Raw genomic sequence first — 72,089 nt, forward strand, 5'->3', positions numbered from 1 at the left:
ACATAGCCTACTCCACTGAAGAAGCCTGCACAAGGCTTATTGCCTCCATCCGACAAATGAATCAGCATCAACACTCTTGTACTCAAAAAAATAATTTTCGAAGGAGTCTGCACAAGGTTTAACGTCCCCATCAACAGCCCTTACTTATTGCTAGCTTTTTTGCACACCCCGCCTCACACCATAGTTTTATACGACCGGCTGCCCTTCCTGACTAGGATTTTAAATCGATATCCCGACATAGCCTACTCCTACCGAAGAAGGCAGCTTAACGCCTCCATCCAACAAATGAATCACACTAAAACACTCTTCAATCATTCTCGCTACTTCGGATGATAGCGGGTTCGAACTGGAAGCTGTAAATGCTAGGCGTGGGACCTGTGCGATCATCATTACATGATCTAGCCGGATGCCCTTCCCGACGGCATAAGTTACCAGGATTTGAATCGCGGTATCCATCATTGTGTCTGACTTGCAAGCTCACGCGTATTTTTATTTTTTGCCTAGATATCATGCTACTTCCGTTCGCCAGCTAGAGTGGAGACTCGCAGTACTGCGTCTATTTCATCTTACAACTTGGAGGAGACAACATGTGTGTACATATAATTTATGATCTTTCACCCCCCCCTTAAAAAACATGTAAGTATCTCGGAACATTCTTATCCGTGTGTGTTGCAATTACTAAGCGAGTGAGCCGAGCGAGTTGGCTACGCAGTGTGCTTTCTTGATTTTCGTATGAGTGTATTCACAATTACTAAGCGTCTTAGCAGTGTGATGAACGAGTTAGCTACGCGGTATAGATTTTTTTGTGCCGAGCGAGTTGGCTACGCAGTGTGCTTTCTTGATTTTCGTATGAGTGTATTCACAATTACTAAGCGTCTTAGCAGTGTGATGAACGAGTTAGCTACGCGGTATAGATTTTTTATTTTTATTTTCGTACTAAGCAAATCATTTGAAGTGTTAGGTATGCGATATGTGCACAGTGTGTTTTTAGCTATGCGATATGTGCACAGTGTGTATGTTAATCATTGAAGTTGTACTGAACACATCAAACAATGTTCGATTCTAGGCTTGCTATGTTTCAATCTAAACAAAGGTATCCCCTAACATGTTGTATCGGATCACATGTAACGACATCGAGTGCAGTGTTCGATTCTAGTCTTGTTAGTTTCAATCTAAACAAAGGTATCCCCTAACATGTTGTACAGTGTTCGGTTCTTAGGATAAAGGTATCCCCTAGGGTCACATGTAACGACATCGAGTACAGCGTTCGATTCTACTTATGTAGTGTTCTGAACACACCAGACAATGTTTTAATCACATGTTGAAGTTAACGACATCGAGTACAGTGTTCGATTCTACTTATTTTGTGTTCTGAACACATCAATCAATGTACAGTGTTCAATTCTAGTCTTGTTATGTTTTCAATCTGATCTTCCGACATCGAGTGCAGTGTTCAATTCTAGTCTTGTTATGTTTCAATCTAAACAAAGGTATCCCCTAATACAGCGTTCGATTCTACTTATGTAGTGTTCTGAACACACCAGCCAATGTTTTAATCACATGTTGAAGTTAACGACATCGAGTACAGTGTTCGATTCTACTTATTTTGTGTTCTGAACACATCAATCAATGTGCAGTGTTCAATTCTAGTCTTGTTATGTTTCAATCTAAACAAAGGTATCCCCTAATACAGCGTTCGATTAGTGTTCTGAACACACCACACAATGTTTTAATCACATGTTGTATCGAGTACAGTGTTCGATTCTACTTATTTTGTGTTCTGAACACATCAATCAATGTTCTGATCACATGTTGTACTGGCTGTCTCATAAGGAGCTATGTATAGCCGCCATCTTGCATCCGCCATCTTGCGCAAGCATCCTTAGGGCGTCTCTAGCCATGGATCCTTGAGCCGCCTCATAAGAGCAACCACCATCTCGCGCAAGCATCCCTCATAAGGAGCCTTGTATAACCGCCATCTTGCGCAAGCATCCCAAGGGCGTCTATGTATAGCGATCATCTTGCATGAGCACCTTTAAGGAGTCATGTATAGCTACCATCTTGTGCAATTAGCGTCGAGAGATGGCTGCTGTAGAATTTTTCTTTTTAAAATTATCCGCTACCACATAGAGTGTAGCACTGAGGTTTGCGATGTAAGATGGTGGATGACAGCTGCGCGTGAGTTTGTAAAGCATGTGGAATTTGCCGCCACCACATAGATGGCAGCACGGTGCTCAAAGATGGCGGATGACAGCTAACAGAACTTTTCAAATTACCCGCTACTACAGAGAGCAGCACGGTGCTCAAAGATAGCGGATGACAGCTAACGAAATTGCCCGCTACTACGTGCTTAAGGTAGTAGTCATAAAGAGGGCAGCACGGTGTTTAAAGATGGCGGATGGCAGCTAACGAAATTACCCCGCATGAGGGCAGCACGGTGCTCTGTTGATTAAAGATGTCGGATGACAGCTAACGAAATTGCCCGCAGCATAGTGCTCTGTTGGTTAAAGATGGCGGGTGACAGCCGTCAAAAAGAGCATGTGGCTTGTTTCCAAACAAGAGCACGTGGAATTTGCCACCACAACAAAGAGGGCAGCACTGTACTCTGTTGCTTAAAGATGGCTGTCAAAAAAAAAAGCGCGGGTTTGTAAAGCATGTAGAATTTGCCGCCACCACATAGAGGGTAGCACGGTGCTCAAAGATAGCTGCTGTCAAAAAGCATTTTTCAAATTATCCGCCGCCACATTTCAAAGGTATCTAGCTAAAGATGGCAGCACGGTGATTAAAGATGGCGGATGATAGCTAACAGAACTTTTCAAATTGCCCGCTACTACGTGCTTAAGGTAGTAACCATAAAGAGGGCAGCACGGTGTTCTGTAGATTAAAGATGGCGGATGACAACTGACGAAATTGCTCGCAGCACGGTGCTCAAAGATGGCGGATGACAGCTGCACATAGCTTTGTTTCCAAACAAGAGCACGTGGAATTTGCCGCCACCACATAGAGGGCAGCACTGTTCTCTCTGGATTAAAGATGGCGGATGACAGCTGTCAGAAAAGCATATAGGTTTGTAAAGCATGTGGAATTTACCGCCACCACATAGATGGCAGCACGGTGATTAAAGATGGTGGATGACAGCTGTCAGAAAAGCACATAGGTTTGTAAAGCACATGGAATTTACCGCCACCACATAGAGTGCAGCACTGTTCTCTCTGGATTAAAGATGGCGGATGACAGCTAACGAAATTGCCCGCATGATAGCAGCACGGTGCTCAAAGATGGCGGATGACAGCTGTCAAAAAAGCACGTGAATTTGTTTCCAAACAAGAGCATGTGGAATTTGCCGCCACTACATAGAGTGCGGCACTGAGGTTGGCGATGCAAGATGGCGGATGACAACTGTCAAAGGTAAGTAGCTAAAGAGGGCAGCACGGTGATTAAAGATGGTGGATGACAGCTGCACGTGGCTTTGTTTCCAAACAAGAGCACATGGAATTTGCCGCCACTACATAGAGCGCAGCACTGAGGTTTCGGATGCAAGATGGCGGATAACGTACCACATTTCAAAGGTAAGTAGCTAAAGAGGGCAGCACGATGCTCAAAGATGGTGGATGACAGCTGCACGTGGCTTTGTTTCCAAACAAGAGCACGTGGAATTTGCCGCCACTACATAGAGCGCAGCACTGAGGTTTCGGATGTAAGATGGCGGATAACGTACCACATTTCGAAGGTAAGTAGCTAAAGAGGGCAGCACGATGCTCAAAGATGGTGGATGACAGCTGCACGTGGCTTTGTTTATCTCACGCTAGTGAGGTTAAGTTGGTAGCACTAAGGTTTAGACCCGTCAAGATGGCAGCACTGCCGATGACAGGTGACGAATTTTGCAGCTACTGCGATATAGAGGGCAGCACAGTGCTTTGTGGTTTAAAGATGGCGGATGACAGCTGTCAAAAAAGCACGTGGCTGTCAAAAAGCACGTGGCTTTGTTTACCTCGCGCTAGTTAGGTTAAGTTGGTATCACTAAGGTTTAGGTCCATCAAGATGGCAGTACTGAGGTTAGCGATGCGTTGTTGTCTGTCAAAAAGCACGTGGCTTTGTTTACAAATCTGTCAAAAAGCACGTGGCTGTCAAAAAACACGTGGCTTTGTTTACCTCATGCTAGTTAGGTTAAGTTGGCACTACTGAGGTTTAGGCCCGTCATGATGGCAGTACTGAGGTTTGCGATGCGTTGTTGTCTGTCAAAAAGCACGTGGCTTTGTTTACAAATCTGTCAAAAAGCACGTGGTTGTCAAAAAGCACGTGGCTTTGTTTATCTCGAGCTAGTTAGGTTAAGTTGGCACTACTGAGGTTTAGGCCCGTCAAGATGGCAGTACTGAGGTTAGCGATGCGTTGTTGTCGATGACAGCTGTCAAAAAGCACGTGGCTTTGTTTACAAATTCAAATTTCGCGCTAGTTAGGTTAAGTTGGCAGTACTGTCGCGCTAGTTAGGTTAAGTTGGCAGTACTGGAAGAGGCCACTGGCTGAGGTGGAGGTGGCCACTGGGAGCCGGAGGTGGCGGTGGCCGCCGAACTCTCCCATTATACTACTGTACTACGCTGGTGGTCTAACAATGCCAAGTCCCAGAGCTGGAATGGCCCGGGCGCAGACACCGGTGAATATCGCTCTGCCGTTCTCCGTTAAGTGTGTACAGAACCCCTTCCTAGCAGAACCTCACAGCAGGGATGGAATAGCTCGGATTCTATGACGAACAGGTGGGTCACGTTCTAGTAGTTATCAGAACATATACAGTATGCACCAGAAGAATGACATGCTTTAAAAAGAAAAGTTACCTATCTAACTCCCCAGCAACTTCCAGCCAAAATTCAGGCAGGCAATTCTACTTGACACGCAACAGTAATGCCATCTGTCAGAGATCAGTGACAGTAGAAGAGACAAAGTACATTACAACAAATAATAATCAATGTAATGTTATTGCTGATCAATTGTATGGACTTTCGATGATGTAAGGCATCACATGTAGTTATCTTCTGTGATATTAGGGCATCCAGTGTAAATGGATATTCCTCCTTTCATGATGTTCCTTAATTATTTTTCTCATTTCCATTGACATCTTTACAGTTTTCCTCACCGATAATCATAACAAAAACCCCACCATCGCCAGTTAGCACGACTGAATAATATTTCCATGTTAGCGATGCTCGGTGTTGACCAGAACTAAGCAACAGAAGTTTTGAATATGTCTGTTATAGCTAGTACGGTAAAAATGAAATGGCGTATGGCTTTTAGTGCCGGGAGTGTCCGAGGACAAGTTCGGCTCACCAGATGCAGGTCTTTTGATTTGACTCCCGTAGGCGACCTACGCGTCTTGATGAGGATGAAATGATGATGAAGATGACAAATACACCCAGCCAACGTGCTAGGGAAAATAAGCAATTATGGTTAAAATTCCCGAACCTACCCGGAATCGAACCCGGGACCCCTGTGAGTAAAGGCCAACACGCTAACCATTTAGCCATGGAGCCCAACAGCTAGTACGGTAAAACTATATGGCATAGGAGATCTAAAATTGTATTCTCTGCGACTTTGGGTATGTAGTATTTATCGATAGGATCATTAATAACTACCATGTCACCGGGCGGAAATAAAATTATTTATAGCCTAGACTGTATTGTCTTATTCTCCGAAATTTTTTCGTGGCTGAGCGTTGATAGAGACTAAGCAATAAAAATCCACATTCATGAAAATCTCTGTTATTATAGCCGGTACGGTAAAACAGTATAAACCGGGCGAGTTGGCCGTGCGATTAGGGGCGCGCGGCTGTGAGCTTACATACGGGAGATAGTGAGTTCGAATCCCACTGTCGGCAGCCCTGAAGATGGTTTTCCATGCTTTCCCATTTTCACACCAGGCAAATGCTGGGGCTGTACTTAGTTAAGGCCACGGTCGCTTCCTTCCAAGTCCTAGACATTTCCTATCCCATCGTCGCCATAAGACCTATCTGTGTCGGTGCGACGTAAAGCCCCTAGCAAAAAAAACCAGTATAAGACCTTAGTGATCATAAATTGTATCAACATTTTTTTTACAAGTCGTTTTATGTCGCACCGACACAGTTAGGTCTTATGGCAACGATGGGACCGGAAAGGGCTAGGACTGGGAAGGAAGCGGCCATAGTGCCAATTAAGGTACAGCCCCAGCACCTGCCTGGTCAGAAAACGGGAAACCACGGAAAACCATCTTCAGGACTGCCGACAGTGGGGTTCAAACCCACTAACTCCCGAATACTGGATACTGGCCGCACTTAAGCGCTGCAGATATCGAGCTCGGTTAAACTTTTATTACGTAGTGTTTACCGAGTCCGCCTCTGTGGTGTAGTGGGTAGCGTGATTAGCTGCCACCCCCGGAGGTCCGGGTTCGATTCCCGGCTCTGCCACGAAATTTGAAAAGTGGTACGAGGGCTGGAACGGGGTCCACTCAGCCTCGGGAGGTCGACTGAGTAGAGGTGAGTTCTATTCCCACCTCAGCCATCCTCGAAGTGGTTTTCCGTGGTTTCCCACTTCTCCTCCAGGCAAATGCCGGGATGGTACCTAACTTAAGGCCACGGCCGCTTCCTTCCCCCTTCCTTGCCTGTCCCATCCAATCTTACCATCCCTCCACAAGGCCTGTTCTGCATAGCAGGTGAGCCCGCCTGGGCGAGGTACTGGTCATTCTCCCCAGTTGTATCCCCCGACCCAAAGTCTGAAGTTCCAGGACACTGCCCTTGAGGCGGTAGAGGTGGGATCCCTCGCTGAGTCCGAGGGAAAAACCGAACCTGGAGGGTGAACGGATTAAGAAGAATAAGATTAAGAAGAAGAAGTGTTTACGGAAAGGACCAATAATAACATAGATATTTGGGAATTAAATTTTAGGTCTTCCCCTAAATCACCATTTCACCCAGCGTGAATAAAATTATTCATAGCCTAGATTATAGTGTCTTATTCCCCGACTTTGCATACCGACTTCCATTAAATACTGTTCATCAGTTCTTTCGTGATGCGCGTACAGACACGACACGACCAGTACAGAAATACAATTATTTTATAATTCTGAGAAATGTAAAGACAATACTGTTATTTTATATCGATGACCGTTGAACGCTATTTAATATCTTCTTTAACTTGGAGTGCTTGTATGTCAACTTTGGCTTCTTTAATCCACGCAGGCCTAGTGGTAATTTTCGATCTTACTTAAAAGACCTTCCTGTGAGTCTATTGGGTTTCATTCTTCGAAGGTGTCCACGAAAAACATTTAATCTTGCTCTACAGTAATTGTTGCCTGTAATTTTCTCAGTATGTAAATAAAGCTCGTTATTATGGTTTCTGGTACTGTTCTACGCTTCTTGAATTGGTACCAATATTTTCCTTAGTATTCTTTTAGTAATTTCTAATTCCTCCATTACTTTCTTGTTCAGATATAAAGCTGATTATTATTATTATTATTATTATTATTATTATTATTATTATTATTATTATTATTATTGTTATTGTTACGGAGTATTGTGGTTGTGCAGAGGTGAAAGAAGGTGCTGGGGTGAACAGGTCTCTAAATGCGAAATTAAAGTTAAGATAAAATTTAACAAGGTTATATTTTCTTTTCAAAATCAAGAAATGACAAGAATAACAGTAACACTGTTGAAAATCAACAAGTTAAGAAGGTACAATTACAGTTTTTACAGAATTTGGGCTTCGAGCCCCGGACTCACAATTCTTGGACAATTAGCCCAACTTTACTCATACAAGATTTGACGAAGGGACAGAAAACCCCGATAATGCCCAGGAGCACTTGCTCCCAATTACACAGAAAAACCTCCTCGAGGCAATCAGAAACAAATTTTTAGAAAGAGCAACTCGCTCTCAAAGTTCAAGTCTGACAAAGGCCACACCAAACTCGACTTTTAAGCTGTCCTCCAAGGACATATACACAGGGGTAAAAATACCCAACCTACTGAGGCCTATTTCAGTGAAGAAACCGAAATATTACATGGCCTCCACAATACCAATTTGAGTGGAGGCGAAACTGCACTCCAAATACACCTTATTTAAAACCTACTTGGCGCTAGGCCTAAAATGCAAGGGCTAATCCCGTACTAAAGAGGTGACTTATAAAAGGAGACAATTTACATTACGTTAAGGAAGAAACGGTTGAGAAAATAAGTTCACCTCAATGCAATATGAGTGGGAGCTCGAGAGGGTTAAGCACTCTCTATCCCAATATGTAGTTTAAAAAGATGGAATTGAGACCAAGTGTCTTTACATTTTAAAGGAAAGTTACATGGTAGAAAGGCTTCGGACTTGCCCCGAGAGTTAAACTGCTGAGCTAGCAAGAAAATAAGTTATTAAAAGGCCATTACCTGTTGGTTGAACTGCTGCCCGAAGAAAGAGGCGCTTCCCGCTCCCTGCTACGTACTTTACACACTGATAGATGTTACTGAAGTGGCGCGGAGACCCGAAATCAGCAGTTTATATACCCTCGTGGAAAGTTCGAGGCGTTTCAGGAATGAGAACACCCTCCCACAAGAATTTTATTGGCTAATAACGAAAACCCCTACATTAGATGAAGAAGAAACACATTATTGGTGGAAAATTAATTCCCGAAATTACTCATTGGTCGAATTCAAAGCTGGCGGAAAGAAAGGGTTAATATTGCCAACTTAAACAATAACTGAACGAAATTGAACAAAGAACAAACTTATGAACCCAAAATTTCTCCAAAAACACAGTTTTTTCACTTCGCACTAGAGTGCATAGTTGTAGTTCGTAAGTAGTGCCATCTAGAAGAGAATGTCCACACTTCTTACTACAGGCAAAACAAAAATACATCGAAAACGACACAGTTCAGAAACTTCAAAATTTACAAGTAGGGACATCTTCTGAGAAATCGTTGAATTACTATGGAAGTTAAAGTTCAGGCTTCCTCCAGTAGAGGAGTTTTAACTGGCGCAAAGTTTGAATTAGCGGCATGGAGGTGTACCACCCGGTACAATTATTATTATTATTGTTACCGTGGTTTGGTCGATCAGCAGAGGTGAAAGAAGGTGCTGGGATGAATAGGTCTCAATATACGAAATTAAAGTTAATTTAAAATTTAACAAGGTTATATTTTCTTTTCAAGATCAAGAAATAACAAATATAACAGGTACTTAGTAGCCTAGCAACAAATCGAGAATGTACAATTACAGTTGTTACAGGATTTGGGCTCCGAGAGCCAGACACACAATTCTTGAGCAATTAGCCCAACATTAGCCAAATACCAGGTTTGACAAAGGGGCAGAAAACCCCAATCATGCCCAGGAGCACTTGCTCCCTATTACTCAGTAAAGCCTCCTCGAAGCACCCAGAAACCAAAATTTTAAGAAAGAGCAACCCGCTCTTAAAGTTCAAGCCTATCAAAGGCCACACCAAACTCCACATTCAAGCTGTCCTCCAAGTACAATAACACAGGGGTAAAAATACCCAACCTACTGAGGCCTATTCAGTGAAGAAACCGGACAATGACATGGCCCCAAAATACCAATTTGAGTGGAGGCGTACTTGCACTCCTAATACACTTTATTAAAACCTAATTTGGCCCTAGGCCGCTTATGCAAGGGCTAATCCCATTCCACGGAGGTGAAACGATAGAAAACTTTATGACATTACGAGTAGAAGGGAAACAGTTATGAAAACGTAGTCACCTCAAAACGAAATGAATGGGAGCTCGAGAGGGTTAGGCACTCTCTATCCCAATTTGTAGTTTAAAGAGACAGAATTTATACCAAGAGTCTTTTACATTTTAGAGGAAAGTTACATGGTAAAAGGGATCGAACCTGCCCCGAGAGTTAAACTGCTAAGCTAGCAAGAAAAGAAGTTTTAAAAGGCCATTACCTTATTGACGAACCGCTGCCCGAAGAAAGAGGCGCTTCCCGCCCCCTGCTACATAATTTACACAATGATAGATGTTACTGAAGTGACCCGGAGACCCGAAAATCAGCAGTTTATATACCCTCGTGGAACATTCGAGACCTTTCATGAATGATAACACCCGCCCACAAGCTTTTTTTTTGGACGGCCAAAAGATTACATGTCAAAACTGGAGAAGAAAACCAGGATTGGTGGAAAATTAATTACAGAAATTTACGATTAGCCAATTTCAAAACTGGCGGAAAGAACAGATTAACATTGCCAACTTAAACAATGGCTGAAAGAAATTTAATAAAGAACAAACTTATAAATAGCAAATTTCTTGAAAAAAAAAAGGTTCCTTCACTTCGCACTAGGGTGCACCCTTGTAGTTCTTAAGTAGTGTCATCTAGAAGAGAATGTTCACACTTCTTGCTACAGAGAAAACAAAAATGAATCGAAACTGACACGGTTCAGAAAACTTCAAAATTTACAATAGCGACATCTTCTGATAAACTTTAGAATTAACATAGTTGTTAGAGTTCAGGCTTCCTCCAGAAGAGGAGTTTCAACTGGCGCAAAGTTTGAATTAGCGGAGCGGAGGTGTACCGCCCGGTATTATTATTATTATTATTATTATTATTATTATTATTATTATTATTATTATTATTATTATTATTATTATTATTATTATTATTATTATTATTATTATAGTAACGTAAACTCGTGTCCTCGCATTCCTCGAGATGGTACAGCTATTTTCAGGCACACCCCCAATGGAAGGGAACTGAACTGCATGTACCTGTTTAAACCACATATCTGCCCTCTTGTCAGTCTTAACTCTCTGGAAGTACCGCAATTTGAACCCGTTCCTCCGAGGACGGCAGATAAGAGTGCTGAACGTTACGCTATAGAAGTTGAAGGAATTCGGAATTTTCCGATGAGTGATTTATTTATTTATTTATTTATTTATTTATTATTATTTTTTTTTAGAATGTGAAAGTTGTTCCTGCAATGATAGCATAAATGTTTGTAATTATCATCATAGGCCTATTCCATTTACTTGAACTGTTAAAGTAAAGCGATCTTCGACCTAAAATTAGGTCGACTACTATGATTTTTTTGTATCGGACGAGTTGGCCGTGCTGTTAGAGGTGCGCAGCTGTGAGCTTACATTCTGGAGATGGAGGGTTTGAATCCAACTGTCGGCAGCATTGAAGATGATTTTGTGTGGTTTTCCCTTTTTCACACCAGGTAAATACTGGGGCTGTACCACAATTTAAGGCCACGGCCGCTTCCTTCCTACTCCTGGCGCTTCCCTATTCCATCGTCACCATAAGACCTTCCTTTGTCGGTGCGACGTAAAACAAATTGCGTTGTTTTGATGAAGTGTATGAATATAAAGTACTACAAATCCTGTGTTTATTTTTAGGAAAGGAGGTTGAGCTTGTTGTTTGGAAACTCTTATCTTGGTCTTTTTGACGGCAGTCTTGGTGAAATCAGCTCGATCCTCTACCGCCCTCAGAAAGACATGGGAATTCAGCCCCGACCAGTCTCGTAAGACCAGTAACTTCTTTAACCTCGGCCACGCTGGCCTTCACATTCCCCTTCTATAATTATCTTTTGAATGTTGCAGTTATCATTTTGGAAACTATAACTCTGTCCAAACTATACCTATCGACAAAATATTCATCGTATTCGGAGTTTTTGAGCCCGAGAGATGAATCAAACCTTTTGGGCCGATTGCAGAAACGATGACTAGTTTTAAGCCTTAGACAATATCTACCTAACTAACGTCTAAATTGAGCACGATCATCCATTGCATATAAAATGTTCAGCCGATGTTTAACTAGACATTGTTTAAAGTTTCAATATTGGTTTGAAAATGGAGATAGAAGTATTTTTCATGCAACTCTTTGCATGTCGCAACCAATGAAATTCGTCGGTGCCCACAGATAAGAATATCGCTTTCGGTGGAAATTAAATCTCATAATATTATCGACACTAAAGCGACACGCCACCTTACGGGGAAGCGAAGCTTTGATTATAGAGTTGTTACAGTGAGTGTAATTTACTCGTAAATACGGTAGCTTCGACGAAGAGAAGATGAAGCAATAGTAATGTGTAACCGAGTGTGTTGTACGGGCCTTATAGATATAGCTTGCATTCTGGAGAGCGTAGTTTCGAAACGCATTATCGGCAGCCCTGAATATTGTTTGCCGTAGTTTCCCTATTTTCATACCAGAAAAATACTAGGCCTGTTATTATGGCCACGGCTCTTCTTCTCCACTCCTCCTCTTTAAACAATAAACACCGCCATCATCACCATTTGCCTTTTCCTATCTGATAGTTGCCGAAATGTTATACGATTATACTACATAAAAACCTCATGCAACCTACTTTTTAGTTTTCACTATTATGTTTGTTCACTTAGCAGTAAATATAAGTGAATCCCTCCCGGTTGATGTATGTGACAGCCCTCTGACGATTGGGACAAGTAATTCTGATATGTATGTAGTCGAAGTGACTTATAATTCCATGGAAATTACCCCATGTGTATAATAAAATATATCGGTTGCCGAAAATTGTATTCAAGTTGACAGTTATCGGACTGTCTCTTTTTCAGTCTCAAGAAACAAGTATCTTGAAAAACGAAACCTTATTTTAAGATCTATCTCCCCGTACATGTCAAATGAATTGCTGCGATTTAGCAGCGGGCGACCCACAGAAGGCCTTCGGACTAACCTTTGTTCCTGGAATAGTCTCAACATAATAATACAAATTATATGTTTGATGGTACATAACCTCTGATTGTGATTCACTCCTCTCATTTGAGGTTAAACAGTGCTCTCGGCAGTGTTTAAACATGACCGGTTCAACACCGGTTTTTCACAGTGTCTAAGTGATAAATGATGTCTCTGCAATGCGGCAGCCATACTTATGCGTTGTTTAACCGTAGACATCGTCTAAACACCGTTTCTGCAATCGGCCCTTTATATCCTGACGTGACTTTAAAAGTCCCATACCGGGCGAGTTGGTCGTGCGCGTAGAGGCGCGCGGCTGTGAGCTTGCATCCGGGAGATAGTAGGTTCGAATCCCACTATCGGCAGCCCTGAAAATGGTTTTCCATGGTTTCCCATTTTCACACCAGGCAAATGCTGGGGCTGTACCTTAATTAAGGCCACGGCCACTTCCTTCCAACTCCTAGGCCTTTCCTATTCCATCGTCGCCATAAGACCTATCTGTGTCGGTGCGACGTAAAGCCCATAACAAAAAAAAAAGTCCCACAAGGGTTTTGTGATAACAGCGTCGTGATCCTTAATGTAAGACCGTTAGCCTACATTATATTTCAGGGACCTTTCCCACAGAGTCTCGTAAATCATTAGAAGGTGGTAGCACCTTTCCTTTTTTCTTTTTACAAGTTGCTTTACGTCGCCCCGACACAGATAGGTCTTACGGCGACGATGGGATAGGAAGGGCTAGGAATGGGAAGGAGGTGACCGTGGCCTTAATTAAGGTACAGCCCCAGCATTTGCCTGGTGTGAAAATGGGAAACCATGGAAAAACATAATCGGGGCTGCCGACAGTGGGGTTCGAACCCACTATCTCCCGATTACTGGATACTGGCCGCACTTAAGTGACTGCGGCTATCGAACTGGGTAGCACATTTTTATTTATTTATTTATAGATTACACTCTGAACAACTATATTGTGAAATAACTGATTATTTTATGAATGTTTCGTAGACATTTCGTTTAATTCTCAGGTTAGTGGCAATTTTTATTGTACATTCTTGATGTTTCTAAATTGTAATAACTACAATAAGAAACGTGTTCATTTGGTTAATATTACAGAGATAGAGCAGTACATATAAAACATGACTTTGACATCCTTGCAGGCTTCTTACGACAAATGCTTGCAGGTTATGTTTTTTGCCTCGTGTGATTAATTTCAATTTCAGCGTTATTTAGAGTTGCTGATAAACGACAAGAAGTCTAAAACGTGGAATGAATACTTTTGCCAACATTTAAATAATTGACAGACTGTATGGTATTTAAGCATAAATATTTCTTATGATGATATATGCTGTTACACTAGCATTTTCTCAATTTTATTCTCAGAAAATGGCTCGTTGTTTACGAAATAGCATTTCAGATGAAATTATGAGTTGCAAATTATTCTTGCTGTTAAAAATACGCCTGATGATCATAGTGGTATGAGTAGTGTGTTCTTCAAGGAAGATTGAATCTCGACCACAAAACTCTTTATAGTGGAAGATATCTCTATGTGTAGATGAGAACAACATTGCTTCCTTGAGTACCCGTACTTCCTGAGAAAGTGATTTGGCTTTATCAGTTCTGACGGGACTTTAAACCCCTTTCTCTTATTTCAGTTATTTAAGGGGTGTTTATTGTTATAACTAGTTTAGTGGTGACACACAAGTTATATAAAAAATGTGACAAACCACCTGCAATTTGAGATAGTTCGGTAAATAAAATATCAACAATCAAGAAATAACAAATATTATCAAATATATTATTTTATTGCACCTTAGTAATGATCAACAGAAAACAATAAATTACATGTCGATTAACAACACAATAATAAGTAATATACTACATCAACACAGCGAATAAATAAATAAATAAATAAATAAATAAATAAATAAATAAATAAATAAATAAATAAATAAATAAATAAATAAATAAATAAATAAATAAATAAATAAATAAATAAATAAATAAATAAATAAATAAATAAATAAATAAATAAATAAATGTATTTGCATAAACAAGTTTACAATATATCTATACCTACAATAAATTATTTGGTGAAATAACTTTTTTCTCATGAACTGAAGCAGTTTAAGAATAATGTAGTATTTAAGGAACATTTACATACATATGAACAACTGAAATAGGACTAGTTCCTATGTAAACGTAGTAATAGAGTGATAGGCCTATAATTTGGTTGAAAGCATTCCAAGGCACTCTAAGTAGGTTTCTGAGTCCTCCTTGGAAGATTGTGAAGTAAGGAATTAATTGATATGTATCATGTTTTAAAAGGAGTATTTATACATTTTCTCCAGACCCGTGGTGTAGGCATAGCATGTCTGCTCCTTATCTTGAGCCCCCAAATTCGATTCCTGATTTGTCTAAGGATATTAATCCTGGGCTGGGGGCTGGGACAGGGTTAATCAGATTCGTCAGACCAATTGAGGAGCTGTCTAATATACGAGGCAGATCCAGACATGAAAAGCAATGCGGCTAAGAATGTCATTACGCTGACGAAGTGGCATTCCAGTACCTGCAGGCCATCTGGCTGAACTTTACCGTCTTAGCAGGCAAAAGACTTGGTGGGATGAACGTTTATAAATAAAATTTAAAAGGAATCATTGAATAATTGACGAGCAATTAGAGAGAATAATGAGCTCATTAAAACACGAAGAGTAACGCGATGTGTAATTATATCAAGTTAAGTGTTATACCAGTAAGTCGTGAAAGACTGCCGTTGTGCAGTGTACACCACGATTTACTCCTCACGAGGTATACTTTGGTCACTTGCCCTTTTCAGTATTTAAATGGAAATACTGTTCTCTATATCTCGAGTAGTATTCTATACATAAGGATCTGTAATAATTATGTTCTATCCGCACAGCATTTTTGCAGTTTATAGTTCTTTTAATAGAGTACGACCAGAACTGTGTGACTAATTTCCTAACATGAATATTGTAAGTTCCTGACCTTGGAACACCAAGGCTTATTCAGTTCAGAGACACATCGTAATGATATTTATATCAAGTCGAATAAGAAACTTCCTCTCGACTTCAGAAATTTGGGCTTCTCGCACTTGTATTTCGTCAAACAAGCTTTAGAAGTGAGAGAAGTTCCTGCTCGGTATGCATCTATGTAGGAAGACAGACGTCCCTGGATTCGTGTTGGAGCGATGGTTTTGAACTTCTCCAGAGTCCTAGAACACAGAAAACATAAAGATAAGTATTTTTCTTTTACTTAAAATAATGGTGGTGCCATTTTGTTGTGAAAGGTTTATAAAGAATATATAAAATAATCAACTGAGGTGTATGCATTAATGGAGGTAGCCTAAATTCAATCGGTTTAGAAAGTAGAGATAGGCCTATGCTAGAGTGACCAGATTATCAAAAGCTAATTAATTTCGTGTGGCTATTTCTAGCCGAGTGCAGCCCTTGTAAGGCAGACCCTCCGATGAGGGTGGGCGGCATCTGCCATTTGTAGGTAACTGCGTGTTATTGTGGTGGAGGATAGTGTTATGTGTGGTGTGTGAGTTGCAGGAATGTTGGGGACAGCACAAACACCCAGCCCCCGGACCATTGGAATTAACCAATTAAGGTTAAAATCCCCGACCCGGCCGGGAATCGAACCCGGGACCCTCTGAACCGAAGGCCAGTACGCTGACCGTTCGGCCAACGAGTCGGACATCAAAAGCTAATGATCATGAATAACTCAAAGACTTTAATATTACTTATCGAATAACTTATATTTCAATAAAAAATGAAACTGAAATATCGATAACGAACGATTTATTTGTATCATTTCATAGAGCATTTTTGGCGACCAAGGCCTACGGTAACGACTAACGTGACGTCACTTCCGACACACATTCTATTGCGTTACAGAAATTTTCGGATGACCCCCAGCCATAAGACATATTCATGTCAAAACAATGTTCACTATGCAGGATTGTAAGTTGCCATTTTCAAATTTTATTTACGTTTGTCTTATTGGTTTGTTACATTTAGTGTCAACCAAACAAACTGTGAGCTTGCATCCGGGAGATAGTAGGTTCGAATCCCACTATCGGCAGCCCTGAAGATGGTTTTCCGTGGTTTCCCATTTTCACACCAGGCAAATGCTGGGGCTGTACCTTAATTAAGGCCACGGTCGCTTCCTTCCAACTCCTAGGCCTTTCCTATCCCATCGTCGCCATAAGACCTATCTGTGTCGGTGCGACGTAAAGCCCCTAGCAAAAAAAAAAAAACTGTAATTACTTTACACAATGAGAAATACACATCAGAGCTTTGTGATAAATAAACACGCCATTTTAAAATATACGGGACGGTTCACGAAAAACGGGACAGTATGTGTCCCGTATATTTTTTGCTCTATCGGCAGCCCTGAAAATGGTTTTCCGTGGTTTCCCATTTTCGCACCAGGCAAATGCTGGGGCTGTACCTTAATTAAGGCCACGGCCGCTTCCTTCCCCACTCTTAGCCCTTTCCTATCCCATCGTTGCCATAAGACCTATCAGTGTCGGTGCGACGTAAAGCAACTAGCAAAAATATATATATATTTTGCTGGGACAACGGGACACTTTAGAGAAATAAGGGATAATCCCGTAAAATAAGGGACGTCTGGTCACCCTAGCCTATGTCCCATGGCAGTTTAGGATAAAATGTGCGATTTTTGCACCAAAAGTCACGTCCTTGTTGTTCGGACTCCATATAAAACTGGATGTCCCGTGGTTATGATCACGTCAAACTACAAGTTTGCATTTTGTTGCTGCAGCTTACAAAGGTCGCAGTCCTTGCAAGCTTAAGCAACTTGAATCACAGTATGTTTAGAGATCTTCGAGTAATTATTGTTTACATCAGCCTGCCTTGGTGCCGTTATATCAATAAAATTATAATTGTATTTCTGTACTTAAAATGTCGACCTTATACTTCGTATTTATCTCGGGTGAGGTACAACGCAGGTCGAAAATATGTTCAGTTCAATGTCTGTCTGTCTGTCTATCTGTGTCTGTCTCAACATCACGGGAAAACAGCTCGAAACCTAGATATTTAAGATCAAGGATATTCGGAGAATGGTCTAGGCTATATATTATTTGATTGATTCGTATACAGTGGTATAGCAATATGAAGGGTACCAGAAAAAGAACTGTCAAATTTGTTCGTTAATTTTCGGTTACAGAAAATGGTACATTATAAAAGTTGTGTAAAATATAATTTTCGATCATCTATGTTTTATGCACTTTTGCCTTAACAACGGCTAAATGATTACATAAAATCAGTTTCATGGTCCGTATCGCACTTCAATAGATTCACAATTAAGTATTTATTATTTTCCACCTAGTCTATTCAATGATTGCTTAAGGCAATTTAATGGTTAAAAGTGGTACATGTTTCGTATTTTGTCAACATCTTCAGCCACATAACACTGTTTAGATGAAAAATATATAAAATTGACAAAGTAATGCTTAAGAGGAAGTGTCCTTAAAATTAACATTAGGCTACTTTGTCAATTTTATATATTTTTCATCTAAACAGTGTTATGTGGCTGAAGATGTTGATAAAATACGAAACATGTACCACTTTTAACCATTAAATTGCCTTAAGCAATCATTGTATCGACTAGGTGGAAAATAATAAATACTTAACTGTGAACGGCTATATGTTTAGCATGCTGGCCTTTGGTCCAAGATTCCCCCGTGTTAAGCACGCAAATAGCTGCAAAGGAGGCGGTAATTTTACCTCCAAGACCTATGGATGTATCGGGTAAAGATATTTGTTCTCAGCTACGTCGAACCATCTTAGCGTCCTGGGAATCGGAGTGGCTAGCTAACCGAACTCACAACAAGCTGAGAGCAATTAAGAAGACAACTACCGTGTGGCGGTTCTCTTTACGCCCTTCATGGAGAAAGGCCGTAGTATTGTGTAGGCTGAGGATAGGTCATGGACGATCTACGCATTGTCTCCTAAAGAGGGAAGACCCGCCCCCCCCCCCAGTGTGTTCTTGTGATGCCGACTTCACTGTGGTCCACATCCTCACAGAGTGCGCCGATCTCTCTGGCCTAAGACGAAGCCTCGGCCTACAGCAAACACTCGAACGCATTCTAGCCGTTGACGCGACTACTGCTGATCTCGCCCGCCGCTTTACGTGCGACAAGGGTATGTAAATTGCAAGTGTTCTGTTACTCAGGGAACTACTCACGTTCCCTTTTGATTCGTTAGAGATTTTTCGGCTTAATTCAATAATCTTTGTTTTATTTTGTACTTCGTTTCGAAATTCCTTCGTTGAATAAATAATTTTGTTTTATTTTAAATTTCTGTTCCACCTAATTTGTTCAGAGAGGATGATTACCTCGTTGTACTTCCTCTTAAAGTAAAAATCACCACCACCATAATTTGGTCCAAGGGATCCCAGGTTCCATTCCCGGCAGGGTTGGGATTTTAACCTTAATTGGTTAATTCCGACATGTCCCATGTGGGTAGGGGCGGTAGAATAATACCTATGGTAACCCTTGCCTGTCGTAAGAGGCGACTAAAAAGGGCCTCAGGGGCTCTGAACTTTGGAGCGTGGGTTGGCGACCACGGGGCTCTTAGCTGAGTCCTGGCATTGGTTTCACTTACTTGTACCAGGCTGCTCACTTTCATCTATCCTCTCCGACCTCTCTTGGTCAACCCTTGTTCTTTTCCGACCCCGACGGTATTAGGTTTGCGAGGGCTAGGGAGTCTTTCATTTTCACGCCCTTCGTGGCCCTTTGTCTTCCTTTGGCCGATATTTTCATTTTTCGAAGTGTCGGATCCCTTCCATATTTTCCCTCTGATTAGTGTTATATAGAGAATGTTTTCCTAGTTGTACTTCCTCTTAAAACAATCATCACCACCACCACCACCTTAATTCTGACGGCTCGGGGGACAGGTGTGTGTATTGTCTTAAGTATTAGAAATCTTCCTAAGTAGGGCCCCATCCTCACAGATCCATTGGTCGCCTATAGGCATCATCTCGAAAGACCTCCACAAGGTCATTCCAGAGGCCATACGACATTATTATTATTATTATTATTATTATTATTATTATTATTATTATTTTATTATTATTATTATTATTATTATTATTATTATTATTATTATTATTATTATCTTTCTAATTATGGACATATTCACGAATTAAAATTTGTATTGTTTGACGTGGAAATACCGTTAATTTTCTTAATACAGAACTAACAGGCAATGGTTGTAGTAGCTGTGATTGTATTTTATAGGAATAAGCTGAAAACAGTTCCTTCATTATTCCTCATTGATCACGCAAGTAATGAAGAAGACTATGGTAATGAGAAGAAGAACATTAAGGTACGATCATTTGTATTACTTTTATTTTTACAATTTTCTTATCATCGCACCGACAACGACAGGTCTTATGGTGACTATGGGTAGAGACCTGCGTGGATATACAAAATGTTATCCGTATCCCCACTTCCTCCATCCACACCCACATCTGCATCCGCGAATGGTTATCCGCGGATATTGTAAATGTTTAACTACGGTATATTACACACGGATAGATCTGTTAACATAGTACAATAGGCCTGATACCTGGCACCAGAACACCTACAGTCACACGTCTTGACCTTTGTTCCTCCCTTCCATTAATTACGGTCAGGAACCAGTTAGGTTACGGTCAGATTTACGGCTTTATGGTCTCAAGGCTCTTTATATATCATCATTTTCCCATACCACTGTTAAGGGTCGGCTAAAAACAAGGACAAATTTGAGTATACCTGAGTGAAAAATCAATAAACTTCATTATTTAGAAATTATCAGCAAAATTATCCGCACTGCCTACATTTTGCATCCACCAAGGCACTAACTTCGCGGATATCCGTGGAAAAATCCGCACCCGTGTAGGGCTCTAACGATGGGACTGGAAGCGACCGTTCCCCGTCAGGAAGTCGAAAAATTTAGAAACGAGATTTCCCCTTTTGGAGAGGGTGTGCGGACATTCACGGTCACGGACCTTTGCGGTCACAACAAAATCACGGACATTTGCGGCCACTGAGATATACTTCTGGTCACTCAAAGAAATTTCCCAGCAGTCACTGGAAATTTGAGTTCAATGCAGCAGGGGGTGGGCCTCATTAACTTAATCTCGTGGTATCCCCGCTAACCTGCCTTGGCTCCTGCTCGCTCGCTTCGAAAACGTTTATCTCTCCCGGGCATTATTTAGGGACTGATACCTTCAGCCATCATTGTCATATTACAATGCTTACACGTACAGAAGGTATAGGGAAGGACAACATGGAATCGTCACCCGGGTGTGTCTGAAGGATAAGAACAAGTCATGTCATGTTTTTGGAAACATACAATTCTGCAATTTATAAACAAAGTATAAAACATCCCAATGTATATTGTATTGAAGGTTGGATTTGATTAGAGATGGGTTTTTTAGTAACGATATCTCAAAATTGACGCATGGCTGATACACATTGAAAAACGGGTTCTTCTTGCGTTCCACCTGCGATAAAAATATAAATATACTTACAAATTTAAAACCTAACGTAAAATGAAACTTATAATGAAGCGAGGAATATGATGACGTCTTTGCATTTTGTTCATGCCTATTGGTTATTTAGTGAACAACCTCCAAACTCGGGTACATACTGATCGACAGTAAATTATATGTTTTAACATGCTGATTCCCATCACACTTTCTACAAAATGTTAATAGAACGAACGAGCAGGAGCTCAGGCAGATTAGAGTGGATTTCCCGAGATTAAGCTAAAGAGGACCACCATCTGGTGCAGTGACCGCAAATGTCCGTGACCGCAAATGTCCGTGACCGCAAATATCCGGCAACCTTGGAGAGACACATGCCACTTGGGTTCACCCAGTTTACACCAAAAGTGAATACCAGATTAATTCCTGAGGGCAAAGGTGGCCGGTCTAAGAGCTAACCACTCTCTCCCACTTAATGCTGGGGTTACGAGTGGCCTTTACGTTCCATTCCTCCAAGGGCCTTTGCTTTGCTATAAGCACATTAAAGAGCTACGTCAGGTGAAATATGAAACTATTTGAATGACGAACAAACTGCAGGCTATGATCTACCATCCTAAGAATGTCGCACTAACATATCGAAGGTTTTCGGCGGCGCAAGATTGGAAAAGCGCTAGGTACAGCTCCAGCATTTGCCTGGTATGGAAACTGGAAACCACGGAAAATCATCTTCAGGACTGCCGCCGGTAGCTCACAGCTGCGCGACCCCAACAGTGCGGCCATCTCGCTCTGTATTTGTGAGTTTGTCTTTGTGTGGAGGCTAATATCGGGAATCACTGAGCCGATTTCAGTAATTATTTCACCATTAGAAAGATTAGGTCTATGCTTTTATGAGTTTCCCAATTTAAATTAAAATAATAGAACAAATCTTAGAAACTGTGCGTTTAGGGCCCTTAGAAGTGAGTGTGCTGCCTGAACAGTAAGTCGTATTAGAAAATGGAGCCCACTGAATTTAATAGTTCAATTTTCTACAAAGGAGTTCATATGCATTTTCTTCCTAATTCTAGCATTTTTTAAAGAAAAAATGTTTTTCTCTGCTTTGTAGCATGTTTTGTCCGATAAAATCTGAAATAACCAGTAAACTGCTAGTCTTACAAATGAGGAGAGAATGCAAACATGTTTTACATATAATTTTCCTGCAAGAATATTCGTGTGTATTTTCTCCCTAACGATTTTCTAGAAAATTGGACTTCCATGCGTTAAAGGAATATTTCAAGCGAGTAGCCCAAGGCACTCGCATGTCCAGCGTGATGTCTGAATATTTTTACGTAAATTGCCTGGACCAATATTGTAAAAATCGCCAAGATCTTCATAAAATTAAATACAGAGAAATACATAGAATTTAATAACCATCAATAAAAAGTATTCTCAATGTGTATTATCACTTTCGGAAGTGTTTAAGAAAGCATTCGCCTTTTTGTACACCAGATTGAGTTCGCTTGCATTCGGCTGCGGTGGTGAGGGGAGAAGGGAGGGTTATCCCTCGTACTTGGGTCGTGAATTATGAGGGAGACAGAAAGTGGGGAAAGGTAACCCACCTACACAAGGTCCATATAACCTTGCATTTCTCTCAGCTGTCTGCTCCAGGGACTGTCATACGTGTCGCTTCCACCAGTTACTCCCATACTGACAAGCTTCACACACTGCTCGCATGGAGCGATGAAGCCCTGCTGTTGTCTCAAGGGAAACCAGACCGAGCTACTATTCGTTAATATTCATATCATACTGGAAGGAATTACGAACATGCGAAGTCGCCGTAAATGCTAGTGAATTATAATATTAAGCTGAACACTCACCAGATTACGAAGGAACTGTAGAGCCCTGGCTTCTGTCCTGACGATAGTTTACAAGCCAGCCTCTCGAGACACTCTTCAGATTCGAGTACTCGACGTGTTAGGACCAGGAAGTTACTGTCTTCTAGACCCCTCCACCTCTCTTCTTCCACGTCAACAGTGCTGCGACGACGTCTTCTGCCAGCGCCACCCTGATTAGGAGCGAGGACGGGGATTGGAAGTAACAGTAACAGTGGAAGTAGCAGCGGCAGCAGAAGGGGGATCAGAAGCAATGGAAGTAGAGGAATAAGCAACAGTGGTAATAACAGGAGAAGAGGCAGCAGGAAGGCAGGAATTAACCAAGGCAGAGTTAAGAGTTTGAGAACCTTGAAGGCCTTCACTATCAGAAAGAACTTGAGTGCTAGTTTGAAGAAGATGATGGGGATCTTAATGAGGATGGCTAGAAAGATCTTGAAGAGCCCAACAGCTTTGAATTTGGCTAGTATCAGTTTCAAAATAGCCAGGATTCCCAATTTAGAGAGCCCATGGTGTTTTTCGTGGTGATGGTGGTAAGGATAGTACACAGGATGGTGAGAATAATGATGCGCAGGGTAGTGATGGGGATGGTGGTGGTGATATGGTTCAGGGTAATGGTGGCCCTCGACTTCTTCCTCCTCTGGATACCTGAAACATTAAACAAACCATGTATATAACGTGGCGCAGTTGTGCTTACGTTCACAAATGGAGGGGAAAAACATGAAATGGCGTATGGCTTTTAGTGCCGGGAGAGTCGGAGGAAAAGTTTGGCTCGTCAGATGCAGGTCTTTCAATTTGACTCCCGTAGGCGACCTGCGCGTCGTGATGATAATGAAATGATGATGAAGACGACACATACACCCAGCCCCCGGCCAGCGAAATTAACCAATTAAGGTTAAAATTCCCAACCCTGCCGGGAATCGAACCCGGGACCCTTGTGACCAAAGGCTAGCACGCTAACCATTTAGCCATGGAGCCGGACACAAATGGAGGATATCTCCTCCAGGCCCGTCCATGGCCTGTGCAGAGATGTCTCTGCTTTGGAAAGCCCAACCCCGCGGTGGGGGGCAACGCGTTCGCCTGTCACCCAGCGGCCCTGAGTTCGATATCCGGCCGGTTCAGGAGTTTTTAATTGTCCCCAGGCCAGGGTGTTTGTGACGTCCTTAATCACACAGAACATTCCACACTACCGCCATTCCAATTACATGCAGGTTCATACAATATGGTGCCAGTAGGGGCAAAAGATCCACATGGGTCGACCCCCCGAATAAACAGCATTTAACAAATCTTTCTGAAAAATAAAAAAGGTTAAACATCGTCTTATATATATTGGTAACATGGCCGCGGTTTCCATGGCAACAAGCTCTGTCACAAGCCAATCTTCAACTGTTTAGACATCAATGCCAAATTGAACGAGACTTCATTCATAATCATAAGTATATGTTGTTGATGGGGTGACCCATTGTAGTCCATGTTTGTCGTAAGAGCGACTAAAATGGACGCCCCGTGCCTAGAGGTATAAATGGGCTACCCTGTCTCCAGCGGGCAGAAAAATAATGTGGAGGATGGTAAGGTAATTCAACAGACCGTCCGCATTGAGCTAATGCTCCGTGCGGAGGTGTAAATGATTCAGACACAACAGTACCCTCGGAATGGATGGATCTGTACGACGAATAGATCCGGGTGATAGAATGCGACCCCCTGTGGGTGGGGGTGGTAGAATAACACCCACGGTATCCCCTGCCTGTCGTAAGAGGCGACTAATAGGGGCCCCAGGGGCTCTGAACTATGGAGCGTGGGTTGGCGACCACGGGGCCCTTAGCTGAGTCCTGGCATTCCTTCCACTTACTTGTGCCAGGCTCCTCACTTTCATCTATCCTATCTGACCTCCCTTGGTCAACTCTTATTCTTTTCCGACCCCAACGCTATTAGGTTTGCGAGGGCTAGGGAGTCTTTCATTTTCATGCCCTTCGTGGCCCTTCTCATCCTTTGACCGATACTTTCATTTGTCGAAGTGTCGGACCCCTTCCATTTTTTCTATCTGATTAGTGTTATATAGAGGATGGTTGCCCAGTTGTACTTCCTCTTAAAACAATAATCACCACTGATAGAATGCGGTCACCTCGAGGCTCGAAGCTACAAGGGCACTGAAGAATATGTTCCAGACTCAAAATATTTTAATAATTTTTGAAATCGGTAGGTGGATGGAAGTGCATTTGAGTTATCCTGTGTTAAATGTATGATGCTTATTTACGCCTCTAAATAGAAAAATTAATGATTTGTAAACAGAATTTCCATGTAGAACACACTAATGGTATTCGTGATGTAGGTAGCAGCAATCATCATCATCATCATCATCATCATCATCATCATCATCATCATCATCATCATCATCATCATCATCATCATCATCATCATCATCAGTAGCTGTGTTTCTGGGGTTCTGCCGCCGCAGCCTCCACAAGCCCTCCGCAGATGCTTCGCCGCATTGACCTCCGGCAAGGTCATTGCTATGCTGGCTAAGAATGCATGCCTAACTTCACATCCGCCATCTTGGAGGGTCTTAACCTTACTTTTTACGAGTAAGAGAGCAAGCCTAATCTCATGGAGAGGCCTAACCTCAGTTTTACGGCCAGATGCCATTCCTGACGCCTAAGAGAGCGAGCTTAACCTCACAGGCGTTACCTTGGAGGGGCTTAACCTCACTTTTTACGCACAAGACAGCAAGCCTAATCTCAGAGCCGCTATCTTGGAGGGGCCTAATATAATTTTTACGGCCAGATGCCCTTCCCGACACCATCTTGAGTAGTAGGGCAATGGGTATTCTCGAGACGTTATTTTGAGTAGTAGGGCAATGGAGATTAGCATAACAGAGCACACCTAACCACATGGAGGAGCCTAAACTCAGTTTTACAGCCGGATGCCCTTCCCGACGCCAATTGCACAAGATGGTGGCTATACACAGCTCCTTATGAGACCGCTTAAGGGTGCTGCGCAAGATGGCTGCTTCTCTTAGGAGATGGCCAAGGGCGGTTGCAAAAGATGGCGGCTATCTAATTCTACAAGATGGCGGCTGCTTTATGAGGCAGCTTAGGGCGCTTACGCAAGATGGCTGCTATCTAATTGCACAAGATAGCTCTTATGCATAGGCTCTTATGAGACGGCCAAGGGCGCTTGCGCAAGATGGTGGCTATCTATTTGCACAAGATGGCTGCTATACATACGTAGGCTCTTAAGAGACGGCTTAAGGGCGGTTGCGCAAGATGGCGGCTATCTAATTGCACAAGAAGGCTGCTATATATAGGCTCTCATGAGACGGCTTAAGGGCGCTTGAGCAAGATGGCGGTTATTTAATTCTACAAGATGGCGGATATACGTAATCTCTTATGAGACAAATTAAGGACGCTTGCGCAAGATGGCTGCTATACATAGGCTTTTATGAGACGGCGAAGGGCACTTGCGCAAATGCCGGTTATTGGCGATTGCACAAGATGGCGGCTACAGATGAGCTCTTATTTACAAATATGACGGCTGTGAGCGATTGCGCAATTTGGATGCTATACATAGGCTCTTAAAGAGAAAGATGCAGGTCGTGGGCGATTGCACAAGATGGTAGCTATCTAATTGCACAAGATAGCTGCTATACATAGGCTCTTATAGAGAAAGGTGCCGGCCATGGGTGATTGCACAAGATAGTAGCTATCATGGGCTCTTATGAAAAAAGATTGTGGCCAAGGGCGCTTACGCAAGAAGGCGGCTGCTCTTCTGAGACAGCTTAAGGGCGCTTGCGCAAGATGACGGCTGTGCATAGGCTCTTATGAGACGGCCATAGGTGATTGCACAAGATAGCAACTATGCATAGGCTCTTATGAGACGGCCATAGGTGATTGCACAAGATAGCGACTATACATGTGCTCTTATGGAGAAAGATGATGGCCATGGACGCTTGCGCAAGATGGCGGCTATACACAGGCTTATATGGAGAAAGCTAGCTTAGAGGCTACTGTGCAAGATGGCGGCTATACACAGGCTCTTATGAGGCTAACTCCTAGAACGTGGGTCAGAGGTTACCACGCAAGATGGCGGCTGCTCTTAGAAGACGGCTTCAGGGCGTTTGCGTAAGATGGCGGCTATACACAAGCTCTTATGGAGAAAGCTAGCCCCGGGGGCTACTGTACAAGATGACAGCTATACATAGGCTGTTATGGCTTCTTCCTCCTCCGAAGGGGCAGAGCCGCCATCCTCCTCCTCCTCCTCCTCCTCATCCATATAGCAAAAGGGCAAAAGGGCACCTCTTCCTGGCAAAAGAGCAAATGGGCCAAAAACACCTCCTTCTCAGCTGTAGGGCAAAAGGGCAAAAAGATACTCTTCCTGGCAAAAGAGCAAAAGGGCACCTTCGTATAGCAAAAGGGCAAATGGGCAAAATTAACACTTCCTCCTCATCGGTAGGGCAAAAGGGCTACTCTTCCTGGCAAAAGGGCACCTCCTCCTAGCAAAAGGACAAATGGACAAGAAAACACTTCCTCCTCATCTGTAGGGCAAAAGGGAAAAAGGTCTACTCTTCCTAGCAGAACGGTAAAAGGGCTCCTCGTTCTCCTAGCTTTAGGGCATAAGGGCTCTTCCTTATCTGCATGGCAAAAGAGCTCTTCCTCCTGGTTAAAGGGCTAAAGGGCTCCTCTTCCTCGCAAATGCTCTCCTCCTCCTGGCAAAAGGGCAATAGGACTCCTCCTTACAGTAACTGAAATTAGCCCCATCGCTCCTCTTACAGACAGATGCTTTCCTGAATTGAACGTTTCATTACAAATCAAATATACTTACGTTATGTAGCGTTGTCCTCGTCGCATAAGTTTTTCGATTGAGGAGAAAGCGGAAGGACGAGGAGGCGGTAAGGCGAAGATAATACTACTTCAGCATGCAAGAATATTTAGGATAAGGAAATGCTGTATATAACATGACAAAACAAGTTCAATCTAGTTACAGAATGCAATTGTAAAATATAGATTTGACATGCTGTATGTCTTTATCCGACAAGGCAAAACATGTTGACTATTAAACAGAAAACTGTTATCGCTATTGTGCTATATGTTTCTATTCGTCAAGACAAGTTACAATTAGCACACACTAGAATTGATTGTAGAACAAGACGAAACATGTTGGCTATCAGTGTTCAGAACAGAAAACCTTATAACGCAAAACATTACAAGATTAATCTCTCTGTTGATACAATCGCACTCTTATGCAATCAGCACGCACACATAGAATTGCAGATGTTGTATATCTCTATCCGACATACTTCTTCTTAATCGCTGCAGATAAAATTATTTTATTACTTTGTAGGGGATAACTTTGTCCCAAGGAGATAAATTTTGTGGGATTCGAACACATGCAACAGAAAAAAATCTGTATAGATTTCAAACTCTCATTTAGTTACAATAGAGAAAACATAGATTCAAACCCTGTTCTTTTATCGCAAACACGGAAAGTGAAATTAAACAGAACTCTAGTGCTATAAGAAATACACTGCTTACATTTACGCCCCTAGCAGTCGAACAAGTTATCGCATAAATATGTAACATGAAATATCGGTTCGGAAACATATTGTTTCAATCTGTTGGAATGGGTTATAGGCACGTAGCTCATGCGGAAAGTAAAATTAACAGAACGCTAGTGCTGTAAGAAATACACTGCTTACATTTACGCCCCTAGCAGTCGAACAAGTTATCGCATAAACATGTAACATGAAATATCGTTTCGGAAACATATTGTTTCAATCTGTTGGAATGGGTTATAAGCATGTAGCTCATGCGGAAAGTAAAATTAACAGAACGCTAGTGCTATAACAAATACCCTGCTTACATTTAAGTCCCTAGAAGTCGAACAAATTAGCGGATAAACATGTAACTTGAAATTTCAGTTCGGAAATATACTATTTGAATCTGTTGGCATGGGTTTCAAGCGTGTAGCTCATGCAGAAAGTGAAATTAAACAGATACATTGGTTACATTTAAACCCCTAGCAATCGAATAAATTATCGGATAAACATATAACTTGAAATTTCGGTTCGGAAGCATATTATTTCAATCTGTTGGCATGGGTTACAGGCATGTAGCTTGTGCAGGAGAGGGCTACTATGCAAGATAATTGCATAATGCTGAGCCGAAAAAAATCGTGCTACACATATGATAGGGGATGGAACTCAGGGGTCAGATCTTATTAGAAGGGCAAAAGAGCAATAGGACTCCTGCTACTGTTCCTGCTCCTCCTCCTCTTCATTTTCCTCCTCAACGCGCCCTCCTCCTCCTAGGGCTAAGTAGCTAAAGGGCTTAATGGGCTAAAGGGCAAAAAGGCTCCTCCTCCTCCTCCTCTGCCTTACCGCGACCCCCTGCTCCCAGAAAGAGTTAGCTGAAGTTGGTACATTTTTGACAGCAGCAGCACCCTCATCGATTGTTATCTGCTAGAACGCTTCTACCTTGTTAAATGTGGCAAATTAACATATATTGCCACACATAACAGGGAATGGAACCCACGGGGCACGCCTTATCAGAATTACCTAATAAAGAATAAAATCCCCGATCTATTAGTGGTACACTGTGTTGCTTTTTTCTAACAGAAATCAGTATCTGCTTGATAGCATTTTTAGTGTTTGGAACACTAAACTTTTCAAGATGGCAGCAGTGAGGTTAGCAATTTTCTGTTGTTGGATTTTAAATTCCACGCCACGACGTTCATATGAGGTTTAGCACCGTGAAAATGACAGCAGTGAGGTTAGCGATGCTCTGTTGTCCTTAAAAGTGAGGTTAGTGTTCGTCAAGATGACAGCTGTCAAAAAAGCACGTGGCTTTGCTTACAAACAAGAGCACGTGATCGTGACGTCACTGTGACGTGATATGCTGCGTCAGCACGCGAAGTTAAAATCCATGCCCACGTGGTTACAACTCGTCAAAAAGCACGTCGACTTTAAATTTCGCGCCTACGTCTTTAAGTTAGTGCACAAAGGTCATGCAAAGATAGCAGCACACACATGCGATCGTGGTACACTCGAGCGGAAGAAGAGCACAATAGTCGATGCATGCATAATCGATAGGTGATGTGTACACGCTTTTAAACATCGCTATTCCTACTGCTGCCATGCTCGCGAGATTTTGAAATATCGCTATTCTTATTGCTGTTCTTAACGACGTAGATCGCGGAATTTAAAATCTACGTACTTTTGACAAGTTCTAACCACGCTGGCATGGATTTTGAACTTCGGGTTCTGACGCATTATACCACGTGACCGTGACGTAACGACCATGTGCTCGTGTTTGTAAACAAAGCCACGTGTTTTAATGACAGCTGTTATCTTGACGAACCCTAACCTCACTTGTTGCTGCTGTCAAAAATGTACCAACTTCAGATAACTCTTTCTGGGAGGAGGAGGTCGCGGTAAGGTAGAGGAGGAGGAGGAGGAGGAGCCCTTTTGCCCTTTAGCCCATTAGCCCTTACACCCATTAGCCCATTAGCCCTTTAGTCCATTATCCCATTAGCCCTTTAGCCACTTAGCAGTAGGAGGAGGAGGAGGGCGCGTTGAGGAGGAGAATGAAGAGGAGGAGGAGGAGCAGGATCAGCAGGAGGAGTCTTATTGCTCTTTTGCCCTTCTAATAAGATGTGACCCCTGAGTTCCATTCTCGATCAGATGTGTAGCACGAATTTTTTCAGCTCACATTATGCAATCATCTTGCATAGTAGCCCTCTCCTGCACAAGCTACATGCTTGTAACCCATGCCAACAGATTGAAATAATATGTTTCCGAACCGAAATTTCAAGTTATATGTTTATCCGATAATTTATTCGACTGCTAGGGGCTTATGTGTAACCAATGTATTTCTTATAGAACTAGGCGTTCTGTTTAATTTCACTTTCCGCATGAGCTACATGCTTGTAACCATGCCAACAGTTTCACAAAGTATATTTCCGAACTGAAATTTCAATTTACATGTTTATCCGCTAATTTGTTCGACTTCTAGGGACTTAAATGTAAGCAGGGTATTTCTTATAGCACTAGAGTTCTGTTAATTTTACTTTCCGCATGAGCTACATGCTTATAACCCATTCCAACAGATTGGAACCATATGTTTCCGAACCGATATTTCATGTTACATGTTTATGCGATAACTTGTTCGACTGCTAGGGGCGTAAATGTAAGCAGTGTATTTCTCATAGCACTAACGTTCTGTTTAATATCACTTTCTCTGTTTACGATAAGAGAACAGGGTTTGAATCTATGTTTTTTCTATTGTAACTAAAGGAGAGTTCGAAATCTATACAGATTTTTTTCTGTTGCATGTGTTCGAATCCCACAAAATTTATCTCCTTAGGACAAAGTTATCCTCTACAAAGTAGTAAAATAATTTTACCTGCAGCGATTAAGAAGAAGTATGTCGGATAGAGATATACAACATCTGCAATTCTATGTGTGCGTGCTGATTGCATAAGAGTGCGATTGTATCAACAGAGAGATTAATCTTGTAATGTTTTGCGTTATAAGGTTTTCTGTTCTGAACACTGATAGCCAACATGTTTCGTCTTGTTCTACAATCAATTCTAGTGTGTGCTAATTGTAACTTGTCTTGACGAATAGAAACATATAACACAATATCGATAACAGTTTTTTGTTTAATAGTCAACATGTTTTGCCTTGTCGGATAAAGACATACAGCATGTCAAATTTATATTTTACAAGTGCATTCTGTAACTAGATTTGTCTTGTCGGCTACAGCATTTGCTTATCCTAAATATTTTTTCATGCTGAAAAAGGTATTACCTTCTCCTTACCGCCTCCTCCTCCTACCGCTCCTCAATCGAAAACTTATGCGACGAGGACAACGCTACATAACGTAAGTATATTTGTTTGTAATGTAACGTTCAATTCAGGAAAGCATCTGTCTGTAAGAGGAGGGATGGAGCTAACTTCAGTTACTGTAAGGAGTCCTATTGCTCTTTTGCCAGGAGGAGGAGACCATTTTCGAGGAAGAGGAGCCCTTTAGCCCTTTTACCAGGAGGAAGAGCTCTTTTGCCATGCAGATAAGGAAGAGCCCTTTTGCCCTAAAGCTAGGAGGACGAGGAGCCCTTTTACCGTTCTGCTAGGAAGAGTAGCCCTTTTTCCCTTTTGCCCTACAGATGAGGAGGAAGTGTTTTCTTGTCTATTTGTCCTTTTGCTAGGAGGAGGTGCCCTTTTGCCAGGAAGAGTAGCCCTTTTGCCCTACCGATGAGGAGGAAGTGTTAATTTTGCCCATTTGCCCTTTTGCTATACGAAGGTGCCCTTTTGCTCTTTTGCCAGGAAGAGTATCTTTTTGCCCTTTTGCCCTACAGCTGAGAAGGAGGTGTTTTTGGCCCATTTGCCCTTTGCCAGGAAGAGGTGCCCTTTTGCCCTTTTGCTATATGGATGAGGAGGAGGAGGAGGAGGAGGAGGAGGAGGATGGCGGCTGTGTCTCTTCGGAGGAGGAAGAGGCCATAAGAGCCTATGTATAGCTGTCATCTTGTGCAGTAGCCCCCGGGCTAGCTTTCTCCATAAGAGCTTGTGTATAGCCGCCATCTTACGCAAGCGCCCTGAAGCCGTCTCCTAAGAGCAGCCGCCATCTTGCATGGTAACCTCTGACCCACGTTCTAGGAGTTAGCCTCATAAGAGCCTGTGTATAGCCGCCATCTTGCACAGTAGCCTCTAAGCTAGCTTTCTCCTAATAAGCCTGTGTATAGCCACCATCTTGCGCAAGCATCCATGGCCATCATCTTTCTCCATAAGAGTCCATGTATAGTCACCATCTTGTGCAATCACCTATGGTCGTCTCATAAGAGCCTGTGTATAGCCGCCCTTTTGCGTTAGCGCCCTTAAACTGCCTCATAAGAGCCTATGCATAACATCTTGCGCAGTAGCCTCTAAGCTAGCTTTCTCCATATAAGCTTGTGTATGGCCGCCATCTTGCGCATGCGCCCTTGGCCGTCATCTTTTTCCGTAAGGGCCCATGATAGCTACTATCTTGTGCAATCGCCCATGGCCGGCATCTTTTTCTATAAAAGCCTATATGTATAGCAGCCATCTTGTGCAATTAGATAGCTACCGTCTTGTGCAATCGCCCATGACCGGCATATTTCTCTATAAGAACCTATGTGTAACAGCCATCTTGCGCAATAGCTCATAGCCGTCATATTTGTCCATAAGAGCTCATCTATAGCCGCCATCTTGTGCAATCGCCCATAACCAGCATTTTGCTCAAGTGCCCTTCGCCGTCTCATAAGAGCCTATGTATAGCAGCTAACTTGTCCATGCGTCCGTAATTTGTCTTATAAGAGCTTATGTATAGCCGCTATCTTGTAGAATTAGATAGCCGCCATCTTGCGCAAGCACCCTTAAGCGGTCTCATAAGGAGCTGTGTATAGTCGCCATCTTGTGCAATTGGCGTCGAGAAGGGCATCGGGCTGTAAAACTGAGGTTAGGCTCCTCTATGTGGTTAGGCGTGCTTTGTTATGCTAATCTCTATTGCCCTACTACTCAAAATAACGTCTCGAGAATACCCATTGCCCTACTACTCAATATGGCGTCGGGAAGGGCATTTCGTCGTAAAAGTGAGGTTAGGCCCTTCCATGAGGTTAGGATTGCTCCCTTACGCGTAAACAGTGTGGTTAAGCCCCTCCACGATGGCGGATGTGAGGTTAAGGATGCAGTCTTAGCAATGACCTTGCCGGAGGTCAATGCGGTTGAGGCCTCTGCGGAGGTTCTGTGGAGGCGGCGGCTGCAGAACCCCTGAAAAACAGCTACTATCGTCATCATGTATTTAGTCTTACAACTGGTTTGTCGCTGCGATGAGTCTTTTCCAAATGAATCTATCTCGGTCTGTTTCCCCATGTGGAGGGGCGGTAGAATAACACTCACGTTATCCCCTGCCTGTCGTAAGAGGTGACTAAAAGGATCCCTAGGGACTCTCAAATTGGGAGCATGGGTTTTCGACAACCGGGCCCTTAGCTGGGTCCTGACATTGCGTCCACTTACAGTACTTGTGCCAGGCTGCTCACTTTCATCTATCCTATCAGATCTCCCTTGGTCAACTCTTGTTCTTTTCCTACCCCGACGGTACTAGAGCACACGAGGCCTAGGGAGTCTTTCATTTTCACGCCCTTCGTGTCCCTTGTCTTTCTTTGGCTGTTACTATTTTTTGAAGTGTCGGATCCCTTCTATTTTTTCTCTCTGATCAATGTTATATAGAGGATGGTTACCTAGTTGTACTTGCTCTTAAAACAATAATCACCCCTACCACCAGCTGTTATTTTAGCTTCCCCATAATTTATGAGGGGTCCTAAGGGCTCTCAACTTGGGAGCGCGGTCTGGTGACAACTGGGCCTTTAGGTGAGTCCTGGCATTTCTTCCACTTACTTGTGCCAGGCTCCCCACTTTCATTTACCCTATTCGACCTCACTTGGACAACTCTTGTTCTTTTCCGATCCCAGCGTATTAGATTTGTGAATCCTAGGGAATCTTTCATTTTCACGTCCTTCTTGGTCCTTGTTTTTCTTTGACCGATAACTTCATATTTCGAAGTGTCGGATCCTTTCCATTTTTCCTCTCTTATTAGTGTTATGTAGAGAATGGTTGCCCAGTTGTACTTACTCTTAAAACAATAACACCACCACCACTCTTCATAATTTATTAGACCAGTACAACATAAGAACATCTTCCGACTAGGACGTTTTCCAGGTCTTCTGCCCTCAAATATTTTGAAGATTAAACCGCCATGTTGCAGTCTGTGCTCCAGCCATGTTGATCTTATTTTATTTATTTTACTGACTAGCTGTCATTTCTCGTTAACTCCTTCGAGTACATCCACATTGGTCATCTTCTCCACCCAGCTTTGTTTTTCCCAGATGTGATCATCACTACATTTTGTAGCTGCAGTATTGTACTGGGATATACAAAGATCTTTTGCAGAGAGGTCCTTAAATGCAATTTAATATGTTAATTATGCTATATTCGGATATCAGTCTAACTGAAGGATTATGTCATAACTCCACGTGGATGTTACTAGTTTACCAACCACGTGGTCTAGGGTTAGCGAGTCTGCCTCTTACCTGGAGGTTCCCGGTTCGATTTTCGGCTGGTTCGAAGTCAAATTAGTCTTCATGAGAATAGTGAGGGGCTATCTGATGGTGAGATAGCGACCCTGGTTTATCATAACCGCCGAGAGGATTTGTCGCGCAGATCACATGTTCCCTCGTAATTTGCAAGCCTTCAGGCTGAGCTGTGGTCGCTTAGTAGGTACTGTGCAGAGATGAGAAGAATGCAAGAATAAAGAGTGTGGGCTCCAAGTATGAACTTCCTGTTCTGCCCAGACAGATCGCCTCTTATCTGCTCTTATCTGCTACACGAAAACATTGACTCACACTTTGCAGTTTGTTGGATTACAACTGACAAGAGCGAAGAGCTGCCAGTAGAAGACAGTTTAAAGTCACCTGGGTAGTAGCGGAGTTGCTATGGTAATCATTGCGTCACTGGCTCTGCTGGTGAAAACCCCTTCGCCCCGTACCTCACCGGGCCTGTGCATTCTTCTGATCTCCCAACAGTATAGGTAGCGTAATGGAATTGTTTTAGTATTACTTGTCTGCTGCAGCCCCTGTAAAGGAGACACTCTGACAGGATGATAGGCGTCTGTTATATATTGGAAGACTGCGTGTGAGTTTGATTGAGAGTGTTTTGTGTGATAAGGATGAGAGGATTGCAGAATATCCAACCAGTATTGCGAGAGTAATAGAATTCTAAATGTGCAGTGGACGTAAATGATAAATAACTACGTACAGCGTATGCGAATAAAGACAGGCGAGGCTGCATGCAACAATGCAGAATGACGGGACAGCGTGACTAGAGACATAATTCCTGTAGCCATTTTATTAATGTGAGATAATTACCACTAATTTCAAACGGACTAATTCAAGTGGTCGCTGGTACAGTCAGTTAATGACGTAGATACCATCAAGCTGTAAACCCGTACTGGGCGTTCGGAGTTGGGAGGAGTTACTTTCCTTTTTAGAATGTATTTACGTCGCACTGACACAGGTAGGTCTTATGGCGACGATGGGATAGGAAAGGCCTTGGTGTGGGAAGGAAGCGGCCGTGGCCTTAATTAGAGAATGGTTGTCCAGTTGTACTTACTCTTAAAACAATAACACCACCACCACCACTCTTCATAATTTATTAGACCAGTACAACAGAAGAACGTCTCCCGACTAGGGGGTTTTCCAGGTCTTTTGCTCTCAAATTCCCTGGCGTGAAAATGTGAAACCACGGAAAGCCGTCTTCAGGGCTGCCGACATTGGGATTCGAACCGACTAACTCCCGAATGCAAGCTCGCAGCTGCGCGCCCCTAACCGCATGGCCAGCTCACCCGGTGGAGGAGTTACTGATCGCGCACCTGTACCTCTATTTCTTATTAATGCAATAAACCTTTTCAAGACAGCCTGCTAGTAGTGTTATGGCGTGATAACTTCTCACTTTGCTGTTCTTCCGAGCCCAACTTGGCAGGTTCGATCCTGGCTCAATCCGGTGGTAGCCTATTTGAAGGTGCTCAAATATGTCAGCCACGTGTTGGTAGATTTACCGGCATTTAAAAGAACACCTTCGGGACAAAATTCTGGCATCTTGGTGTATCGGAAAACAATAAAAATGTAGATAGTGAGATGTAAAACGTATATCATTATTATTACTCCGCTGGCCTTCATGGACAAAAAAATTGGTGTTACGAAAGTCACCTGTTTATCACAGGCTATTTCTGGAAAATTATAAGTGGAAGATATTAATAGGTCTAATTGCTAATGGGAAAGGTTAAAGTATCCGAGACCACCTATCATCAGTTGCGTTAAAATCGAGAAGTAGGGTGACAAAAATGATAGAGAAACTAAGATGGGAAAGGTTGGTTGATAGAAAGAAAAGAGGCTGGTTATGTGCCGTGTGCAACGCGTTGGCCTATACGAACAAATCAGCATACGGATTCGATATTCTGATACCGTTAGGTCGTTAAAGGCCTCAGGAAAAGGCACAACAATAAAGAAATCTCTCTCTTAACCCAAGATGATGGTACTACAATGGTTTTGTCTCGAAGGGTTATACCTGGCATTACGATACCACTGCGGTAGACTTAGGGCATTTGACAGAAGTTAAAAATTACCGAATGCATTGTAAGATATGGACGAGATACATAATTATCCATCCGTATCGCAAGGCTATATACGTTAGTCCGCAATAAATAATGTCAATGACGTAAGACCAGTAAAGATGAAATCAGTTAATCGAATTTTAATTTCTCTTTACCTTGGTATAGATATGTGATGAATCCATCATATTCCTCATAAGTTCCTTGTCTTCGGATATTTTTTCTGTATTTGGAAAATATTAATAGGTCTAATTACTAATGAGAAAGGTTGAAGTATCTGAGACCACCTTCATCAGTTGGGTTAAAATCGAGGAGTAGGGTGACAAAAATGATAGAAAAACTAAGATGTGAATGGCTGGTTGACAGAAGAGACGTTGGTTATGTGGCATATGCAAAACGTATACGAACAAATCAGCATAGGGAGAGCCCTATTACATAAGTACCGAATTAGAAAAATGATAAAACTACAGCAAATATTCATCGGCCAGTTGGAGTGTGTTGTCCTAGAAACTGATCCTAAAAGTCACAGGTTTCTGAAAGAAGGGGTGTCAAATTTATCTAAATTGTATTTTAATAACTAGTCATAAGTTGCTTAATGTGATACGAATTGTAACGCTTGTTCTGTGACAAGTAGAAATATTGTAGGTGTTGTTATTTTTACCACGTCATTTTGGAACATCTTCCACGGGTTGTGATTATTTTTTATATAATCTGTATTATCTGTGTGGCATTACAAACTACAGTACATCAATTTTACTGATATAATTTACCATTCTACAGTATGCAGATATTATCACCGGAGTGTATTCCAATTCTACGGTATTTTCATCATAATATTCTATCGTAGAATTTGAACTTCCTCAGTGCGTTGAACTACGCTGTTATTGCGTTCCTCGTCCGGATTGGATCGAGTCGATGTTCTATGTATGTTATGGACGGCTCTATAGAAATTTGGACAGCATCTTAGTCTTCGGTCCTTCAGGTTAGATTTTCGATCGCATCGAAGGATTTTAATCTTTAACGATTAATTTCCTTGGCTCAAGGACTGGGGTTGTGCTGTCCCCAGAATTTCTGCAGTTCATAAACCACACATAACACTCCCCTCCACCACACTAACTACCATACGGCAGGTGCCACCCACTCTGTTCCTTATTAGGCTAAGACAAGAATAATTTTCATGGAAGCCCATTAATAGTATTTTTATATAATATGTTATGTGAAGATGTATAGGCCTTAAAGACCACTTGTGGATGGGGATGGTAGAGTAACACCCACGGTATCTCCAGCCTGTCGTAAGAGGTGACTAAAAGGGGCCCCAGGGGCTCTGGCATTGTTTCTACGTACTTATACCAGGCTCCTCACTTTCGTCTGTCCTATCCGAACTCCCTTGGTCTTGTTCTTTTCCGATCCCGACGGTATTAGAGCACTCGAGGCCTAGGGAGTCTTTCATTTTCACGCCCTTCGTGGCCCTTGTCTTTCTTTGGCCGATACCTTCATTTTTCCAAGGGTCGGACCCCTTCCAATTTTTCTCTCTAATTAGTGTTATATAGAGGATGGTTGTCCAGTTGTACTTATCTTAAAACAATGATCACCACCACCACCACCACCACCACCACCACCACCAACGTCACGCAAGGGTTGCGCCAGGCTGGCGATGGACGCACGAAATTTATTATTATTATTATTATTACTATTATTATTATTATTATTATTATTATTATTATCATCATCATCATCATCATCATCTAGAGCAGGGCCTCTCAGGGTGCATGCGCCTGGTGCATGCACTGTGCACGGTGCACGGTGCAAAAGATGACTTCGCTGGGTTAACCAGAATGCAGACCCCGACTCCTCGATTCGGAGCAATAGCGCTGTCTCTCTCTTTCCCCACGCCTGTCTCGCTCGCTCCCCCTGTCACCCTCTTCCTCACTTGCTCCGTAGCGCTCCAAATCCGAGCCGAGTTAAGCCGAGTTAAGCCGAGCTTAGCCGAGTAGCCCAGAGACGAAGCGTTGGTCCGAGCCGAGCCGAGTGGGACCGATGCACAGTGCACGGAGCTCTTGCGCCTCGATTTGCACACGTGAGATTTTGGGCGTTTCTAGAGATTACCAACGGTTTGAATGCTTATGTTATGTGCAAGGCTTAACGAACAAGTCAGCGGAGGGAGAGTAAGACAGCCAGCTAGAAAACTCCTGTTACATAAGTAGGAACGTAAGGTAAAGGGATGTCTGCAGAAATCAAAATATGGAGAATATTATTTGGTAAATTGAAGTACTGAACATTGGAATGCGTAACCTACAGTATTCATTATCAACGCTACTGATGTGCCCTAACTCCACCCGACGGAGTCAGCATCCCCAGGCAACTAAAATCTGCTGCCAGGTAGTTACCTCGGATCAAGTAGGGTTGCATCAGTCTCCTTGATAAAAGAATACTGTAATGTATTCGAAAAGTCGACAACTTATTCATAATGTACAAAAGAATAATGACATATTCAACGAACACGAATAAAGTAATACTGTATAATAATAATCTGTAAAGTTTGATTAGATCCGCGATACTCACCCATACACTTCTCCTTCCTCGTCTTCGTCTCCTCCTAGCCCGTATCGGGAGGTGTAGTCTGTACCCGTGGAGAGAAAGTCCAGGTTTTCGTCTTCTCTCCTCTTCTCGAAGGCCGCGTTGTATTTCATACCCATGACGACCTCCTTGGTGGGGGACGAGTAATAGGACAACTTATGACCCTTGTCTGGCTTGTGGTTGAAGGCGTACCCACTGACCGCCCCACTGGGACGAAACTCGTCCGCACCTTGGTAGGGATTCTTTTTGCCAGCGTCGAAATTATTGGTGGAAGTGCCTGACGACGGTTGGAAGTTTCTTCCAGACATTTGTTCTCCAACATTTTGCTTCGCCTCAACACTCGGACTCCGGCTGGAGACAGAAGTTAGCTGTTGGGTGGTTTCTCTAAGTGCTGGTTCGGTAACCGAGACTGTTTTCGATGGTGGATTGGTCGTACTGCTCAGGGCGGTCCACTTCCTCCCTCTACTGGACGACCCCAATTGGTGAATACTCCGTCCTGCAGAACGCTCCCTTGGTACCTCGGTGGGAACCACCGTCACTCCTAGTGTTGTCTGAGTTCCATTGTAGATAGCAGCAGCCACTGTGGACGTCCTGTTGTGGGTGTCAACCAGGGCCAAGGAGGATGTGGTATTCATGAATGGAATACATAACAGGAACGGTATAATTCTCTTCATCTTCATTATCCGAACTGATCACCTGGAAAGAAATAAGAAGCAATCCATTAATTAACTTATTAGGTTATTTCTGCTGAAACAAGTATGAAAAGAATCGTTTTTGGACATAATTTTCAGCGGCACCTCGTCTACAGCGTCAGGTATTCCGTGGTACCAACATAATCCTTACAAAGAGAGTGTTTTTCAGCCTTATTTAATACGACAAACATACCTCATATAAACTAAGACCGCTGAAGCGGTGTTTTAACCCTTCAAGGCGTAAGCTGCAGTATGTCAGGTGCGCACATACTTCTTGACCTTGCAAGCAGCCTGCATGTGTTCGATCTGTCAAGCATCTGTCGCCACTCTGAATCTCAGCTGTTACCATGGTGATACAGTTATGATTGTAACACAGTATTTTCGTATGTAAAAGTTCTGGTTTCATCTTAATGGTCGTGTGAACAGTCATAACTCTCGCTATTGGTGTACAGAAAGTCCTGATGGTGTTTATGAAGTCCCTCACTGTGATAGGAAGACTGGTGTTTGGTGTGCAAGACGAATAATTGGGCCCAGTAAATGCAGAGAGGTACCAAGATGACATTTTGACGCCATTCTTCCATCAGTTAACGGAAGGAGAAAAATTGCGTGTGTGGTTTCAACAAGATTCATCCCCTGCTCACACAGTGGAAGATTCCCTTCTTACAATCTCGGAAGTGTTTGCAGACAGAGTGATCAGTGCTGGTCTAATTCCCCCTCGTTTTCCAGATCTAACAGTGTGTGAATTTTTACTTGTGGGGTAAAACTGAAACTAAAAACTAAAACTGAAAGGAAAAGTGTATCGAACAAATCCTAACTCACTGGAGGAACTGAAAGTAAACATCACGAATTAAATCAGAAATGTTACAGTGGCAGAACTCGCTCGCCTCAGCCAGAATGTGGTTACCAGATACAATGCCTGTATAACCCAGGGAGGAAGACACTTCCAGCATCTTCTATAAGGTAAGATTTCACGTAAGATTGTATACACGTTTAAAGCAGGGCGGCCGCGCGCGACATAAGTTCGGCTGAGGCAGCTGCCTTAGCGCAGAGTACAAACACTGTGCGTTCGGTCTTGGTTTATATGAGAGACCCTGGTGCGTCACTTCGTACATAGCGTCATTTTAAACCTCAGTTTGCATTACGATTTTATTAGACCCAAAGTGTTGTAGGATCGCTATCGTCACTTGAACATTCTGAAGCTGAAGATCATGTCGATGACAATGATTATACTTTCCCATTATCTTAACTGCTGCGAAAAATAGACTCTGAATCAATACGGCTATGATACGTCTGTAATAACAGACGATGACCTAGTTTGAACTGAATCACAAACGGACGTCAATATCAAAGTAAAGAGAGGAATAAGGACCACAGTGACCAAGAATTGTCAACAATGAGTGATACATTAGAACCCATCTCCTGACAGAGAATCGAACCCACATCCTACCACATGAACCGAGCACAACTTTACCACCTCGTCCAAGAAGACCCTAATAGAACCACTTACTTCGGTTAAAATCCTGAATACTCATATCTCTGTCTCTCTGTATATCCGTATGACATCACTTCTAAACCGCTGGCTGGAATTTCATGACATTTTGCTCAAACAAATGACAGGGATTTCATGGACTGTACAGAAATGACTTTGCGTTTTAAGTACTTCTATATCTACACCACTAAACTTGGACTTGAAAACACCTTATTCCTGAACATGGCGAGAGAAGAAAATATAGTCCCAAATAATATGCATGGTTGTTTCCATCAACTTTCCTTTATCTTTTATTTTAGAAGTTTGCTCTCATGTATAGTTGTTCGAAATGTGTATAACTATTACTATGGTCTGATGAAATATTTCAAATCACAACTCTTTCACCATGAAGGTATGGTTGGGTTATATAAAACTTTAATGAAATGAGTTTTGCTGTTTAAATGCTAGGCTTGGGTGTTGACACAGAATTATGTGTCTTGACCCGACTCAATTGAAAGAAGTTGAAAATATCTATGGCTATATTAAGAAAGAAGGAGAGTAGAGAATAAGATACAGTATAACAAATGCTTTACCAACTGTCTGGTACACCTGACATTTTGATATCAATTAAAACTACTAGAAGGAGGACGACCTTAGATGTTAGGCCGCTTTAAACAACAAGCGTCATCATCAAAACTACTAGACTAAGTTCGGCAGGAGTAGGGAATTGAACGATGAAGAAATACTTGCGAATATCGTGGAATACACCGCTGAAAGGGAGAGGATATTTGGAAGACCTGAACTACAATGGACTCATTGTGGAGTCCTGTGGGGTGTGAAGAGACTTGGAGTGAAGAGCTGGCGGGAAGTTGCCAAGGATAGGGAAGCCTGCTGGAAGCCTAGGCCCATACTGCGCTGTAAAAATATTCATGGTGACATTGTTGCCAGGAATACGTTGCGCCACAAATGATGTGTGAAAAATCGTGCTTTTAAAATTATTGATATAAGGGACTTGTTGTACAGGTTTTCTCACGATTTCGACATTAAAGAAATGAAAAATTTATCATTCCAGTAATTGTCTGGAATAAAAATGAGAAGAAGTCGCCTTGAAGAGGAATGAGGAATATATTATCCTAGAAGACATCTGGAAGTGAATGGAGAAATATATCAGATCAGAAGATACCTGTAAGAGAAATTGGGAAGACATCATCCCAGAAAATGACTAAAAATGAACCGAGGAAGACATCAACCTAGAAAATACCTGGAAGAGAAAGAGGAAAGGTGTCATTCCAGAAGATAACCGAAATGTAAATAGGAAAGGTATCATCCTAGAAAGTGCCTAGAAATGAAATGGCAAAGGCATTATTTCAGAAGGTAAAGATACCTAGATGAGAAATAGGAAAGATATTCTCCCAGTAGATGTCTGGAAATGAAATGAGAAAGACATAACCCCAGAAGGTACCTTGAAGAGAAATGGGAGACACATACTTCTAAAGGATATCTGGAAGAGAAATGGGAAAGAAATGGCAGAAGATGCCTGGAAGAGAAATGGAAAAGACATCTGCGAGAGAAATGTGAAATATATCATCCCAAATGATAGGGAAAAGCAAAAATATTATCTTAAAAGATGCGCGGAAATGAAATTGGAAACAATCATCCCAAAATATGTTTAAAGATGAAATAGGAAAGATATTCTAAAACTGCAAAATATGGGAAAGTAATTATCAGTAATGGTGGTGATGGCGGTGGTGACTATTGTTTTAAGAGGAAGAACAACTACGCAGCCATTCTCCATATAACACAAATCAGAGAGAAAATATGAAAGGTATCCGACACTTCAAAAAATGAAGGTATAGGCCAAAGAAGAAAAGTTCCATGAAGGGCGTGAGAATGAAATACTCCCTAGGACTCGAATGCTCTAATACCGTCGGGGTCGGAAAATAACTAGAGTTGACCAAGGAAGGTCGGAGATGATAGACGAAAGCGAGGAGCCTAACGTAAGTATGTGGAAGCAATGCGAGGACTCAGCTAATGGCCCCGTGATCACCAACACAGGATCCCATGTTAAGAGCCCCTGGGGTCTCTTTTAGCCGTTACCGAAGGTGTTATTCTACTGTCGCCACCCGCAGGGGGGGGGGGAGTAATTATCGTTCTGGAATATGTCTGTTAGGGAAATGAAAGAGAATCATCCCAGAATATGTTTGAAAGTGATATGGGATAACATGGAGAACTATTTCGAGAATGCTGGACGCGACATATGAAACAAAGTGATTTACCATTTCAAATTATATACTTCCGTGGTTAGCGTTGAACGCACTGTTGCCATGTTTTCATTGTGTTCATTCCGGCTCTCTGTTTTCTAGGGAAATTAGTTTTTTAATGTATCTCTGAGGCATCTGGTCAGACATAAACACCTTCACACCTTTCTTAAAAACAGGTTACCGAATCAATGGTTGCAGGTTCCTCCTGTGCTCTGCACAGCTTGCGACGCACATATGCTGTGTCCGCAACAATTACTGAAGAAATGAAAAATACGGGGACATCTGTCACTGTCCAAAGAATGGTTGTGAGGAAAGAGAAAATAAGAACTGTACACAGTGCCCAGTAGAACAGCATAATGACGACGTGAGTCGTCATAAAAGGAACATTTATTCAAGTGAATATAGAAGTGAACATGACTTGAAGCCTCACATTCGAATCCGGGTGTGCCCAAGTGTTGTCGTTATTCAGCAGTTTCTACTTGCGTATTAAGGGGTAAAAAATTACTACATGATATGATCATTTCATTTCTGGAGAGAAGGATTTCAGGAACGTTACTTCGAAACGCACTGCATTTCTTCTAGCCTCAAATCTCTGAATGAGAATATACCGTTGTTAAACTTATGAAATTGGCTGTATTAATTTTTTTTTGCTAGTTGCTTTACGTCGTACCGACACAGATAGGTCTTATGGCGACGATGGGACAGGAAAGGGCTAGGAGTGGGAAGAAAGCGGCCGTGGCCTTAATTAAGGTACAGCCCCAGCATTTGCCTGGTGTGAAAAGCTGTATTAATTAACAACACTTTTTGAAACTGGAAAATTCCCTTTTATCTATCTATATAAAATAAAATATTTGTCTGTACATTGCTCAGAATTTAAAAATAATGGTATTTCTGTATCGGCCGTGTCCACAGTAACAAGGAAATGCACTTTTCCTTTTATTGTCATCTCTGCCTATCTGTCTGTATGTTTTGTATGTTCACACATCATGAGAAAATGACTCAATAGAATTTAATGAAATTCAGTATCTAAAGTCGGGAATTGAGGCACTGCAATCTAGGCTATAAATAATTGTATTCATGCTGAGTGAAATGGTAGTTTATGTGAAGACATAAAATATAAATATAATTTTAGTGGTCCTATCGATAAATACTACGTAACTAAAGTTATAGTCCACCTCTGTGGTGTAGTGGTTAGTGTGATTAGCTGCCAGCCCCGGAGTCGCGGGTTCGATTCCCGGCTCTGCCACGAAATTTGAAAAGTGGTACGAGGGCTGGAACGGGGTCCACTCAGCCTCAGGAGGAAATGAGTAGAGGTGGGTTCGTTTCCTACCTCAGCCATCCTGGAAGTGGTTTTCCTTGGTTTCCCACTTTTCCTCCAGGCAAATACCGGGATGGTACCCTGGAGGGTAAACAGATTAAGAAAGAAAGAAAGAACTAAAGTTATATAGAATTCAAATTCGGACCATTTATGACATACATTTTACCTACCGGTGACGGAGATATTCATGAATTTCGATTTTTGTGTCTAAGTCCATATCAACATCGAACCACAAGAACATGGCTAATCGTCGCCATAAGACCTATCTGTGTCGGTGCGACGTAAAGCCCCTAGCAAAAAAAAAAAAAAGAACATGGCTAAACAGAATTTAATGGACATCGGTATGTAAAGTCAAGGAATAAGGCACTACAGTCAATGCTGTAAATGATTTTATTGACACTGGATGAAATGGTAGTTTAGGGGAAGGCATCTAAAATTAAAATTTTAATTACTTACGTCATAGAAAAATACTACGTAACAAAAGTTATAGGAAATAAAATTTCCGATAATTTATGTCCTATACAGTTTTACCGTACCGACTGTGATAATAAAATTGATGAATTTCGACTTCCGTTGCTTAGTCCATATCAACGCCGAGCATTGGTAACATGTAAATATTGTTCAATCGTGTTAATTGGCGATGGTTTTTGTCATGATTGTCTTAAGGTGTAAAATCCCGTGTTCATCGGACCAAATCGCCAAGGAAAATTGTGATTATAAAAATGAGAAAAAAGTCGTAAAGGAACGGTCGCTTGAAGAACAAGACAAGAGGGATTCATGAAAGAAAGGACTCCCTTTACTTTAGCTTCTCTAATATCCCAGAGTCGGAAGAAAACTAAATATGAAGCCCTACAATATCGAAAGCTCATAAAATTGATCTACAATAACATTACATTGACCAGTGTTGTGATGTGCTTTCTCTCTTCTGCTGCCACTCATCTCCGATAGATGGGATTACTGCCGCGGCCCGAGTGAAACAATCTGCCTAAATATTGGCGGAAAGTAGCTGGGGAGTAAGATAACTTTACACATGCAATACGATTGCCCATTGTTGGCGGGTACTGCCGCTAGTTTGTATATATCATTTAATCTATAAGTTGACCACCTGTCTAACTTACATCTTTACCAGAGTTAGGTAATATGCATTTTTCACTTTCGAAAATCATACTTTACATACTCCTAGTTCATGAAAACGTGCTTCACCTTCGGGAGAAGTACTGTGGAAAACATCACAAATGCCATTGAGGAGAGATAACACATGGATGAGGACACGAGAAGAAATAGAGAATCCGGTTCCGACACTCAGTGAAACCCTAATTTGTTGACCGATTAATTAAATATTGTAATGTCAAGCACTAAAATGCTGTGAAGGAACTATTTGAATTTTGTACAGGCAGTACAATAAAGATTTTAAACCTAAAACTACCGTAAAACAAAAGAAATATCAAATATTTTTTTCAAATTAAGTACTGTAGACCATGTGTAATCTAACAAAAACGCAAATTTTATATAATTACGTACAGTATGCCTATTGAATTTGTAATTTACAGTAATACTGTAACAATAACACTGGTATTAACTATCAGTGAAAATTAAAAATACCATACTTTATATGCTTCTAGGTCAGTGGTTATCAAACTGTGGTTCGCGTACCCCTAGGGTTACGTCTGAGCCTTTTAGTGCGGTACATGAACAGCCTTCAGGGAAAAAACATGAAGAACTATTGAAATATGGAAATAAATACAAAAAGTTAAATATGTGAATAAGGAGCCACGCTTCGCTTGAAAGTTTCACCTAGACTACAACACATCAGAAAACTGTGTTGTGCCTTGCAGGCACACCCATCCCATTGGAATTTTGATGGTTCGTAATGTTTGAATTCCAGAATTAAGATCGAAAATTTTTCATCCTTATTTATTAATTTGATACTGAGGCTAAAATGTAGCGTTTTGTGAAACTTTCATACATACAGGGTATCCTGTGTCATTTTATTATAATTGTATTATACTTGATACAGAAAAAACTCTTACATTTCTTGTGATGTTATAAAATTGATTTAATTTCGCAATATCTTCTCATTTACGACGTGTATTTAAAATAATTGGTTATAACCAATTAAAATGCCTTAATAATTAGCCACGCACTCTTTTTTTGAAACCTACAGTATAATTTAGGAGGTGCATATGGCCCTGAGGTTCACTCAGCCTACACCAAAAATGAGTACCAGGTTAATTCCTGGGGTCAAAGGCGGCCGGACGTAGAGCTAACCACTCTACCCCATCACGTGCCGAGGTTAACGATGTGGAAGCCTTTACCTTCAACTCCTCCAAGGGCTTTCATGGCCTGTACGGAGGTGACTTTGCTTTACAGTATAAATTAGGGATCTTTTCGTGGGGGTACATTGGACTTTTAGCCATGAGTGAGGCGTAAAATCTCATAATAGTTTGAGAACCTGTGTTATAGATTATTTCCTTAGATAAATCCACAAAATGGGCATTTTCACAGGTCATTGTAAAATCTTCGCGACATGACCACCATCATATCGCAACCCCGCGTCAGAACTGACACAACTCAAAATTTGCCGATTTGTTGTTAATGTCGCAACCGGAACTGGCAGAGCGCCCTCCTTATTCAGGTGAAACGACACACCTGCAGTAGTTTCCGACAAGTGGCAGCAGTGTCACTTCTGAGCAGTGTCTTTCGTTAGCCGAACTGACACATCTTTGAATATACTAGTATAGCGGGAGAAGTCGCAGAGGATTGGCGCGTAGAAGTGTCTTATCTTTAGTTGTGTCACTTTTTATGTATTATTTCGGAGTCATCGTGCTAATTATGTCCTACAGACTGTTTGTGAAATGAGTCATTTTTGTTAATAATGACTATACATTAAAATCAACTGCGGTTTTAGAGTGAATGAAGTTGTAGCAATGTGTTCATTTCGTGTTGTGAGAGATCTGAAGCCGCAAGCGGGAAATCTTAATTGTTCCATTTTCCATTTGTGTCAGTTTGAACACGGATCTGTGAGGTCTGTCAGGATAGCGTGTTCAATGAAATATCAACAACAAAAACAACAAAAACAAAGTTTAAGTGTGTACTTGCTGTGGTAAGAGCTGAGCTGTTATTTTGATTGTGTTAGTACCTAAACCACCTCGTTTCCTCTGGTACTTACTAGTTTTACTCTTTTTAATAACTTGGCTTTTCATCTGTCTTGAAAGTTGTTCGTCGCCATTGAAATAAAACTATCGATTCTTCCGTAAATGCCTCTGCTTACTAAAAACACCTAACTATTATCACATCTTACCCAGTTCCACTTATGTTTCGGCTGGTCTTAACATATTAATATTGAAAATGTCAGAACGGAGGAAGGGATACACTTCCCTTCTCCAATTGACTATATCGTCATTTCCAGTTGACTATCGTAGTTTTGTTGCATTAGTTTCTTATTTTAGGATTAGAGATACTTCTAAATTGATAAACGTTTAAATGTCACAACTCAAAAAGTTGATCAAGAAGCATTAGTTTAGAAGTGACACAACTTGCCTCCTCTTGTCTCTCTTTAACGTTGATGAACCTGAACAAGTCTTGCATGGTTGTCGTGGTAGTGATTATTGTTTCTAAGAGGAAGTACAACTAGGCAACCATCTTCTATATAACACTTATCAGAGAGAGAGAAAAAAAATTGGAAGGAATCCGACACTTTGAAAAATGAAGGTATTGGCCACAGAAAGACAAGGGCCACAAAGGGCGTGAAAATGAAAGACCCCAGGCATCTGAAACCTAATGCCGACGGGGTCAGAAAAGAACAAGAGTTGACTAAGGGAGATCGGATAGGAAAGGTAAAAGTGGAAACCCTGACACAAGTAAGTAAGGGCCCCATCGTCGTCAACCCACGCTCCCAAGTTCAGAGCCCCTGAGGCCTATTTCAGTCGCCTCTTACGACAGGCAGGGGATACCGTAGGTGTTATTCGACCACCTACACCCACAAACTCCTTAGAGCAGACATATTTTCAAGTATATTATATTTGACACCCAGCACATAAAAGAACAAGCTTATTTTAAAATTACAACTTCGTAAGTCAAACAGCTTTTGGAGGGATGGATTCCGGTTTCCGGATCTAACCCTATTTAACGCCTTAGGATGGAATGTTTTAAAATATTTCCTATTTCACTCCTAGGATTTAAAATATATACTGCTGTTTGGAATTTTATTTTCATACGTTTAACTGTTTCGGAGGAATGAATATTTTTGTTTTTGGATCTTAACCCTAATTGAATTTCCTGAAGGGTTAACTTTTCAAACCTTATTTTATTTAACACGTAGGATATCATTTGAATTGTTAACTTCTTAAGACAAACGGTTTCCGAGAAATGGATATTTTTGTCGTCAAACCTCATCCGGCAAGTCAAGGTAGAAAGATGTTTTAATGTTCACGGAGGATGTAGTCTTCTGTGAAAGTTCCGCACGGAATTACGTCAACCTCAAAAAAAAATCGTAAGTAACTTTATATCTAATAGAATGTCTTAGTCAATATTTAGTTAACTTTAGCAGTGCACTACTTACTCAGGTTACAATTTAATTTCTTATTGAAGATATTTTAGAATAGGCCTGCTTGTGAATTCAATTTACTTTTAACAATGTTGTATAAAATCTGGCCATTTGATATCATCACATACATAATATAATCTTTAAATGTTTTAATTCACTGGTTACTCAACTCGACCATGCATTCGTTTAGTTGTTTGAACAGGGATTAAATATTTGAATCATGAACAATGTACAATATAGGGATGTATGAATTTTATAATCACATATTTTGACCAAATGTGAAATTGAATGGCTGACAATGGCTTAATAAAGCTGAGACACCATTGTCATTGCATTAAATATTTAAGCAATAAAATGTTGAATAGGTGGACAAGTAAATACTCTTTTTCTAAGTAAATACGGAACCTGAGCAATGAATTCCATTATGTGTAAGGAACAATCAACTTAACAATGTACACTTCTCAAGTTTCTCTGATAGAAAATTTTGTTTCTGGAGGAGCCTTAACTACTCCAACGGCTTTCTACAAGACATCCAAGTCAATCGAAATCTTTGGATGCCCTACTTACTTCTCAACATAAATTAAAAAACAAAGAAAGCATCGTATACCGTGTTCCATGATACAAGATGTTGTGTGTCCAAGGTACAATACGTTTCAACAATGTTATAAATTTTAATATTATAATTAAAGTTAGCATATGCATTTACTCACCATATGGTAAGAAACACACAGCAGGTAGTTATAGTGACAAATACAACTTAGTTTCTGGGTTACAGAGTATAAACAAAGGAGCGAAACTTTATCGAGGCTGAAAATGTTGTTTTGTCTACAGCATCCATTCTTGTTAACATAGCACAACAGATCCTACTAACTGGCATTTTTACAATTTGGTTGAGTTTGAACTCACTAGATAACAGTACAGGCAGCGTTGCCAACCGTACGGTTTGAACATTTACGGTCTTCAACCCTCTGTGTACGGTTCGAATGTCAAACCGTACACGTTATACATGGTTCTGCGAAATGTTTAAATGAATATTTCTTATTATTAGAAATTTTCATATTTTGTATGCAAAGTTACTTTCTCTCCTGTTTGAACATACCCCATTTGTTGCACATATGTTACGTGGCCTCCATTTCTCTGAGGGACTCCCAAGCTTTGAATGTTGTGATTCACCTTTGAGCTGGTTTCAGATCATCCAATTCTTTTTTTTTAATTTCGTGTGGCTGTTTCTAGCCGAGTGCAGCCCTTGTAAGGCAGACCCTCCGATGAGGGTGGGCGGCATCTGCCATGTGTAGGTAGCTGCGTGTTATTGTGGTGGAAGATAGTGTTATGTGTGGTGTGTGAGTTGCAGGGATGTTGGGGACAGCACAAACACCCAGCCCCCGAGCCATTAGAATTAACCAATGAAGGTTAAAATCCCCGACCCGGCCGGGAATCGAACCCCGGACCCTCTGAACCGAAGGCCAGTACGCTGACCATTCAGCCAACGAGTCGGACAGATCATCCAATGAAGCGCCGAATGGTCTGACACTCTGCGGCCGGGATTACCCTACTACAAACTTTATCAACTGTGGATCTCGTAGTCCTATATTTGTTCAGTCGCACTCTTGAATCAGCCCACACCGAACTCCGTCAGTTGTTTGTTAAGCACAGTAAAATGTCGTGTAACAATGCAGCGTCTATTTGCAAATCTTATGGGTAACGTGATTTCGTCAGACATATGAATAGTATTGTGATGTACTTACAAATTCTTGCTGGTTAGCTTACTATGTACACTGACTGACAGAGCAAATGCAACACCAAGAAGGAGTGGTTCGAAAGGGATGAAAGTTGGGGAAAAAACAGAGACGGCACGGACGAATAATTGATGTTTATTTCAAACCGATATGCAGGTTACACAATGCGCACGGCATCGATTCAGTAGGATGTAGGACCACCGCGAGCGGCGATGCACGCAGAAACACGTCGAGGTACAGAGTCAATAAGAGTGCGGATGGTGTCCTGAGGGATGGTTCTCCATTCTCTGTCAACCATTTGCCACAGTTGGTCGTCCGTACGAGGCTGGGGCAGAGCTTGCAAACGGCGTCCAATGAGATCCCACACGTGTTCGATTGGTGAGAGATCCGGAGAGTACGCTGGCCACGGAAGCATCTGTACACCTCGTAGAGCCTGTTGGGAGATGCGAGCAGTGTGTGGGCGGGCATTATCCTGCTGAAACAGAGCATTGGGCAGCCCCTGAAGGTACGGGAGTGCCACCGGCCGCAGCACATGCAGCACATGCTGCACGTAGCGGTGGGCATTTAACGTGCCTTGAATACGCACTAGAGGTGACGTGGAATCATACGCAATAGCGCCCCAAACCATGATGCCGCGTTGTCTAGCGGTAGGGCGCTCCACAGTTACTGCCGGATTTGACCTTTCTCCACGCCGACGCCACACTCGTCTGCGGTGACTATCACCGACAGAACAGAAGCGTGACTCATCGGAGAACACGACGTTCCGCCATTCCCTCATCCAAGTCGCTCTAGCCCGCCACCATGCCAGGCGTGCACGTCTATGCTGTGGAGTCAATGGTAGTCTTCTGAGCGAACGCCGGGAGTGCAGGCCTCCTTCAACCAATCGACGGGAAATTGTTCTGGTCGATATTGGAACAGCCAGGGTGTCTTGCACATGCTGAAGAATGGCGGTTGACGTGGCGTGCGGGGCTGCCACCGCTTGGCGGCGGATGCGCCGATCCTCGCGTGCTGACGTCACTCGGGCTGCGCCTGGACCCCTCGCACGTGCCACATGTCCCTGTGCCAACCATCTTCGCTACAGGCGCTGCACCGTGGACACATCCCTATGGGTATCGGCTGCGATTTGACGAAGCGACCAACCTGTCCTTCTCAGCCCGATCACCATACCCCTCGTAAAGTCGTCTGTCTGCTGGAAATGCCTCCGTTGACGGCGGCCTGGCATTCTTAGCTATACACGTGTCCTGTGGCACACGACAACACGTTCTACAATGACTGTCGGCTGAGAAATCACGGTACGAAGTGGGCCATTCGCCAACGCCGTGTCTCATTTATCGTTCGCTACGTGCGCAGCACAGCGGCGCATTTCACATCATGAGCATACCTCAGTGACGTCAGTCTACCCTGCAATTGGCATAAAGTTCTGACCACTCCTTCTTGGTGTTGCATTTGCTCTGTCAGTCAGTGTATTAATCAATATATGTTATTTTCTTTGGCGTTTATTTTGAATTTTAAGTAATTAATGATGTCCGCCTCTGTGGTGTAGTGGTTAGCGTGATTAGCTGCCACCCCCGGAGGTCCGGGTTCGATTCCCGGCTCTGCCACGAAATTTGAAAAGTGGTACGAGGGCTGGAACGGGGTCCACTCAGCCTCGTGAGGTCAACTGAGGAGGTGGGTTCGATTCCCACCTCAGCCATCCTGGAAGTGGTTTTCCGTGGTTTCCCACTTCTCCTCCAGGCGAATGCCGGGATGGTACCTAACTTAAGGCCACGGCCGCTTCCTTCCCTCTTCCTTGCCTATCCCTTCCAATCTTCCCATCCCTCCACAAGGCCCCTGTTCCGCTTAGCAGGTGAGGCCGCCTGGGCGAGGTACTGGTCATTCTCCCCAGTTGTATCCCCTGACCAAGAGTCTGAAGCTCCAGGACACTGCCCTTGAGGCGGTAGAGGTGGGATCCCTCGCCGAGTCCGAGGGAAAAACCGAACCTGGAGGGTAAACAGATGATGATGATGATGAAGTAATTAATGATGCGGTTAACTTCTGATTCCAAAAATAAAGCAGGTCCTTCGGCACCCAAAAAATTAAAACTTTCTGTTTAACACCCAGAATGAAACAAAAGTACACGTAATCGTGGGAGAGTATAGACAATGTAGGAAATGGCTGCGTCCTGATCCAACAAGTGAAGAAAGGGAGTAGTGTATATGTTGCATTTTATTACTGCTAATAATACGTTTCAGTAAAGTATTGTCCGACTCGTTGGCTGAACGGTCAGCGTACTGGCCTTCGGTTCAGAGGGTCTCGGGTTCGATTCCCGGCCGGGTCGGGGATTTTAACCTTAATTGGTTAATTCCTACGGCACGGGGGGCTGGGTGTATGTGTTGTATTCATCATCATTCCATCCTCATCACGACGCGCAGGTCGCCTATTGGTGTTAAATAGAAAGACCTGCACCTGGCGAGCCGAACCCGTCCTGGGATATCCCGGCACTAAAAGCCATACGACATTTCATTTCATTTCATTGCCACTTGCTATTATTGCAGGCATTCTATTGAATTTTGGTGTATTTGGGTGATTAGTACTGAACGGTTTTACGATAAAGAACACGGTTCTTGAATTTCTGTATGGTTTTACAATTTTCGGAGGTTGGCAACGCTGAGTACAAGCCAGAACATAAAATGTTCCATAAAATGCTCAAGATACAACAGTCTCCTCTATCAATTAACTCATCAAAATACTTCTCCTGTTCAATAATCGTAGAATCATTGTCTTTCATTATCTTCCTTACCAAAGGTGCCCCATTCGATTTAAAATGTCATTTGAAAATACGTTTCGGAAGTATGATAACATGTAACTTGGCGTAGCGAAGTTTCTGTCAATTTCTTCTCTTGCATTAGTGAGGCGAGCTGTCGTGTTGTTTGTGTTAGCTTCGTAAAACAAATTACCTTTATACTGGCGTTCATTTCATTTCTCAGAAATATATGCAGCATTGCAGTAAATAACACCTTTATAGTCCTGCTTACAGCTGTTCTCATAATGGGATTATCCACCATATGGAGGCAACGAGATGGAAATTACCGAGGCGTGAAGTACAAAGCCTTGTATACTAGTAAGTTTTGTTGTCCACCTTGCAGCGCAATTCGAAAAGGAAGGGAGGTTTCAAATTTATATTCATTTCTTGTAGTTGGGCTGAATGGCTCAGATGATAGATAATTGGCCTTTCGAATCCAAATTGACAAGTTCGATTCCCGCTCAATCCGGTTGTGTTTGAAGATGCTCGAATCCTCAGCCTCGTGTCGGTAGATTTACGGGCACGTAAAATAAATCCTTCGGGGCAAAATTCCGGCACATCGGCGTCTCCGTAAACCGTAAAAATAGTTTTTTTGCTATTTGCTTTACGTCGCGCCGACACAGGTAAGTCTTATGGCGACGATGCGATAGGAGAGACCTAGGAAGTGGAAGGAAGCGGCTGTGGCCTCAATTAAGGTACAGCCCCGGCATATTCCTGATGTTAAAATGGGAAACCACGGAAAACCATCTTCCGGGCTGCCGACAGTGGGGCTCGAACCCACTATCTCCCGATTACTGGACACTGGCCGCACTTAAGCGACTGCAGCTATCGAGCTCGGTCGTAAAAGTAGTTATGGGGCTTAAATCATTAATAATAATAATAATAATAATAATAATAATAATAATAATAATAATTATTATTATTATTATTATTATTATTCACATTCTTCTAGCTGCATCGGTTTATCAGTGGTAGAGTGTCCAACTCCTGATCCTAAATTCGGTTCCGGCTGAAGTAGACGATTTTTGAAGTATGGTCAAAAAAATAGGCACTCCATGCCATTGCTTGTTGACATGTACGAATAAAATATCTCTGATGACGGTGGACCCGATAAACTTACATAAACTCAGCCATAGTACTCGTTTCAGTAGAATTCCGCTTACATTTCTAGATAGCAGCGCAATCGGAATATCAAAATTGGTAGACAGGCGACCTAGATATCACCAATTTAGATGGCCTGCACCACGAGTACTGAGACCACACTATTATTATTATTATTATTATTATTATTATTATTATTATTATTATTATTATTATTATTATTATTATTATTATTATTATTATTATTATTATTATGCAGATGCATTCATAACACTGAGTCAATAGATTATAAGAGAATACTCTTCTCTCCGTGGACATTAGTAAGTGTATTTATTTAATTTAATGTAGTTGTTGTTGATGAACGAGTGAAAATCCACACCTTTTTCCAGTCATTCAACAGGGCCAGGAATGGAATGAATGAAGCCCCTATCTAGCAGCGAGAATAGGAATTGCGCCGGCTGCCGAAGCCTGTTGCACTCCTCTGGGGCAATGATTAGCCTAATCATTGACAGATGAAATGAAATGATAGTGGAGTGTGTTGTTGGAATGAAAGATGACAGGGAAAACCAGAGTAGGCCTATCCGGTGGAAAACCTGTTTCGCCCCCGTTTTGTCCAGCACAAATCCGACATGAAGTGACCGGGATTTGTACCACGGAACCCAGTGTGAGAGGCCGGCACGCTGCGGACTGAGCCACGGAGGCTCTAGTTGTTGCTGATATTATCAGTTACTTAATTTATTAGATATTTTAAATTCAATTCTACGTTCTTTGCTGTTGTTGTGGAACTAATAAAATATGATTTTTATATGCAGGGTTATTCAGCGAAGATATTCTCCTCAAATAACTCATAAACCGTCAAAGATATCGAGGGTCTGTTTTCACTTGTGGTAATGTTATCAAGAACTCGTAATTCAACGTGCAATACTTTTCCAGAGTGTCAGTATCTGCTGAGATGATTATTCTAACTTTGTTTTTTTTTTAATAGAACTACATCAGTTTCTATACTTACCGGGCGAGTTGGTCGTGTGGTTAGGGGCGCACGGCTGTGAGATTGCATCCGGGAGATAGTGGGTTAGAAGCCCACTGTCGGCAACCCTGAAAATGGTTTTCCGTGATTTCCCATTTTCACACCAGGCAAATGTTGGGGCTGTACCTTAATTAAGGCCACGGCCGCTTCCTTCCCATTCCTAGACCATTCCTATCCTTTCGTCGCCATAAGACCTATCTGCGTCGGTGCGACGTAAAACAAATTAGCTTAGTTTCTATAATTGACATTAGAATAATGGGTATTATAAATTCAGGGGTGTTATTAGCTTCAGCCGGCCCTGCGGTGTAGGGGTAGCATGCCTGCCTCTTACCCGGAGGCTCCGGATTCGATTCCCGGCCAATTCAGCGATTTTTACCTGCATCTGAGTGCTGCTTTGAGGCCACTCAACCTACCGTAATTACAATTGAGGAGTTATCTGACGGTGAAATGGCGGCTCCGATCTGGAAAGCCAAGAATAATGGTCGAGTGGATTCGTCCTCCTGCCACATGACACATAATAATATACAGGCCTTCGGGCTGAACAGCGGTCGCTTGGTAGGCTGTGCTGTGCGCCATGGGGTTTGGTTTTTCTTCGTTATTAGTTTCAAAAACAGCTAATTAGTTCTCTAGAAACCGTTATGTCTCCAAATATGCTTGATTTGCCAAATATTTAATAGCGGACGGATATTGTAATAATAATTTAAATTTATTTGCTGTAAGTCACACCAACTACTATTACGTTTTTCGGAGACGCCGAGGTGCCGGAATTTAGTCCCGTAGGAGTTCTTTTACTCGATGCTGACGTATTTGAGCACATTCCAATACCACCGCACTGAGCCAGGATCGAACCTGCCAAATTGGGGTCAGAAGGTCAGCGCCTCAAACGTCTGAGCCACTCAGCCCGACGACGGATATTTTCCCCGAATACACAATCGCTTAAGAAACAACACCGTGCAGGTAAAACATTACAGCCAAATGTAGCAGTTGAATAAAGCGTAACGAACATGGATAAATACGTACAATGACAATTTCTGCTCTCCCCTACACATTAGTTGCGCTATTTCATTATAAAGGACTAATTCCTAAGATTTTTGACTATTTTTACAGTTCCTTTCCTTTTGATGTAAAGTTATATTTTCATCCTTTCGTGATTCTGTCTTTTGGTGACGGCATGAATTGCGCTCATAGGATTTTGTCATTCTCAATTCATTACTCTAAGATTAATGTTATAACCAAGGGGTACTTATCCTTGAAAAATAAAAATACTGAGCCTGTTTCCAGTCATTCGACCGGGTCAGGAATGGAGTGAATGAAGCTCCCATCTAGCGGCGAGGATAGGGATTGTGTCGGCTGCCGAAGGCTATCGCACTCGTCTGAGGCAATGATTAATGACTGACTAATTAAATAAAATTATGTTGGAGAGTGTTGCTGGAATGAAAGATGACAGGGAAAACCGGAGTATCCGGAGAAAAACCTGTCCCGCCTCCGGATTACGCAGCACAAATCTTACATTGAGTGACCGGGATTTGAACCACGGAACCCAGCGGTGAGAGGTTGGCGTGCTGCCACCTGAGCCATGGAGATTCCCTGCAGTTTATCCTTATCCTAAATTATTTATGTAATGCACTTATAGAATTCTCAGTGTTAACAATAAATTACATTTATTGATGGCTAGCGTATAATAATTGAAACAAAATTATTTTCTCACTGATGATAGGAATTAAGTCCGGCTTCTTGGCTGAATGGTCAGCTGCTGGTCTTCGGTTCAAAGGGCCTCGGGTTCGATTCCAGGCCGGGTCAAGGATAGGCCTATAGATAATTCTTCTGTTTCGGAGAATGGGTGCTTATGATCGTCTTAATATTCATTTCAATTGACATACAACACGACACACTACCAACCAGCACTGAAGCACGCAGTAGAGAAGGTCATCTGGCCATAGTACTTGACTCCGTCCTCATTAGTGCCGACGCCACATGATTGGCGAAGTATCAGGAAAGAAAGAAAATAAATAAACTCATAAAAGGTATTAAAACAGGAAAAACACCGTATCGTATGGCAGGGGCGGCTGGTCCAAATGCGGCTGGGAGGTCTGCAAGTGGATATTTACGTTGCTACGCTACTGAGAAGATACATGGGTCTTCTCTTACCCCTGTATGTCATTACGAAACATGAGTCAACGTATGTAGCCCTAACGCTATCCCCCGTTAGCTCTCCCAGTCTGATAACGAGCAGCTGCCGCTTTTGTATGACTATTTTGTTATTGGTGGAGGGGGTATGATCCTAAGGCAGACAAAGGAATTACCCAAAGGGACATATTTGATATAGACAGAAAGTACCGAACGTAAAGAGATTAGGTCGGCTCCTGCATACTCGGTTGTAGTGTACAATAGTTCTAGACAGAAATTTTTGGTGGTTTGCCGATATAGCCGGGTGTCAGACTGATTCATTTAATCTTCATCTTTATACTCGGTCATGTAGGGCTCTAGAACAGGTAAGACACACGCAACGTAAGAATCATGAGCTCATGACGTAAGCAATCTTAAAAATGAATCGACTGCAGACAATGCATATTATCTCAAACCTTTTCTTCTTCTTCTTTTTCTCCTTCTTCTCGTCCTCTCAGGTTTCCTGGCTTAAGTTACAGGGAATGTTCTTCTTGATCTTTATCTCCACCTTGTTTTACCATGAGAGTGCTAATAACACACAGCAAAAGCTTAACAGCTACATAGATTACCGCAGAAATGTATCAATTACGTTCACAGGGCAGGGTTGCTGAACAAGCTCCTTTCGTGAAGTAGCGGTGGTATCTGTAGCAGCAGGGACTTAATCAACAATGATCAAGGCAACAACAATAATACACAATTTTGACCCAAATACCCAAGACGATTTCTTAAGTTTTAGGCTACTTGCCCTATAATGACAGTTCATTAATCTAGGTAGGTTCATAAGTACCGGTAACGTTTCTGAACTTCCATTACACAAATAATACCAGAGTTTAAAAATCACTAAACCTACTCAATTTTTTTCTCTGTGAGGTGACACCAGGAGCTACGAGTCCTTAAAAATGTCAGGGACTGATGTGTTTCTACAAATAGCAAGCAACTAGGTTTATAAATGTACATAGTAATGATAGGTATAGAAACTCCTTTCGACTGGGACTCTTTCATATTGCTCGTAGATAGTGTTATATATTTGTAAAAGGATAGTGGAATAAAATGGATTACGTAAAATTGTCTGTGTTTGTGTTTCTACTTCTTAACTCAACATTTTTGGTGCCGAGGATAGTGGGAAAAGCGAAGCCTTCTGAAGGAACTCGGGAAATTCTACACGGATGAAGAGGGTCTTCACATTATCCTGATAAATGTTGAAGGCGGACTGAATTCGAGACCTTTAATGCAAGACAAGGATCATAATGACGTGTTGACTCCAACGCATTTCCTCGTAGAAAACCGCCTTAATAGGCGTCATACGGGACCGAAGCCACCAACGAGTGCTCTTGTGAAGAATATAGACAGCGACAACAAATAACAGAAGCCTTTTGGAAACGGTGCAGTAAGGAAAAATTTGGCATTAAAAGGAGAAGAATAAGAATAAAATAAGAAGAAGAAGAGGCCAGGCGAGCTGAGAGTAGGAGATTTGCAATCGTCCTTCAAGAAGACGCTCGACCACGGCACACGTGGAAGAATGCACGGGTTCAAGCGCTGCTGAAAGGAAGAGATGGACTTCTTGTCTGTGTGACACTCTCCACCTCAGAGGGAAATCGAGTTGCTCGAGACATTAAGCTGGCCATTCCCCTGGAGGTTGACCAGGGTGGGTGGAGAGAATTTAGGGGACTGAAGAGTTTCTACAAGTAGCCACTAGCTGTAGAAATGTAAATAGTAGTATTCGATATAAGAACAACTTTCGGCTCAAGCTCTTTGAGATTGCTCCTAGATTGTCATATCTTTGTACACAGAGAGTGGAATATAATGGCGTGAGTAAGATTATATATCTTCGTGTTTCTACGCCGTAGCTCAACAAAATACAGTGATTCGAGTTTATGATTACTTATTTTTGAGGGTTCACATCTGTTCTGGTACGTGTAATAAGCTGTGTCCACGGTTCCAATTAACTAGAATTACCTGTCACCTTAACTACAAAACTCGTCAGAAAACCACAAACATGATTCTCTGTCCACTCATCGACAGACAAAGAGGTGCTGCATCTGGAGATATACTTGACCGTTACATCTTACAAAGCAGTGGTGAAGAGCGGTGTAACGAGGTAATGCGACTGTCAAAAACCTAGCTGGCATGACCCATGATCAGGCAACACTCAATACACGTGAGTCAGCAAGGTTGCCTATGCACAATAGATTTCGCTCGAAGCCTGTCACGGTGTGCTCAGCGGGAAGAAAGCCCTCAGACAAAAGACTATACAATGAAGCATGAAATTTGAAAGCAGAACGGAGTAAATTATACGGCACTGAACGTTCAGCGACGTGATTGAAAGAGAACACATTTCGTTTGTATGAAAATAACTGACGTGGGAGGTATATGATAAGAACGAGGGTAAATTCTCAAGACGATGGTTGTTTTGAGGTTCGAATCAACGAGCTTTTTTCGCTGATTAACTGAAGAGGAAAACAAAGAATAAGATCCCACTTAAAGAAAGAGAAGGTGATAGAAGATAGGAATGAGAAAGATTGCCTAGAGATTAGAAAATATAAGACCACTCGAGTTGGAAAAGTACAGGAAGGTGCGATTTTCTTTAACTACTTCTTTATTCCTCACAAAACAATTTCAACAGTGTTTCGGAACTGATAACATTTTAAGACCGAGCTCGATAGCTGCAGTCGCTTAAGTGCGGGCAGTATCCAGTATTCGGGAGATAGTAGGTTCGAACCCCACTGTCGGCAGCCCTGAAAATGGTTTTCTGTGGTTTCCCATTTTCACACCAGGCAAATGCTGGGGCTGTACCTTAATTAAGGCCACAGCCGCTTCCTTCCCACTCCTAGCCCTTTCCTGTCTCATCGTCGCCATAAGACCTATCTGTGTCGGTGCGACGTAAAGCAAGTAGAAAAAAAAATACATTTTAAGACACTTGAAAAGAGAATGTAGGCCCTACATAGTAAATATTCGCTGCAACTACAAGTAGGTCACTTGAATTATTCAACATTCCGTACATCTCTGAAGGAGCTGTGTAAGCAAGGCGGTAGAGGCATGATCATTTCACCAGGAAGTGCATGAATGCGAGTCCTCATCAGGAAGCGAAAACAAAATTAAAACTGGGTTTCCACTTCTAGCACATCTTTGTGGGTTTCATTCAACCTTCCCAAGAAATAAGTATCATTTAAATCTGGGGGCGCCGGGCTGAGTGGCTCAGACGGTTGAGACGCTGGCTTTCTGACCCCAACTTGGCAGGTTCGGTCCTGGCTCAGTCCGGTGGTATTTGAAGGTGCTCAAATACGACAGCCTCGTGTCGGTAGATTTACTGGCACGTAAAAGAACTCGTGCGGGACAAAATTCAGGCACCTCGGCGTCTCCGAAAACCGAAATAGTAGTTAGTGGGACGTAAAGCCAATAACATTATTATTATTATTATTATTATTATTATTATTATTATTATTATGATTATTATTATTATTAAATCTGGGGGCAAAGGTAGCCGGAAATTGAGCGGTGGTGAAAGGTTGTATTTTGACTCCTCTTTGGGCTTTAATGGCCTGGCCAGAGTAAAGTGTAGCTTTCGCCAAAGTCCCAGTCTCATCCATGTCTGTGACAATATGGAAGCTGCTGGAGTATGGGTGGTGCTGAGTATTGACATTCAGAGCACAACTAGTGCATCTGAGTGTTATGAAAGGTGTTACTCATAGGGTCAGTCGTGCTGCAATAGCACTTTCTGACCCAGTGAGAAAAGCAATGGCAAACTACCTCACTCCTCATCTTGCCTAGTACTCCTCATTTTGGTGCTGCCATTGGTTTTTGCGGTTTCCTTATATACGCATAACCTGTGGTGGTGCTATTTGAGGATCCAATCAGCCTCTGGGCTGATGACCTTACAGACAGACAGAAGGAGATAGAGTTTTACTTCCCTTTGTCATGGAACTGTCTGAGTAACTATATGTGGATTAGTGGCAGAATATCGGCATCCAAATTCCAGTATCGTAAGTTCAAAATCAGTAGATGTGGTCAAAATTTGAAGAACAGAAAATCCATTCGATGTGCCTTTTTCACGATGTAGGCATGTAAATAATGACACACTTAGTTAATTATAAGAAAAAGAGGAGGTTGATAATAATTGTTATTTTAGGTTTTCCTTACATATGTATGTAAGTTATACAGGGTGGAAGAAATGCCGTCTAATAATGGGAGGCCAAGGTAAAGAGGATTTAGACAATTCAAATGAGCGTACGAAAACCGAAGGGAGTCACCGCGTATGTTAACGCCCTACGACTATGAAGCCCAGCTCTAAATTCTGGAGGCGCGTAGGTTTGAGCCCCACCGTCGGCTGTTCTGAGAATGGTTTTCTATGATTTCCCATTTTCATTTCCAGACAAATGCTGGAACAGTCTCACAGCCAATTCCCTCCACCTCCTCACCAAGTTTCATTCACCATCTTTCATTTCGTCTTCATTTGCTCCTCAACTGAGTTTGACGTCAAGAAGGGCATCCGGCCGTAAAAAATTATATACCTATACATTCATATCACCTCATCTCCGATCCCGTCCGACTCGTTGGCTGAATGGTCAGCGTACTGGCCTTCGGTTCAGTGGGTCCCGGGTTCGATCCCCGGCCGGGTCGGGGATTTTAACCTCCATTGGTTAATTCCATTGGCCCGGGGGCTGGGTGTTTGTGCTGTCCCCAACATCCCTGCAACACACGCACCACACACAATACTATCCTCAACCACAATAACTCGCAGTTACCTACACATGGCAGATGCCACCCAGCCTTATCGGAGGGTCTGCCTTACAAGGGCTGCACTCGGCTATAAATAGCCACACGAAATTATTATTATAGCTCCGATCCCGTATCAAGAAATGGGACTAATGGCTAGACAAACAAATAAAATGAGCAGACGAACCAACCGTCTATCTCCCAAATTTCATCCAGCGTTAGGGTAAAGTACCGCAATGTAGTGTGCAATCATAATGTATCAAGTGCGAGTCTCCGCAGTTGTTATGCTTGGCCTCAGTTACACATCTAACCTTCGGACGATGAGAGACTGCAAGGAATATTGTATTCGAAAAACTAGACATCTGGTTGCTCACAGATCGACGTTTAATAACTCGTAGGCACCACAAAAGTGGGTTTAGTAACATGAGTTTGATTTAAGAAGACAAGGGGGCTCCTTGCAAGGTATTTGATTCACACACCTCCTGTAAAGCGACATTACGTTTCTTTCCCTCATTTGATCCTGAATGACAGTTCCGAGTTACAGGATCACTTGCTAAATAGTACAGTAGAACATTTCGTACCTCACACCAGAACTTTTAAGACATTTATCCCACTGGATGATGAGAAGGTCAACCTCATTCTTGAAATAGCTGGCGGGCTAACAATGGAATCACATCTGTACCCAGTCGCACAAGTCGTCATCCGATGTAAACCGATATCCAAAATGTCTTTCTTCATCTCGAATATGGGGTCACAATCAATGCACAGCGCTATGAAGACACGTTGCAAAAGCTGAAGCGCGCCACAAAGTGAAATCGCCCGCGCATTATCCTTCTGCATGACAACGCCCGCCCCCATACAGCTAACTCTGTGAGGAATACGCTTCAGAGTTTTGGGTGAGGAAACTCTTTAACAGCCGCCGTACTTCGTGGATCTCTCCCCCATGTGATTTTCAAATCTTCTTGACACCAAAGATATGAAGAGGAAAAATTGGGGCAAATATTCGTTTATACCAAGAGGAATTAGGGATTGGAATAATTTACCAAGAGAGGTATTCGATAAATTTCCAACTTCTTTGAAATCATTAAGAAAATTGCTAGGTAAACAACTGATAGGGAATCTTCCATCTGGGCGGCAGCCCTAAACGCAGATCAGTGGTATTTTATTTGAGGAACGAAATTTTGTACTGTATTTGTTGACAGGTAACCCTATTTCATTTGACTGTACCTTATATGTATGTGCTTTACTTGGCTGTTGATATTGTGATTATAATCGCAGGACCTTCAGTTTTACGTGGGATCTGAAACCCAGAGATGTGATTTTACACTTTAAAAATCTCACACACCGGGCGAGTTGGCCGTGCGCGTAGAGGCGCGCGGCTGTGAGCTTGCATCCGGGAGATAGTAGGTTCGAATCCCACTATCGGCAGCCCTGAAGATGGTTTTCCGTGGTTTCCCATTTTCACACCAGGCAAATGCTGGGGCTGTACCTTAATTAAGGCCACGGCCGCTTCCTTCCAACTCCTAGGCCTTTCCTATCCCATCGTCGCCATATGACCTATCTGTGTCGGTGCGACGTAAAGCCGCTAGCAAAAAAAAAAAAAAAAAAAAATCCCACATGCATTGACTGCCGGTTAAAATTCCATTCGTCTATCATGGCGCTGTACAATTAGATATCCAACCTCTATGTACGATTCTAATGTGTAAAGTATATGTTTGAAATTAAAATTACCACTATTGTACTCAATCAATGAATAAGTTAGATATCGGGCTTCAAATTTGGTTCATGCTACGTCTCATGTTAAAACATGTAACGCTATTGCTATACAGCTCCAATTGTTGTTAGTTTTCTAAGAACTGTTCTATAACGACTTACAGTTCGTCCATTATTTATAGGCCTATTGCTTGGATTGGCGGTACGTGATGCCCTTCAGTCACTACACGTAGTCTGCTATTCAAGGAATCATCTCACATAGTTTCCATTCTCGACGGAGTTCATTCGAAATTACACCGTAGCAAGGCCCGCCACCTGCTGGTGATACCTTTAGAAAGCCCAAGTGAAGCGGCTGTGAACGAAGTCATTAGGTATTGTGTGCGGTTTACAGGGTAGAGCATGTGTGGTGCTGACATATAAGGAAAACATAGCTGCAGTGTCGTGGTAGGCTCATTCAGTTGCCAACAGTAGCAACAAGTGAATAGGTTAATGTCGACCTTCAACATCTGCTGTCTGGCTGCGGGCATTGCCAAAAGAAATCATTTTACTTCTCCGAATTCGTGTCTTTGAATATCGGCGCCAGTAGGCTGTGTGCCTGTAACAAGCCACGATGTTCAATCCGATTACCATTCAAATTAACTCATTAGAACACATAAAAATGTGACCGTATGTATAATAGTATATTGAAGGATTTGTTTACTGAAACTGGACAGAATTTTGTCCTAATTTATACAAAAGACCATATATGAGGAGTTTCTGTTTAAAAAGTGCTATTTCCGCTTCACACCTGTTTTAGCATTTTATCCACATGCATTGCAGTATTTGAATACTATCGAATGCCATGAGGAATTCAGGCCAGAAAGATGTAATTCCTTGAAAGTAGTACCATATCCGATCATAGGTTCGTTCCATATGCCTTTTATTTTATGTTTACTTACGTTTCTCCACAACTTCCTTCGGATGGAAATAGCGCCTTTTGAAAAGACACTCATTGTCTATGACTAAAAAGGGGTTAACAACGTATAGATTTTTTTCTAGTTGCTTTACGTCGCACCGACACAAATGGGTATTATGGCAACGATGGGATAGGAGTGGGAAGGAAGCGGCCATGGTCTTAATTAAGGTACAACCGCAGCATTTTCCTGGTGTGAAAATGGAAAACAACGGAAAACCATTTTTAGGACTGCCGACAGCGCGATTCGAATCCACTGTCTCCCGGATGCAAGCTCACAGCCGCGCGCTCCTAACCGCACGGCCAACCCGCCCGGTAAAATTCGTATAGAAAACGGGGAAAAACTAGACTGAATTAGGGAATTAATAAGACCGAAAGTATATCTGTAGAACGAAAAAGATTGCATTCGGGAAATACTGGGTTCGAACCACACTGTCAGTAGCCCTGAAGGTGTTTTTCTGTGGTTTCCCATTTTCACATCAGGCCACAATTGCTTCCTCCGCACTCCTAGCCTTCCCTTATCCGATCGTCGCCATAAGACCTATCTCTGTCGGTGCGACGTAAAGCAAACAGTAAGAAAATTGAGAAGTGTAAAACCAGTGTAAAACCATTTACGTTAAAAACTGTGGTTACTCTTCCACCTAGGTGGACCAGTGACTAGAGAACAACAACGTAAGTTGTAACATTTCAAAAATGAATTATTGGAAGAGTGGGCACAGATTTCTATAACATGAATGGTTTTACACTTCTCAATTATATTAATCAATTCTAAAATTGTAAAAAGTGCGTGATTTGATAGAATCTGATGATGTTATTTTAAGAACGAAAAATGTCATTATATTTTCACAAAGGTTTTTCTTTTTCGCGTATTTTTTACATTTCATTTATTTATACATTACTTTCAACAGACTGAAGAACCTAGCATTTATAAGTTAACTGTGTCGAAACTGAAAAGAAGTGGCTCCCTCTATAACAAATTAGCTAGTTTTTTATAAATTCAATGGAGTGCACGTATAAAGGAGGTTATTTGTCACGTTGATAATAAATATCTATATTAATCCCGTGAGATCTCCGAAGTTAAGCAACATTGGGCGTGGTCAGGAGTTGGACGGGTTGCCACGCGCTGCTGGGGGGGGGGGGGTAAGGGACTGGAGGAGCGGAAAGGAACTGGCCACCCTACCGCACGTGAACTCCGGCTCAGGAAAACCTCTGCGGAGGTTCGGACCTGCCTTCGGGCAGAATAACCCTTACCTTTACCTTAATGTGCATGTACTGAAATTAAATTCTTTGTGAGTTTATGAAAATGAAATGTTATGGAACATTGATTTTCTAAAAATCTAGAGTAATGACTATCACATTCAAGATATAACTTAATAAACTTCAGAATCGCTTGTTGAGTAAATTAGCATTAAAAAACCAGATCTTACAGTTTATTTTCAGGGTGGTATTATCACTGAGAATGACTGATGTAAATTCTGTTTAAACAATATTATCAGCTAAGGCATTCGTCCGCCGACATTGAAGATACGTGCCGTGTTGCCGCAGACGTTAAGTTGAAGGTCAAGTGATACTTACATACCGGGACTTTCCAGACCGGGACCTCGTATTCCACACTGAGCTTGAGGTTCGCAGTATTAAATATTACTGTTGGCTTCGCGGTATGGCCTCTGTACCTGTGAAGTTTCATTTGGGAGATATTGGGTTCGAACCCCACAGTCGGTAGCACTGAAGATGATTTTATGTGCTTTGCCCATTTTCACATCATGTACCTAAATTGAATCGATCATTCGTAAAATCTTATGACTCTATATTTCGACTAAAACGAGTTAATGATAAGGCGTAAACCTACAATTTCCTCATAGATCAACATATTTATTGTCTATGAACGTAAAATTTTTAACTTCTTTTCAAAAATACATCAGTCCTTGACTCATGTGGTTTTACAAGTGGATTAGCTCCTTTGACAGTTGAGAATTTCCACTCTCATTAGTCGGTATGAGGGACCAGTTGCTTATAGAGAGAGCATAACACGCTTCTTCAGAGCCCATTCGAAAATAATCCAATATATCCATCATCGTTATATCAAGTCTTACGATGCATTTTTTTTGTTGCTAGGGGCTGTACGTCGCACCGACACAGATAGGTCTTATGGCGACGATGGGATAGGAAAGGCCTAGGAGTTGGAAGGAAGCGGCCGTGGCCTTAATTAAGGTACAGCCCCAGAATTTGCCTGGTGTGAAAATGGGAAACCACGGAAAACCATCTTCAGGGCTGCCGATAGTGGGATTCGAACCTACTATCTCCCGGATGCAAGCTCACAGCCGCGCGCCTCTACGCGCACGGCCAACTCGCCCGGTTTACGATGCATTGATTCAGTGGATGTAAAGTTTAGTCACTATAAGTAAACAGAAGATGTGAAATGAAATAAACATTTATATATGATATTTTTGACGCGCACATCTTCATCTATTGGCATAGGTCGAAATAGGTCCATCCACAGTTGGTTTTACATGGGAGGGAAGTGGCCTTCTCTTTGGTGCTAAAAATAACTAGACAAAGTATATTCATTATAAACTAAATGCCAACAGAAAAGCAGAAAGGGTGAAAATATAATTAATACACAAGTGTTTGTGCACTGATACGCATAAATTAAGGAAAACCTTTTTTTGTAGAGGAGAAGGAGAGAGCAATAAATGTTGCTGGTGTCAAAATCTTGAAGTGGTGCTCGCCGATTGCCAAAACGGCCGTATGGTCACCCTTGTGCTTGTTCAGTCCAGGACTAAAACGCAGCACGTTGTATAATACAAACTACTGCAACGTTCAAGTTAGGTGTTTGTATTTTTGTAAGAGGGAAAAAAAAACCACATAGCGCAACAGCCCCGAAGGACCATGGCCTACCAAGCGGCCGCTGCTCAGTTCGAAGGCCTGCAGATTACGAAATAATTATTCTTGGCTTTCTAGACCGGGGATGACATCTCAACGTCAAATAACTCCTCGACTGTAATCAAGTAGGCTAAGCGGACCTCGAACCAGCCTTCAGATCCAGGTAAAACTCACTGACCTGGTCGAGAAACGAACCCGGAGCCTCCGGGTAGGAGGCAGGCACGTTACCGCTACGCTGTGTGCTCAGCCTTGTGTAAGGAAATCCTAGACATTATGCCAGCGTAGCCAAGGTCAAGTTAGTTAACGGTATTGTGACCTAATTAGAATATCTTTAATTCCCACCAATCTCGTTCGTATGCAGGCTACAAAATAATAGGGACACTTACTTCTTGAATTTCCCTCGTATCTCGGTGTTTCCTAGCCTGGAAATTATTTCAAGTGTTTCTCCAAGGAAGTAATATTGAGGAAGGTTGGTCTACTGCATAGCTTAGCTAGGCTAGTACTAGTCATGTGCACGGGGTTGTATTCCCTGATGGAGTTGTCAGCTAACACTCGCTCTTCATTGGCGTGAAAATTTCCCGGAGCCCTGCACCATTGTTCAACTGATGGACTTCTTGTGGCCAAGACTCGCAAAGAAATTATTCTCGCCCTTGTTTTTGTTTTGATTCACATCCTTAGCCAGTTCAGCTTCAAGCCACTCAGTTTATCAAAGTCTAGGGCAAGTGTTCATTCACAAATCTCCTGCACAAAAACAATTTTTGATCATGAAAAGAAATAGTTACAGCAAGATTCAGAGAGAGAGAGAACACAGCATTTCCTGCAGCACCGGGAGCATTGATCTTCATTATGCAAGGCTAGGGTTCATTTCTAAGCTGAGTCATTTACAATTTGTTACAAAACATCGCCCGCCTTCTCATTTCTTGTGCAGGTTCTTGCTCATCAGTCTCCTACTAACAGGGGTACACAAGGTAAAACCTCTCTATTCCCACAAACTAAGGAAAGATCTTAGGACCGGGCGAGTTGGCCGTGCGCGTAGAGGCGCGCAGCTGTGAGCTTGCATCCGGGAGATAGTAGGTTCGAATCCCACTATCGACAGCCCTGAAGATGGTTTTCCGTGGTTTCCCATTTTCACACCAGGCAAATGCTGGGGCTGTACCTTAATTAAGGCCACGGCCGCTTCCTTCCAACTCCTAGGCCTTTCCTATCCCATCGTCGCCATAAGACCTATCTGTGTCGGTGCGACGTAAAGCCCCTAGCAAAAAAAAATCTTAGGAGTTCAAATAATATAGTTTCATTTTACGGTCGTCTCGAAGTTTATTATTCTCGTCATCGATTATCAATGTTGCAAAAATTCGGAAATATGTTTTAAAATATCTAAATTTACTGATGCAATAAGACTGCGACGAATTCACTTTTTAAGCTCTTTGGAAAGAATGAATAATACCAGAGTTACTTCTCGAATAGGGGCTGCCTGGCCGAGGAGGTAAAGGCATGATCGGTCCTCCCGGAAGGACGTGGGTTCGAATCCCCGTCAGGAAGTCGTAAAATTTAAGAAAGGAGATTTCAACTTCCGGAGGTGCACATGGCCCTGAGGTTTACTTAGCCTACACCAGAAATGAGTATCAGGTTAATTCCTGGGGGAAAAGGTGGCCGGGCGTAGAGCTAACCACTCTACCCCATCAAGTGCCGAGGTTGCGGATAGTGGAAGCCTTTACCTTCCACCCCTCCAAGGGCCCTCATGGCCTGTACGGAGATGACTTTGCTTTGCTGTTTTTTTACTTATCGAATGCACTTATTTCTGCAAATAAAACGTACGAGATCAAAATAGTATAAGCAAGTAGAGAAAGACCTCACTGATTTAGGATCACCAATTTTGCAGGATAGAAATGCGAAGGAAAATTGTCCACGCAAGTGGAGTTGAGGGAAATGAGAAGAAATTAACACGAAGTACCTGGTCGGAGGAATAGAAATTATAACAGTCGATGAAAATGAAGAGCTATAGGGCAAGGAGGAACGCTCAATACATTGCTGATTCCGCGTGGTCCTAAGTGACCCATTCACGCATAATAATAATAATAATAATAATAATAATAATAATAATAATAATAATAATAATAATAATAATAATAATAATAATAATAATATAGTAATAATACTAGTACGGCCTCAGCTACCATGCACATATATTTTAATTTGACACCACCTAGGCTGCCTCCACGTCAGTTTTGACGTTTCAATTTACTCTACCAGATGGCAGCGAAACGAATATCTATTGGACTATCTATGGCTGAATTTTAATTAATTTTGTGGGATAAACATCAAATGTGTCACAAGAGAATATTATACATCCCTATATCGTACGACACGGAGTGTGGAATAGATCTTTCTTCCGCCCTTCAAAAATCTGAGTACGTGTGGCGGGATTGACCTTTGTTCAATAATAATAATAATAATAATAATAATAATAATAATAATAATAATAATAATAATAATAATAATAATAATAATAATAATAATAATAATAATAATAATCTATGTAGGTCTATACGTATGCAGGTGATTTCTCAATCCGAAGGGTAGGTGAACCCCCAAGAGCTAGGGTACATCATCAACTGGAGAGGCATTCTAAGGAAATAAAGAGTGAGATAATTTGCTGTTGTTTTCCTCATCGAACCAAAAGGTATTTTTACACATCACTCCGCCAAGCTCACTAAAATGCACACACCAGTTCATCCTGTAAGTCATACTTCCACACCATTTATCACACGAACTGGTGGTATTCATACCTCTTATCACTTTTATGTCGTCAAAACCACAAATTGGACGAAGAGAGACCGATAAATGACCAAACTTGGTCGGTGGATGCAGAGTGGGTCTCGGCCCACAAGAGGCCACGGCTGATCAGTGGTCCAACAACTATGCACGGGTGGCCAGGGCTCTACCGTG

At 42.1% G+C, this 72,089-nt stretch overlaps 1 protein-coding gene across 1 annotated transcript; it reads right to left on the bottom strand.

Moving 5' to 3' along the window:
* Positions 1-14,706: 14,706 nt before the first annotated feature.
* Positions 14,707-40,093, bottom strand: LOC136875897 (uncharacterized). The gene is made up of 3 exons (XM_067149517.2): positions 39,771-40,093; positions 23,023-23,682; positions 14,707-15,884 (listed from the first exon to the last, which is right to left on the bottom strand). Exons 1-3 carry the CDS (start codon positions 40,091-40,093, stop codon positions 15,707-15,709), a joined length of 1,161 nt encoding a protein of 386 aa, XP_067005618.2. The 3' UTR covers positions 14,707-15,706.
* Positions 40,094-72,089: the final 31,996 nt, after the last annotated feature.

This window comes from Anabrus simplex, chromosome 6 (genome assembly GCF_040414725.1).
Source record: "Anabrus simplex isolate iqAnaSimp1 chromosome 6, ASM4041472v1, whole genome shotgun sequence".
Classification (NCBI taxonomy): Eukaryota; Metazoa; Arthropoda; class Insecta; order Orthoptera; family Tettigoniidae; genus Anabrus; species Anabrus simplex.

Bases quoted from the DNA above. Each gene is read 5' to 3' on its own strand.
- LOC136875897 (XM_067149517.2), bottom strand. From the start codon at position 40,093: ATGTCTGGAAGAAACTTCCAACCGTCGTCAGGCACTTCCACCAATAAT. The intron at 23,683-39,770 runs GTGAGTATCGCG...TTAATGTTTCAG, and splicing joins GAGGAAGGAGAAGTGTATGG to GTATCCAGAGGAGGAAGAAG. The intron at 15,885-23,022 runs GTGAGTGTTCAG...TCTGTGTTCTAG, and splicing joins TACAGTTCCTTCGTAATCTG to GACTCTGGAGAAGTTCAAAA.